Source organism: Ptychodera flava, chromosome 17 (genome assembly GCF_041260155.1).
Source record: "Ptychodera flava strain L36383 chromosome 17, AS_Pfla_20210202, whole genome shotgun sequence".
Taxonomy (NCBI): domain Eukaryota; kingdom Metazoa; phylum Hemichordata; class Enteropneusta; family Ptychoderidae; genus Ptychodera; species Ptychodera flava.
Window position 1 is genome coordinate 13,000,032 of NC_091944.1, and position 53,789 is coordinate 13,053,820.

The window sequence follows — 53,789 nt, forward strand, 5'->3', positions numbered from 1 at the left end:
CAATGATTCATAGCACAATTAAATATTTATCAAGTCAATATCTGTAGAACGTTTCACCAAATTTTAGTGCCGAAATTTCAGAGTTATATACCTAATTACAAAGTTTATTAAATATGCAAATGAACCCTTAATTAACTTTATACTACGAAATGCTTTACAACACAGTTAGATATCTGTCGTATCAGTATGTGCAGCAGTGTTCTCATGATGCAGTTATTTCGGAGTTATATGACTAATTATAAGACTTCATGGAATATGCAAATGAGCCAATTATTAACCTGACACTGCTCAATGCTTCTCAGTACAATTGGATATTTATCAGATCAACATCTGTAGCAAGTTTCATCAAATTTAATGCTTTAATTTTGGAGTGAAATCACTAATTACAAAGTTCATTAAATTTGCAAATGAACTCTTAATTAACTTCACACAACTAAATGCTCTACACCACAATTAGATATCTGTCGGATCAGTATCTGCAGCAGATTTCATCACATTTGGTGCAGTTATTTTGGAGTTATATCACTAATTACTAAACTTCATAAAATATGCAATGACCTATTTGTTAACTTGACACTGCCAAATGCTTCTCAGTACAATTAGATATTTATCAAAACAATATCTGTACCCAATTTCACTGACTTGGGTGCTGTAATTTCAGAGTTATATACCTAATTACAAAGTTCATTAAATATGCAAATGAACCCTTAATTAATTTCACACTACTAAATGCTTTACACTACAGTTAGATATCAGTCGGATCAGTATCTGCAGCAGATTTCATCACATTTGGTGAAGTTATATCGGAGTTATATGACTAATTACAAACCTTCATAAAATATGCAAATGAGCTATTTATTAACTTGACACTGCCTAATGCTTCTAACTGTAATTAGATATATATTAGATCAATATTTATTGCAAGTATCATCAAGTTTGGTGCAGGAATTTTAGAGTTATCTCACTAATAACAAAAGTTCATTAAATATGCAAATGAGAAGATAATTGACATGACACTTACAGTATCATCATAATGTTCTTAGATTGTCATCTGTGAAAAGTTTCATGAAATTTTGTGCAGTATTTCTTGATATATGTCTACACTGTCATTACCGTCTCCATAGGGAAACCATTGTATGGAAAAATACGATATTGCATAACTTCATTAATATGCAAGCCACACTAACCAAAATCTAATCAGTTCTTGCAAGTAGCATATGGTACCTCTGTACCAAATCTGACTTGAATCCGTTCAGGCGTTTTTGAGTTATCGTGTAAACAGACAGACAGACAGACACACACACACACTAACACACACACACACACACACGGACAGACAGACAGACATCGCTATGACAATAGCCCACGTGAGCTAAAAATGCAAGTTTACCGATTTGCAATGTCTGAAGAGGTTTTTGAAAGAATTTTCGAAATATGTTATCATGATCTTTATATCACAAAGGTACGAAGTGTTGAAATCGGTAGATTGCGTGAAATTTCACTACTTTCGCTTTCGTATGCAAATTAAGGCACGTTCACTCTCCAAACAAATATCGTGTGCGCAAGCAATGTGCAGATATCACGTCATGTGGGTCTACCAACCCTGTCTACCTGTGCAGCAAAATCATGGGGCATTATGGGTAGAGTCCTTGTATCAGGTTGATATTGGAAGCATAGACGAGGCGCAATCGCATTCTTGACTTTCACTTTGCAAATGAACATGGCTGTATGGATTGTTCTGATCTTGTTATTATCACCATACTTCGTTCTCATAACAAGAGGGCAAACGTTACAACCGAATGGTGACTGCAATGACCGAGGAACTATTTGTGAATACAAATGGAAAGTTGAACACCGATACACCATGGTAACGTACGATGAAAATACAGAATCTGGTTTGCCCATATTCCCATCTGGCAATTCATTTTACAAGCGAAGAAGGGATTTATGTAACTATGGAGACCTACTGTCGGATTTTGGTAAGCTGAAGTAGCAGTGTCTGTAGTTGTTGACGTACACACACATACACACACACACATACACACACACACACACACACACACAGATACCACGACTTATACACATACACACACACTTTGGGTGTGGCAGCAAATAAGTACACATAACCTGTGTTCAAGCGGTCGGTCTTTACTTTCGTTTTAATCAAGGTATTAGACTAACCGTTTCAAAAGTGATTTTAAAAGTGATCACATTATTTCCGTCAAAGTTTCAAGTTTGAAAAAGATCTCACAAATTTGGAACTTATGCCAGAGAGACTTTGAGACATTAGATCGGCCTCGGTTTAGTATTTCAATGAATCATTGAGATATATCGGACAATCTAATATACGATGTAGACTCCAATAGGGGAATAGAAAATTAAGGTATCGTAAAACCAGTTTTGAACCTGTTCGTTTTCAAGATCAACTTACCTTTATAACACTTTCCTGAATTCTGTGATGTTTCAGATTAAATATATTCTGACTAGATTTTCAAGGAATTCCTGGTATTTCCTTTTAACATTCACGCGTATTATTCGTTCGAAATGGGAAGTCAGGTGTTATAACTTTCCGGAAGATGCAGTTCCATGAACTGGATCAGGACAACATGGAAGTTCGTCTAAAAGATCGTTTACAGAGATATGAAAGAAATTTCGACTCAGAAGTTCGATATAAGAAGTTAGTGACAAGCAGGTTGGGAAGAGCGTTTGAACATAATCAAAGGTGGCGATTTTACTACTTTCACTTGATCATGCAAATTAGGGTGCATGACCTATTCCGTAAGGTATTGAGCCATACATAGTATGGGTCAACCCAACCCTGTCAAAGAGAATATACACGCTTGTATATACGCAGATATCGATACACCGTTTAGTTCTAAGCTACGGTAAATCGCATGAAATAAGTTAAATATTTAACGGCGGATATTCTTCTTAAATGATTTTTCTGCGTTGTGGGGTATTTTTATTGTAGGCATGCAGAAGGTAGGCGTAACATAAAATTCCTAACTCCGAACAACTCAATCCGGCACATTGACAAAAAAGTAACGAAACTACAGATGTCAAGCAACGCGAACGTCTAGTTAAAGTACATTGGAAATTTATATAAGCATTACCAACAGCTGTTTAAATATGATTCTAAGACGACTCGATTGTCAACAACTTACTAAAATTTGTGAGCGTTGAATAGGTAGACTAAGAGAACAAAATAATATTAACTGCAGTCTTTAGCATTATAGGATGAAACTCTTTAACAGTTTACTGTAATTTTACGGGTTTTCGGGACACTAAACTCGCTATTAACCCAGCTAGGTCTCTCATAATGTTGAAACTTTAATAGGTAATTACTAAAGCACTTGTGGAATTCAACTCAAATGTGATACTTGATCTGGCTGCAGGAGCACTCCATGGGATATACAATTTGGGGTAAGCCTAATTCAAGTGCCACGGGCCGCGAGCCACGTGCCACGTTCCAAATTTAACAATTCACAATCTGCAGTATAAGATGGAAATAGATGCATTTCCACTCTAATTCACTTTATCGATTCATCTATACCGTTACATCACCATATGCATAAACTGTTTGCCTGCGATATGTGTGAACATGTGCTGGCCATTAGGGGACTGGACTAAACTTATAATGAAGGAGGGCGGGTGTTTTGCAAAATGATGCTGCGCGTAAAAAGCGACCCTTTAAAAATGTTTGCAAGGCAAAAGTGACCGTCCCCAATTGTTATGCCCAACGTATATTGACGTCCCTGCACGTGAGGTTCATAATGTGATACCTAATCCCACCAAATATGAAGGCTGTAGCACTTGTAGGTACTAAGGGACCGTTCAGTTTTTATGGACAAAGTTGTGAAATTGAGATCAAGGGACATCCTGGTCACCTGATATTTATGCAGCAAACTTTCCTTCCATCATGACCGTCCAGCAAAACTCAGACCTCTAACCCTATTTGCTAGCCAAGAATTAGAGATTTGCAAAATTAATGCGGTACAGGATGTGGCGCCATTGGTTGCCTCATTTCCATACATATCAATGGTGTAAAACTTGTAGTTACTGATTAACAGGAATTATATTCATTACATCGAGGTCAAAGGTAATCCTGGTCACTTGACATTCTAACAGAAAACTTACTAATAGCTAACAGATCATCCCCGTCCATCAAATTTCCGACCTCTACCTCTGGTCAAATTGGATAGCTAGTCTCTATTATAGATGTGCCTAATTAATGAGGTACAGGATGATTTAGGGGTCAATAGTCAGTGGCATATACCGGCCACAGTTCAAGTAACACCGGCCATCTTTGACTCGTAGGATAAAATATAGCCACAGCGCTTAGAAGGCACCATTGAAGCTCAAATTTTGATTTTTCCGTGAAAATGAACCGATAAATTAAATTGGTGTGAAAATGCATCTAGCTTAACCCGAATATCATGAACCGTGAAATTTGGCCGGCAGCGTAACTTGAAGCATGTGGCAACAGTCCCGTGGAGCTTGAATTAGGCTTTCCCCACAGTTATTATATAAAGTCACTTATAAGTATCACACTCTCTAGTTGAATAAAGTAATTTGTGACAAGGGTTTTACCATTCGACGGCACTCCTCAGAGAACCACCAGAAGTGCATGTACGTTGTTAAAACTCCTATCCTAAATGAACGTCTCAAATATGGAAAGGTTAGGAGAGTATATAATGAGAAAATATTAAAAGATGTTTAAAATATACCTGGAAGCAGCGATGCCGAGGCAAAAGCAGTCTAATTGTGTGAAAGAAGCCAAACATCGTCAGAGAGGTCAAAGGTCTTCTTGGTCACTTGTTGTTTTGCAAAAATACTTGTTCAAATTGTTACCGCTGTAAACCAAAATCCGACCACTAACTTTATTGGCCAGCTTTAAATTAGACATGTGCAATTTAATGAGGGATTGCTGTGACATTGTAAGGCCACCAAATGTGAAAGTTACTGATTTAGGGACCTTTCGTGAAATCGAGGTCAAAAGGTCATCCTGTTAACGTGGCATTTTGGCAAAATGATTTGCTTTCAAACATATCCCTGTGTATCTTTAGCTCTATTTCGAAGCGCAGAATAAGTTGTGTGCATAATCAAGGAGCTACATTATCTGGCATTATAAGGTAGCCATTATAGGTGTAGCACTTGTAGTTATTCCGTACCTTTCCTTATGTACTAAAAATCAGACCTCTAGCTCTATTTGCTAGCCAGGATTAGTGTAGGATCTAAACCCTACGAAGCATGGGCCCCTGGTCACAACACTCCGGACACTCGTGTGCAGTTCAAAATGGCCTTTAATGTAACTCTCTACCAATGGAGTCTACACAGTATGAGCACTTGTTACATGTGTTAGATGGTACACACGGTATGAACGGTACACAGTACAAAGCACACGGTTCTAAGAAAAAGAACGAAAATACAAATATGACAAATTCAATTCAAACAAATGAATGCAAAATACATAACAAATATCACTATCATTTCGATCGTTTACAATAAGTCATTCAATCCTTGCAAGTCTGAAAGTAGACACAAACGTGACTTTGAAACTGAGAGTTTACTGCCACGTAGACTGTGTAAATATTCTGTCTTCTCGTTGAACTTGACGGGACACGACGAAGAATTCACTGCTACAGTCTCGTAGATGAGCGAAATGCTAAATATTAAAGTAAAAGGTCTTACCTCAGATGGTGACGCTTTCAGGGGCACTTGTGCATGAGAATGAACGGAAAGAGAGCAAGCAAAAGTCGCTCTTGCTCTTCTACAATATTTGACAGCAACTATCATGAACGGGTACAACGAAACAAAAAAGAAAAAATTTGCCAACGTGCAGCGCATTTAAATAGTCGCCCACTAGCTGTGTACATGTGCACCTGTACACAGGTGTGCAGCTAATATGTAAATGCGGACCTTGCACTTACAATTAGATATGCACATAATTAATGAGGCACATATTTTGAAACCATAATGCAGCAGTTTATGTCAACCCCTACTCCCCACCTCAGGGCATAATGAGGGGGGTTGGGAATTAGTCTCATGAAATTTGTCAAACGCCCCACCCCTCGGGTAAGACAATATGGAATATCCCAAACTAAAATACGTAAATCTCCTAAATTTTCCCACCCCGAAGGGCGGGACATTCCTAAATTCATGGCCTGTCCGTGAAAGTGACCAGGGGTCATTCACTCAGGCAGAGTTTCATGGCAAAAACGGGCTAATCGCCCACATTTTTCGCATATCATTCGAGGTGGCGTCCTTCAGGGATTACATTGACTGCTGCATAAGGTCTGCAATCGTACTAAATATGATTGTCGCCATAATGCAACAGTTAATGTCAACCCCCCTTGTGGTTTTATGAGCACGTGAAAAGGCAGCGCACAACGATTTATGTGCCTATATGGCATCATGATATTATGGTCCTATATGGTGCCCTTGTTGAGACCGAATTACAGGCATTTTAGTATATTTGAGATCAAAGGTCATTGGGGTCACGTGACATTTTGTCAAAAAAAAAATGCTCACATAGTTATCCCTGTATACCAAAAGTCAGACTTGTAGCTCTATTGGGTAGCCAAAAATTAGATATGTGCATGAATTAATCAGTTAAAGTACGTACTAGTCAAGTGACATTTAGGCAAAAATCTTTACTCTGATACTTGTCCATGTGTACTAAAATCAGTCCTCTGGCTCTATTTGGAGCCCGTAGTTAGATATGTGCATAATAAATGAGGCGCAGAACGATGTCAGGGGCGTCCTCGAAATGTTGGTGTGCAATTGGCCCCTTACATGTCATTGTTTAATAGACACTAACCCTCTCGGACTAATTAGGCTAAAATAAAGTACTACCATAGCTTAGCTGCAGAGGTATAGAGCAGGTCAAACTGTGAAATTTGTCATATGGCAACCTGGCAATATATTAGACAAAGCTTCTGCACAGAATTTCGATTTATCGATTTCTATGGAAATTTTATCAATTTCAATTTTTAAATCCAAAATGGCTGACAGATCATGTGACCCACAGTTATGATCATGCCATCAAAAAGTTACTCGTGATAAATTTTACATATGTGCCAAATTGAAAGCCATTTGGTGCAACTATATTCCAATTGTTGCTGGAAAACGTACGGTATGTCTAAGGTCATTCAGGGTCAACCAATACTTGGGGGAAAGTTTTGGTTCGCCTCTTACCAATATCAAACAGGAAAGAAACCTCTAGCCCCTATAGTGGCTGAGATATATTGATTTGCAATAGTTAATGAGGTATGCAAAAATATCAATTTATCACTTAAAAATCTTCTTCTCAAAAGTTACAGGGTCAAATACCTTGAAATTTGGTATGTGGCATCTAGGTAGTATGGGCTAAATGTTTTTTGGCAGATTTTTTGATTAGTCAAGTTTATGTAAATAAGTGGAATATAAAATTTCAATGCAAGATGGCGGCCAGGTCACATGGCTAATCAAAATATTAAGGGTCAGGAGCACCACTATTCAGTATGCTTAATAAGCCCTGCAAGTTTGGAGGCTGCGTACAACTTCAACTTTCTCTTCTTCCTTAAATTCTTTGCTAAGCTAGATCTCCAAAACCGTTGTGCGCATCCTTTCGACGTGCTCATAACACCAAGGAGAAATGGCACAAAACATACTCTACAAGAAAATAAATAGCTAGACATACTCTTCACTTAGAAGACAAGTGCAGAAAGTTTAAAAACAGCCGAGAAAATCTTGCGCCAAAAGTTGCTGTGTCGAAGTATATCAAAGGATAAAGCTGCTTTGATCAGATGATTTTCGACCCGCTTTCCATCAAACGAACGTAAAGATTAGAAGGGGCCATCTGTTGTGTACGTTCAAATGTCATGATGCAATGACTGACAAAGGCTTGAGAAATACTCAGTCGGTATCTAATACCCAACAACTTTTAAAAAAAGCCTTATTGTATGAAACTCTGTCATCATTGATACATTTCTCAGAGTAAGTACTCCAAAGATGGGAACAATACAGAGTAGAACAATGTGCCTTAAAAAGGCGTATTTTAACTGAACAAGAACATTTATAGAAAGTTCGAATCAAAAGAGTTTGCACTTGCATAGAAACTTCTCATTTGTCACTTAAAGCCCCAATGCTGGCAACTTTCGATGGTTTTTTCATTATTTTTATTTTATAAATCAATTGCAACTTCTTATTCTACTCCCCAAAGAATGTTGAAACACCTACTATTTAGCTTGTCAACTTAGCGTCTATATGTGTAAAATGCATGGTTATTGTTTACATTTGAATTCTAGTCCGGACCAGAAGTCCCATTGACCCCACTGCTTTTGCAACAGCTAAATTACTGACACGTAACAATATCGTCTGCCTTGACAATCATGTCGTTGTTCATATCAACTCTTGGGGTACCATTCGTAACATGGGATCCACAGCGATTGGCAGTAATAGATGACTCTCAAAATGGTCACGCTACATTTTAGCGATAGTTTTGTGGCCATAAAATCCACCAACAGGTGTAGACAAAGGATCAGATTTCTTATTAGTATTTTCTCCTCTCCAAAACTGCTTCGTATTTCCATTTGAAATGTGATCAGCAAGGACATCAGCCTGCGTTTGCTCATCATTCCTTTGACAAAGCTTCAAAAAGTACTTAAATTTAGAACATGATTTTTCATAAGATCAAAAAGTGACCCTTGACGAGGGCTACCATTTTCTCACCATAGAATAAAAGCATCTCGAGCGAGAAAATGACGTTCTTTTACACATAATTCCAACCAGGAACGGACTTAGGGAATTACGCTTCATAGATGGAGAAATGTTTTGTGAAACTGCAAACTTTAATGCATTTAAAATGTCATTGTACAATTCATCAATACTGTTCAAGTGTGAAGGAATTCTACAGGAAGGATCACCACAAGCAAAGCTCTTGCATCAATACTGATGCCACTTAAAGTATGCTCGGTACAACTATGATAATTACATACAGTGGCGTCATCTAAAAATGACCAATCAATTTTATCACACATGGGGTTAGTTTTCAAAAACTTGTATTTTTGAAGGTTCTCAAGATTGCAAACTACAGTTAGAGGGAAGTGATCAGACCCAATGTAATCATAAAAAATATGTACACCCTTACTACATCTTTGCTTAGTGGATGTGGAAACTTTGTGATCAAGCATGACATGGAATGAAGAGCTTCAGTGTAGTATGTGAAGTTCTGAGGATTTTCTGTACCAAAAAACTAACATCAGAGCACACATAATTATTTTCCTTTCATGAAAAAAGTTTTAATCTTTATTGATATCGGCGTTAAAGACTCAAATTACCATAACGCTATTGGTTATTGCATCATTGATGCAAGCACGAATTTTCTGTAAACAAGAGATAACCTCATGATAATTGTCGTTATTTTGAATAGGCATATAGACCATGATCAAGGTGAGAACACCGCTCGAATTTCAATTTCAAGACCAGTTAAGGGGTTGTCATTATAATGCTTAACGTTGACAGAGCCAATGGACTTTCTCGATAGAACAGTGACACTGCCAAAGGGCGATCATGTCGAATGCCGCTCTCATCATCCATGGATGTTTGTCCAACCACATAATAATCTTCATTATATGTGATATAGCTTTGTCAATACCAGTGAATTTTGTGACGTCATATCCATACATTATTACTGATAATGTATTCCATTATTCAGCATTGCGGTCCCACACGGCCACAGCGAGCAAGTTTTTCTTTTGAAAACGAAAAAAGGACTGCGCATTTCAAAGGAGGGAAAGTATCGGATAAACCATGTAATACACAAAACTATAAATCTTGATAATGGTGCACAATATTGATAATAATGTCTTATTGTACGATTTATCACATTTTTTGAGTCCTCACGCATGCACTTGTCGTCTGTCTGGCTGGCGCTCAGCATATGCAGTCCCCGTCCGATACGCTGGTTGTACTACTACGTTTGTTTACAACATGGTTCGCTTCGTTGCCGTATAGGTGAAACAGATCTCAGTACGTTTGCAAACTCCTAGACGATACTGGGTTTGACACATGGCATATTATGTATGTCAGTGTACATGTAAACTATGCAAGCGTGAAAGGCTACTCGAACCAGCCGTAAACGGGCCAACAACGGCAGCTTGCTGTCATCAACCTTGACCGGAAGTGTCTACGGAAATTACTGCGGAGCCATTCAAAGTCTCTACTACCAACAATCATGACGACCGTGGACTCTCCGTTGATCTAACATCTCGGCCACCTAATTCTGATGCACTGACTGTAATCGGAGACATTTTCATTCATCGTTTTTTTCTCCTTGTCTGTGGTTTTACCTTGCCTTGTTCTCGATATCGCGACGGTACGGAAACCCTACAGTATGTTTGTCAACTGTACCTTTCAAGCACCCGTTTACGTCAAGTTTTCTCGTTCGCCTAAATAAGATAACTCTTCTCAAGAAGTCATCGAAAATTAAATTTACAGACACCATTATTATTGAAATATAAACATTAGAATAACAATGTTGAACTCTGTTGATATCGTTTGCAATGAATGCTGTACTACTAGCGACATAATAATGATCGTATTGATCAGCTGATACCATGGCATGCAGCTCGCTGATCATGCTGATGTCGATGCATGAATATTCCGTTTTCTTCATCTCTGGCATTTCACCGTGTCGGCTTTTTGAATGGCATGATATTTAAAGGTGATGTTTCAAGTTTTATATAGACGGTAGGGATGCAGTTCCTTTTCATTTCCTTCGAAAATATATCGTTTTTCAATTCAAAATTGAACCATGAAAGTGTTGGTCATTTTTTGTGCTGAACGTGCGTGTTCAGTGCAGTGCAGTGTGGAGTGCATGTGATGTGTGCAGAGTCAGGACGCTCACTGGCTTCAAACTCAGTTTAAATTTCCTTTTTTATTCGTTTTCTACAACTACAAATTCACTGGCATTGCCAAAACTATAAAATAATAGCAATAATGCACACCCTCCCGGCCCATAATGGACTCAAGCAAACTTTGCACTCCATAATGTACTCGGCTTCGCCTCGTATATTATGTCGTGCAAAGTTTGCTTTCGTCCATTATGGGCCTGGAGGGGTGCATCATTTCTTCAATAATATGTGATAACAAACTACGTTCAGATTTAGACAACCAATGTTCTTGCAGAAAGCAAATGTCACAGTTTTCACAAATATCCCTTACAGATTCAAAAGAGGATTTAATTCCTCGACAGTTGTATGAAACGATGTTTAAAATCATGAGCTTTGTTGTGTATTCCTGGCATGATGTAATTTTCTATGTGAATACCAGACGGCCACACATTAAGATTTAGGATGCCTTTGCTATTATCAGATTTTGTAAGTAATTTGAATGAAGAGTAAGTGTCATATTTAGTTTGTAAAGGTACAGATTTTATGTACCTTTACCGATGTTATGAAGATGGGGTGTTATTTCATCCGCTGTAATCTGGGGTGACAGGCGACTAACAAACAACTCAACATGGGGAGCAGTGTTCTCTGCTTTCAGTGTGCAGGTTTGCGTGTTACTTTTAGTGATAAATGTTTTTGATCCCCTGTTTGAGCTTCTTGCCGAACAATGACAATGGTTGACTGAAGTGTAATCATGACTACTTGAAGTTGATGGAAGACGATTTGGTACATCAAAAGTTACACCTTGGCTGATGCTGATTACTTGACTGTCTCCATTTACGTCAACTTCTTTGGTTGGATGTTGGGATCACGGTGACGTATCACTTGTACAAGCACTATGTCGCGTTTCTGTTCAAGGTTGCGTAACAACTCTGGCTCTCTATGCGGTTCAGACTGTACCACCTGTTTCAGTAATAACTCTTTCATGGAACTCGACACTCAAAGATAAAAGTTCAGCCTTGAGTCTAGTTTAACGATCATCAAGGTACTATTCCCCTTCAAGTGAGAACTTTCACGTTGTAGAACTCGAATTTGCTTTATTGATAGTTATACAGTCACCTGTGATCTAAATATGTCCATACATGGTCAAAGGGGCGTTCCTTGGTATTCAAAATGCCTATATGAGGGCGCTGTTTTTAAAAAGCGGCCACCCGCTTAAAATCTGTGATTGGTCAAATTTTCTCTTTCCATGGTAACTGTGGCAAAATTGGAACAGGTGACAGTATACCTTTAGTACCGATACATTAATATGGGATACATCGATAGGTGAGAGTCATGAGAGATCTGAAGAGACAAAGCAAGGCACATCACATTCCGTCACATTCGTGAAATAAAGCTGGCATATCCTTGACATTATTACTTCGCTTGTTTTGGCCTTGACGACGAATAAAACGACTTATGTCAAAGCCGTATGGGTACCATTTTAAAAGTGGTATAGCCACAAACTGTGGACGTCAAATTACCGTACGCAATACACATGCCATAATTGCAAGGCGTCTATGTTTTGTGTACGGCAATTTGACGTCATCAGTTTGTGGCTATACCACTTGTAAAATGCTGCCATTGCTTGAATCGAATAGCAAGCTCTATAGCCTGTTCAACATCCTTATTCAACACAAAGTTTGACAATCATATCAGAGGGCAAGACATCAATCTACTTCCCTACAAAGCATAACAGCTCGTTTAGAATGATGGCTTTACCTGGTTGGCTTTGAGACGCCTCAAATTTTTCACTCTTGGACGTAGCACCTTGTTTTCGTCTTCTGTCAGCAGCAATGTTTTGAAAACGTTTTCCTTCTCAGCCAGGGCACAGGTTGAGGTAACCATGGCATACTGACACCTTCTCAAGGGTTCCGCGTCTAACGCAGCGTATAATGGCAATGGCGTTGGCTTTTGTTTACACATCGACAATGTATCACGTCGGACGAGAGCCCGGTCATTCAACAGGAAAAGGTTCCAGGAAACTCAAGCCTACGAGCACAAATAGCCTGTACGGAGACAAAATTCAAAATTACGTCCAGCTGACGTGGAAAATCTACGAATTGTGGACGACAGAATTACATGGCGTCAAAATGACATAGCTAACGTATAACAAATAGAGCTATTGGTCCGATTTTGGGAGACAGGGACAAGTATTACTGTAATTTTTTTGACAAATGTCACGTGACTAGCACATACTTTAACTCATTAATTATGCACATATCTAATTTTGGGCTAGCCAATAGAGATGAAGGTCTGATTTTTGGTATACAGAGATAACTATGAGAGCAAATTTTTTTGACAAAATGTTACGTGACCTTAATGACCTTTGACCTCAAATATACTTAATATATGCCTGTAATTCGATAACCACAAGGGCTGTAGCCTTCGTATTTGGTATGATGGTAGACCTTATGGTCATTTATTATGTGCATATCGAATTCTAGGCTAGCAAACAGAGCTAAAGGTCTGATTTTCGGTACACAAGGATAACCATGTGACCAAAGTTCTTTTGAAAAAATATCACGTGATCTAAATGACCTTTGACCTTAATTATACTTATGTGTCTAAAAAGTCGTAACATGAGGAGCTACACCCTTTATATTTGGTAGGATGGTGGACCTTATGTTGCCACATCCTGTCCCCTTTGAATTATGTGTATATGTATTTCTCGGCTAGCAAAAAAGAGCTAAAAGTCTGATTTTTTATACATTGAGATAGGCATGGAAGGAAAAAATTTTGATAAAATGTCACCCCTCAAGGATGACCTTTGACCTCGATTTTGCAAATCTGCCTATTTATCAGTAAGCAGAAGTGCTTCATCCTTCATAGTTTGTAGGATGGGAAAATCATGACCCCACACTATATACTTCATTAATTATGCACATTTCTAATTCTGAGCTATCCAATAGAGCTTGAGGTCTGATTTTTGCATAAACGGCATTTACCCAAAATGACCCCTGACCACTCTGACCATGTTTGAATTCTTGCACACTTAGATTGCCGATATGACATTTTACGGGACAGAAGTGAGAATACAGACAACACACAGAACAAATATCACTCTGACTGAGATTCAGAGACGATGTCTTTTGAATTTTATCGGAAAATCAGTTTTGTGTGTTTGTCATGCCTTCAACCACTTTTATCAAAACACAAATTATCTTAGCATCTTTGAAAGAAGGTCGACTTGGTGGATTCGAAATCATTTATAGCACTCCCCTATACATATCGTAGCCGTGATGTAAACAATGTGTGAAATACGTTAATATGATGGGTTTTACTGGATTTGTTATTTTTTGTATTAAAAGGAGGCAATTTTGATCGGCACGAGCACTGTTACACTAATCTTAGAACAGTTATAATGATTACTATTATTAATAAATGCGTTGAACATCCACTTTTTAAAAGGCCAAATAATCTGCTAACTCCATGCAGACATAACTATGGAATTTTCGTATATAACAAATGCATTTACTTTAACAGGCATTTATCTCTTTAACATCCCAGTGTCCACATGGAAAGTAATCTCCATTTAAGTTGATACACAAACTGACACTCAAAAACAAATGTTTGCAGAAGGGCTCCGTATGGGGTAGAAGGTTATCACGTCATGGACTACATAATATGCCAGGATTGTATTTTTAAATAATTCTTGCAGAAAAGGATAAAGTGATCATGGCTGATGGAACTTACAGATCAGCTATTGTTATCAACGGTCAGCTACCTGGTCCGCCCATCATTGTCAATAACGGTACACAGGTATGTCAAGTTAATTTTTTTTAGTTTTTTTTGTCCATCGAGGGCGCACTATCCGCGGTGTGCTCAAAAACTTATGAAAATACATCAATTGTTTACACAACGATGGGCGAGTGCATAACACCCGCCTCAGCGAATTTATACTTGACGGCCCTCAACTACCATTTATGCATTATGGGAAATAATACTGCATTATCCATCTAAAGCATACGTCCGCCTTGTTTTGCATTTATCTTGCTGTATTGTTCAAAATCGCGTGAATAAATCCGTCAATCATAAAAATTTAAAGTGCCGTTACTGTTTTTATGGTTTGTGAACAATGTGATAACTAGTTTATCTTGCTGTATTTTTCAAAATCGCGTAAATAAATCCGTCAATCATAACAATTTAAGGTGCCGTTACTGTTTTTATGGTTTGTGAACAATGTGATAACTAATTTGTGTGACCGAAATCATTCTTCTTCATTTCCCGACAATCAATATTACAGTATTTAAGACATTTTAAGTTGATAATTTTAGCAAATAATTTTAAATGTCGCTCCATTACAGGCTCATGAGCTGCAACTTTTGACATTATTTTTATGAATTTTTATTTAGATTAAAATTAGTTTATAGAAATGGTCTTACTCAGAGATGTTTACCATAGAAATAACGGAGACTCCCTGACCATTAACGTTTATTTATGAGCAAGGGCGAGAAGAAAACCAAATATTAACGGGCTAGGCTTGGTGAGCCCGTGAATTTTGGCTTTCCTCTCGCCCGCGCCCCTAGATAAACGTTTATGGTCAGCGGGGAGTCTGTAATTTCCTTTATATTAACAACGAACCTCCCAAAACCGTAAAAAATTACGAATTTTCCCGTGTGAACGACAACGGGCCCCAAGAACTTGTCAGTGAGTAGCGCGCGTGCTGCAAATATTTCACAAATCCGGAGATTTTTTTGAAAAAAGTGTCTAAACTTGGCCCACAAATGATCCATTTTATTTTGTGATTGATTATGATCTTTGTACAAATCAAAATTTCGTTTTACCGGGAAAGATGTTTACGATATTATTCATATTCACGGTCATGTAAACAAACCATTACTGTGTATTTGTGGGCAGTCACGTGGTTCAGCTCGACCAATTAAAAAGCGATAGACAGGGTATGGTCAAGTATAATTATGGACTAAGTGGGACTCACATAACACTTCTTTTAGTGTTTCATTTCTGCCCTATTCGATCGACTGAATGCCACAATAGAAACCACATGTAATAGTCTTATTTATTATTATACATCTACCATCAAGAACAATAGAATTTTGCATGCGCTAAAAAAAGCCGTACGGAACGCCCGTTCCGTAACATTTGCCATTTCCAGTCTGAATCTGCGCGTTCACTGGCGAACGGTTTCTAGGGGCCCATTGGACGAGTGCCAAAATACCTCTTGCGCTCTATTCGTGTGGTGCACCACATGGTGTGAAGCTATCCAGAAACGCCAAGTTCGCATTCAAACACATGCGCTATGGGCCTAAATCGGAAGAAAAATTGTGACATTACACGAAAACTGTCAATATTCGGAGGATGTGATGACCCAGTCTCGAATGTATAATAATAAGGTTATCACGAAAATAACGGATGCACTAAGAGATTTGCGCTGCGCATTGCCCGGCGCCAATACGCTGCGCTAACGTCCTCGTGCATGTAATCTTCAGAATGGCCAAGTTGAAAGGCATACACCCATACATACAGTAACGAGAGCTAACACGGGGATGACTAAGCACTGACTGTCCGATTTATTCACTTTCTCTTTTAAATACACAAAATACAGATGCAGGTGCAAAATACACATGTGCAGTGCCATTACAAGATGCAACAAATTAACATATGCATAGAATGTACAGGTCACTACAGTGCATCCTTTGTCGTGTTTTCCTAATAACTAAGGTGTAAATATAAATAACAAACAAGACATCAAAATATTAAGTAATACTAATTGCACTGTCAGCTATAAGTCAAAAGGTAATGTAATTCGTTTTCCAAGGTTGTTGTGCACGTGACCAATGATCTTATGATGGAAGGCATCACAATTCACTGGCATGGAATGGTACAACGCAATACACCTTGGATGGATGGAGTAGCTGGTGTGTCACATTGCCCTATAAACCCTGGAGAAACATTTACGTACAGGTAACATTCGCTTTTCTTCAAAGTTCGTGTTTCATCACTTTTGAGTGGTTTGATGGAGTACTTATCTCAGTTTTACGAAATTGTACATGTATCTATCTATCTATCTATCTATCTATCTATCTATCTATCTAACAATTTATAAAGCGCCAAATATCCAAAGGTAAATACCAATGCTCAGTGGCGCTAAGAGTTCATAAAAAGGCTCTCTGAAACATGTAACTTTTTAAGCGTCTTTTGAAAATGTTAATGTTAGCGGAGGTTTTAATGTCAATGGGTAGAGAATTCCAAAGAACTGGAGCTGCTGAAGAAAAGGAGCGGCGACCATAAGAAGTCATCTTCCATCTAGGTGTGCGCAGAAGAAATTGATCAGATGAACGGAGAATGCGTGATGAAGAATGAGGCGTGATTAAATACCTAATGTATAGTGGGGAGAGTCCATTTAGGGCTTTATAGGTTAGGAGCAAAAGCTTGAAGACAATGCGATAGGATACCGGAAGCCACAGTTTTTCCGCACGGCGTCTATTTTTCTTGGCAATAGCGATTTCCAGTGTATACCAATTACAGTCTGGTCTAACATGTACTTGACTTAAAGCCCAATAGCTGCTAATTTTATGCATTATTTTCATTTCAAACCAGAGTTGGTTCGTTTAAATGTACTTGCTGAAGGACGTGTATTGAAGTATCACTGCTCGCTGATTTGGACCATGCCTACACGTTTTAACAGGTTTAATAATAAATGGGTGCCGCACCCATAAAATGGCGCCCCCACGGGAAAATACAAAAAACAGTATTTTCCTGCACATATACATCGTGATCATAACAGAAACAAGTATGATGCCATTTACTTGAATGCATCACACGGTGGCTAACATTTTGTTGTTGTAATCTTTATTTTCTCTGTCATATGACAAGTTTTTGAAAATGGCGGGAAATCTAAAATGACGTTAAAACCTTTGAATTTACATGCCACTCACGACACTCATGGCAGCGTTATACACTTTTCAGTCTCTAATGGGTCTTATTCAAAGAAACCTCTTGGAAAACTAAGGATATTTTGAGATCGGTTTATTAAACATTTGCAGCTATTGGGGCTTTAAAGAAAGAGTAAGTCCCGCCATATTTTGAGGCTTTTTTCGTTATAAGGCCTATACTCTAGTTCTGGTTGTCAATGAAATAGGTATTAATAAAACAAACATTTACACACAAACTGAAGCTTATTTGAGCGGTTTTCAGACGGTTGTATTGTGTTATTTTGACAAAAACACGGGAAAAGTTGCACGTTCTGACTTCAATCATGGCGACATTTTCCGGACATTGCCGAGCTCGCCCGTTTTGGGTAGTCTGTTTCCCTGACCCATTTTCCCCGTTAGAGGGCGTGGGGAAATAGGGTCAGGTACCGGGTAACCATCTTGAACATAATTTTGTTCAAGATGGCGGAGGTTAGTCACCTGACAGAACATGCAACAACAAATATGGCTGCTACCATGAAAACGCCGGTCAAAATTCGACTGGATCAGAATTATGTTCGAACACCGGTATCTGAACCAAAAGCATTGGCACACGAGAGGGAAACATAAACTGAAAGGATTAATCCAAAAGTACAGGGAAATAGAGCTGATTGAAGTCTGGCTGTGATATCGCAGCAGTACTTGTGGCGTGTATCGAACGCGCTTGGATCATTGAGGTCATCGCCGACTGTGGCGTGACCCCAATGACCCGAGCACGTTCGATACACGCCACAAGTACTGCTGCGATATCACAGCTAATTGAAAGCAAACTTTGTTGGAACTGTGAACGACGATTGATTTCGATGGATCGAATGGTGTCCGAATTCGTGAAAAATGCCAGGCATGTCGACGTTCTAAAAGTATCAAGAGGTGTGCTAAATCACAGTGGCTAAATCATGGAGGTAAAAGTCTTTCTTTCTACCTTCACGGCTTTGTAGTACAAACAAGAAGTTGGTGTCAAGTGATCCTGAAAGTGCGAAACCCAAGAAACATGAGAAAAAGTTACAAGTGTTACTTTCATCCAATCACAGCTTGTTTTATTTTAACCCAATAGCGTCCATATTTACATTTACCGGTACCTGACCCTATATTTCCCCATGCCCTCTACCATGGCGACTTAGTGCATCGACTATGGTGATAGTGATAGTTTCATGACTGAAAGCAGTGCAACTGAGAATGTCATCGTCACAGAGGATATGACAAAGCTGTTCAGAATTTACAAGCCTGCAGATTTTAACAGGCGGGACCTTAACCTAAACGAGAACAAGAAAGGAACTCTTGTTGACCGTCTATGACGAGCCCATCACATGTACAGTCCAACACACTACTGTCACTAGTGCACCGTACACACAACCGCAAGCTACCAAAATATGAAAATGAACGATGTCTGGAGTTTTATTTTATTTTATTTTATTTAACTTTATTTACTGTCGATAACATGTTCGGCCAATAAGGCCGATCTTCCACAAGGTCGACATTAAAAAATTTACAGAATGACAGAGGAAAAAAAATAAAAATACTAAAACAAGCAACAACAAACCAGTAAAAAATCAGGTCAAGAAAAAATAACAGCAATTAGGACAATAAGACAACTAACACTACAACATAAGGCAAGAACATATCACACCCGATCCATGAGAAATTTATACAATTGCAACTTGAAAGATCTCAGATTTGGGCTGTTTTTCAAAGATGAGGGGAGTTCATTCCAAAGGACAGCACCAGAATATGAAAGGCTTTTTCTCATTATTTCCGTTCTAATTTTTGGCAAGTACAAATTGTTTGTTGAAGTTGAGCGCAGAGACCTGGATGAATGAACGTTAGCAGGCTGGAAAAGATTACTCAAATAATTTGGACAAGCCATTGACAATTTGGAACATCTGGACCCCTTTTGATAAATCAAGCGACTACCAAGTGGAAGTAGGCCCAAAGTTTTAAACAATGGACCAGTTGGTTGATCCCATTTAGCCCCACAAACTAAACGAATAGCCTGTTTTTGCAACTGAAAAAGTTTGTTACAGTAGGATTGATCACAATTTCCCCAAACAACCGAACAGTAGTCGAAGGTTGATTCAATATAACATGTATAGAACAATCTCCGTGCCCGTAAGGGCAAGAGATGTCGTATTCGTCGTAACAAAGCCAATTGACTAGATAGTTTACCACGCAAGGAATTCACATGAGCGCTCCATGAAAGATTGCAATTCAGAATTACTCCTAGGAGTTTTTCGTCGCTAACATTTGACAATGGATCATTATTTAAAGATAAATCCAGGTATGATTTAGGTAAGCGTGATTGTTTCTGATGAGAAGTAATCAACGTAGTTTTTGTTTTTGCTGAGTTAACTAGCATCCTGTTTGAATTACACCAAGATGACAAATGAGCAAGGTCGGCTGTTAAAGCAGACTCAAGCTCGATGATTGTTTCCCTTGACGTGTGCAAGGTCGAGTCATCTGCATACATGTCATATTGTTCTGCAAATATAACGGCAAGTCATTAACAAAGATAAGAAAGAACAAGGGCCCTAATATGGAACCCTGTGGTACCCCACATAGAACAGACTGGGAACTGCTGGTCGTTCCACGGACATTTACGGTTGCCATCCCACCTCATTATATTATTACTTCTCAACATAAATTGCCTCGTTCAAAATCTGTATACAAAAATTTGAATTACACCATGACGTTTGTAGATAAATGTAGTAGAGATCAAGTTGAAAATTGTCCACCGTTTAACACACATCTTTCCGATCCACAGCTGGAAGTGGAACCGGCTGAGGGTCATGTTAGCATAAAAACCAAAGTAGTATTCTCGCCGCAAAATCTTCAGTTTGGCGTTATAAAACCTCACATGAAGTTTGGCACTTTTAAAGACATGTGACCGTGAAGACATGTCTAGCCAAATTCTCGGGAAGAAATAAATTAAAATTGACACAGTGTAAACATCGGGCACATTGGCACCCGAGGCCTGGCGGCTCAGCTGGCCATTTCTATGACGTAGTGATGATCACCTACGCTTCCGCAGGTTTTTTTCTTGATTAAGTGTCAGCACAGTGGTCATTGTTTCATGACTGCGAAATTCACAAAGAAGCTAAAATATTTTAGGGGAGACTTAGTCGAGCAGAAGGGAACAGATGACGACAACGCGACTGCTTCGTCAACAGTATGAAACTTCTTTGCTACACGTTGTGTCACTGTTACTGGCAGCGCCGTGCTGTATACACAACCTATCGTTCAGTCTCGCAAAGAGTCAGTCAATCACTACGTAAACTTTTTAGGAATAAGTTACATATCTCCCAACGTTACTAATTATAGAGTCACACATACAGGATGTAGTACTTGTATTTTTTATTTACAATCACTTTCGTAAAGCAGCTGAATCGGCGTTCAGTCCTGGTGGATGTCATCACGGCCAAATTCTCTGGGCCCCGCATCCCCTTGGCATGTTTTTGGCAACCTGTCGCAGTCTTGCTGCTGTTCTCGGCCTTGTCCATAGTTGATGATGAACGCTTTCTGGTGACAATGTTCCACAGGCGCTCCTTAGCTGGGTAGTCTGCTAAGTAGATCGATTTTCGGATCGATCTATTGATCCCGTAGTCGATATACCCGCCACTGCAACCTAAATACTCACAAGGTGTGCAACACAATCACTCAAAAAACACGCGATCCGGGTTTTCAACTGGCCGTGCGCTCACACAAAACATTCAGAACTACACTCCCATATACCTAGTTGGATCACAAATTTAACCATCTCCTCGAAAATCACGCCGATGAACGTGTTACTCGCATCATCTTGAAGAAATCGGCCGTGTTTTGAGACCAAGCGCAGTGAAATGCGGCCTGCAGAACGATTCTACCATATGATGTAATATATTCCACTACTGATTGGCTAATTAACTGCCAAAACAAAGATAATGGCAAGACGTCACTGGTGTAGTATAGTTGAACCAATCAGCAGTGGAAAAAATGACGTCATATGGTAGAATCGTTCTGCAGGCCGCATTTCACCGCGCTTGGTCTCAAAACACGGCCGATTTCTTCAAGATGACGCGAGTAACACATTCATCGGCGTGACTTTTGAGGAGATGGGTAAATATGTGATGCAACTAGGTACTGCGCAGTTCACCGAAGTGTTCAATGCGTGAAAAGATAAGCATCCCCGTCAGCGCGTCTGACTGCAACTTTTATGAGCTGTCAGGCAACTTGTCACATGAAAAGTTTAACGCGCCAAACTCAAAACATTGTGGCGCGAAACCAAAAACATCCACTCGCCAAAACAATTTTTTAAAACCACGCCTCCAAATGTATCATCTTTTTCCGAGAAATGTGGTCTTTGTTGTACTCAAGACTGGCCATCAAATGCAAAGTTACTGCAGGAGATCTCATATACCGCTGTATTTCAACTGCTCTTTCGCTACGCAAAGCGTGACTATATCTGGGGCTGAGATCTTGGGTCAATTTTATACCAGCCTCATCAAAGAACTGGATTTTGTGCGGGTCTTGTTCGTGCAGAAAGTTCACGAATTCATTGCAGTAGGCAATATTCGCATCAGTGAATTTCTCATAAGCAACTGGCGTCAATTTTTGAACGTCCAGGGCCCACCCGATAGAGGTGTTCTCACAGCTCGTCCAATCGTACTGATGGAGATATCACCATACTCCGCTATCTTTTCTTGAATAGCCCTGTGCGTCATAGATGGCCGAGAGCGTTTTAATGTTTCAACCAGTTCAATGTCACCATCTTTAAGCTTTGGGTACGATCTCCTGTTTCCCTTTATTGGTTTACATGATACAAAGCGGCGCCATAATTTTCGTACACCTTGAATTGATCACTAAAACAATTCTTTTCAGCGATCTCGCGAAATGGAGAAAAGTTACCAGTAACTGGATCTCCAAGCAGCAGTATTTCCTGTACAATACAGTTCTACAATCTCGGGAGGTCTTTTTCCCCCTTTTCAATCTCCATCCAGTTAAACTTACAAAATTATATTCTGCCATGTCGCTAAATATGCCGGTCTGCTGACGTGAACGTGGCCGTCGAAGCTGTTTGTAAGCCTTGAAAGCGTGCAACAGAATATTATCATGGTGGGCGTGTCTTTGACTTTGCGATTTGGCGAGTGAATGTTTTGGTTTCGCGCCACAATGTTTTGGGTTTGGCGCGTTAAACTTTTCATGTGACAAGTTGCCTGACAGCTCATAAAAAGTTGCAGTCAGACGCGCTGACGGGGATGCTTATCTTTTCACGCATTGAACACTTCGGTGAACTGCGCAGTATATGAGAGTGTATTTCTGAATGTTTTGTGCGAGCGCACATATGACAAATTGGGTTGTGTGTTTTTTGAGTGATTGTGTTGCACACCGTGTGAGTATTTAGGTTACAGTGGCGGGCATATCGACTACGGGATCAATAGATCGATCCGAAAATCGATCTACTTAGCAGACTACCCACTGTTTGTACTGGTACGACATTGCGATCACATAATCGATGTAGTAGCTCCAGGAATTAAATTCTATCTTACCGTACATCTGGCTTCCGAACCATGTATTCGACGCGAAGTCACAAGGCCAACGCACAGCATGCGAGGCACTCGAAAATGTGCACCGCAGAAAACGCTTGTCTGAATGCCTGTTTCCGACCCTTCCTTGTAATTTTGGCAAATACGGCATCCTAAAATGCATGTTAAACTGGCAATGGCTGCGATTACTTCAGCCACCAAAAGGGTAACTTCTCACCATGTTGAAGCCACAGCGGTAAGCATTCACTATGTCCGTGAGTGAACACGCTCACTCGTACGTTCATTTAGTTACGTCATTTCCGGTGGCAATGACCGCGAATGCCGAAACGACCCGAAAGGCAGCCAACTTCAAAATCGCACAACATATTGCATTATTATAATATTTAACCGCGTTGTTTCCTTGGGATGATGCATTTATTTGATAAAGTAGGGATGGCAAAATCATATAGCATAGCTCATTTTAAGCAAAATTAACTTTGAATTTATGCAGGACATAGACTTTAAGATAACAATATATGTGCATGTTTATATAAGCTTACGACTCTTCCGATAGTAAAATATCTGTATGCTTCTTGTATGTGACTTTTCTTCTAGATTTCTGGCTACCCCTCCCGGAACGCATTGGTACCACTCCCATCTTGGAACACAGAGAACGGATGGATTGTATGGAGCATTGATTGTGTTACCGCCTGAAGAGACTGTAAAGGTGAAGTATAGTTATAAGTAAGGTGTCAGTTGAAAGCTTGTAGTTAACAAAAAGCAGCCCAAGTTGGAGAGCGTAGACGTGAAGTATAATTACAGTAGAAGTAAGATGTCAGCGGGAAGCTGGTAGGAAGTTAACTTTTGTTCTGAAATAGGTCCATCTGCAATGAAGGTATATAACTGAACCTCTGCATAAAAAGATGATGATGATGATGATGATGATGATAATGATGATGGTGGTGACGATGTTGATTATGATGATGATGACGACGATGATGGGGATAATGATGATGAGCAAGATAATGGTTGCCCATTTTTATCTTGACAGGTTAAGGTTAGGGAGACAACGGATATAGACCATGATGACGAATTTATAATGATTCTCCATGATTGGATGAGAGACACCTCTCTAGATATAAACAATCGTATATTGTGGGAAATGCAAAGGTAGATATACCCTACGCAACCACAGGCGATATGTTCTATAGCCCTATGCTTTTGTGAGACCAATAAAAACAGAAGACAATTCAAACGTCAGACACTTTATAATGTGATTCACAGCACGCAAACATTGCCGAAAATGTAAAAAATTAACTCATACATATTCAAAATTTCAACTCCCCTGGTCTTATTGTTTATATTTTTCCTGTCACTCCCTGTCTATATGTCTGTCTATCTGGCTGGCTGACTGGCTTGCGCAAAGAGAAAGAGAAACGCGCACAGAGAAACAAATATAAATTTTTGCCATCGTTTCAATTTGAACATGTTTCATTTTAATGCAGATTTTATCATGGGTACGGTTCGACGCCTTGTTTTAATCAAACAAAGCAGTCTGATGGAACTGAAATTGGAGTTACCCCTTTTAGGTCCGGATTAATAAATGGCAAAGGTAATGTTGAAATAATGTTGTGTAAAAACTCGGTCAACATCATTTTGGTTTGTTATGAAAACGGATTCTCTTTTATCTCTTGGGTGTAATATCTCTAATAATAATTTTGCTTGTTGTGATAACAGTGATCATTGAGATTGATAAATGTGAACAATAACTTCATTTTGATCTGACAAAACATAATTATATTGCATAGGGGATTCATATTCTTTCAAAACCACTGCATAGCCATTCGACTTTCAAGCTGCTACTAGGTACAAATCGAAACTGGAACTCTTGGACGTGGCGAGAATTTTTAAGTTGTGCTAAAACATTTCACTTTGGTTATTGGAATGTCAATAATTTGATTTTGCGTTGTTGATGCTTTCCAACTTAGGTTTATTTTATCCATATGAGAGAAGTCGAAAACGAGACGTTATTGATAATAATCTGATACCCATGGCAAAATTTACAGTCAAACGACCATTATCATATCGTTTCCGTGTCATCAATGCTGCTATGATCTACGCCTTTAGAGTGTCTATCGACAAACACAAACTTCATTTGATCGCTGTTGATGGTAATAGGGTCCGCACGGTTATTGCTGATGAGGTCATCATAAACTCCGGTGAAAGATTTGATTTCTACATCGAGACCAATGAACTTGCCGACAACTTCTGGATTCGTGCAACAACCCTTGAAACAACTGACATCAAAGGTGTAAGTACATGACTTTTTCAATTCTTTTTCTATAATGTGTTTTTAGTTGCCTTCCCAATACGTGCTAAAACACAATTTATGAACCCGACATTTACAACGCAATGACAATATTAAAACATAACACACATATAGGCTGTGTTGACAAATCGATCACTAGGCATTTGAGCAAGCTGAATTCATACAAAACTTTACATTTTATGGACACACCAAACATAATAGGGGTGCCTAGTCAGTTACTGCTAATGTATGTTTAAGAGAATATACAGATCAACACGGTTTACTATTCTATTCTGGCCTACAACGTTCTTATAATTTTAAGAACTTTAACATTTACTCAGAGTGGTTTTCAGAGAAGTCACGGAGGGCAACGTTTTTGTAGACTTAAAAACTACATCATAGGGTTTTACTAATATTAAATAGGGCTCAGCCCTTGGGGTTAAGATTGGCAATGTTATTTGTATTTATTCATGATACGTTTATATGACTACTATGCCCACTTTTCCTCTGATGAAAACAGTTCACGTACGTACACGACGTCAAACCCTGCAGCAGTGCACGTATAGATTTTCTGTAATGTTTAAAAATGTTGGACAAAAATTGGCAATTTTTACCATAATAACAGCCTATTGCGTTAAACAAGGGACGTATTACGCAATCAATATCATTGCAATATTAACCGCACTGCCGACCTAGCACTTGCAAACTGAAAACGCGTTACTTACAAAAACTGGCAATTTGTGTATCTGATTATTGACACAGAGGCGCTTTTCTAAAATTCCATCCCTGCAGTCTTTGCGCATGCCTCCATTCATATGCACGACAGTTTTCTCTCTTTTTCTATTTCTTATGCGTGATATAAACGATATCTTGTATCAGCGACAAGGTGGATAATAACACTTACTAGCTAATAAAAGAGATATATTTTATAAATGGCATGTTATGAAATAATAATTTGCACGTTTCGTACTTGTTTATTTTCGAGTACTCTAAAAATCATGGCGGCGCCCATGAAAATAGGGTACACTTCCGGTTACTTGCATTGTATATTATGAATCTGCGCATGCGTAGTCATTAAGCCTCCGGCGCGACTATTACGATTACACTTACATTTCAGGTCATAGGTGTGTCCCTAAAAAGGTTTATTTTGCCGGACAGACATGGTAACTACAAGAGAAGAAAGATATAGAAAGTTGTAGCCGTCAACTGAAACCAAACTAGACAAAGGCAATTTGTAATTATTTGTGGAACTGAACTGAGTATGGAGTTTAGAATACTACGAATGACCTCGGGGACATCTCTGCATTGAATTGTTATACTACAACTTTTGAGGACGATTTTAAAGGTTTTCACAAAATTAAATCTCACAAAGTTTGACGAAAAGTATAAAGCCGTATTATGTCGTTTATGCCTAAAACCTCCCAAGTTTCCTATAACTACTTAAATAGCTCTAGTTCTAGCAAAGATTCAGTCTAAGTACACCGCATTCGTTAACATAGGAAGTTTTGTTCTTTGCAATTATTTAGAATATTGTATATCCAGGACATGTAGAAGCCATCTTACACTATGAAGCAGCTCCTCGGAACAGCTGGCCGACGACCACGCCAACTCCATGTACACGAGCAAGTCATTGTGTTGCTGTGAATTGCCCCTTCAGGTAAGGAATCAGTTTTGTGAACCCTACATTTACAGTATTTCATTTTACGCATCTCATAAAAATTACCTAGGTATATTTCCGTTCCACGGGACAGTGTTTTTTACTGACGGCATCCTAAATTCCCTCTTTAGCAAACATAACTGCAGTAAAGTAAAGGTGAACTAAATTTGCTCCTTTATTACAGAGGAATGATGCGATTTTGACAGTTGCCGCGACATTTACCAAGAGAAAAATCATTGCATTTTCAGGCTTGTAAAAGCTCCAAAAAAAATCTGATACTCATATATCGAACCGTATCGTTGAAGAATATTCACGTATCTACAGACTCTTGTGCGTTTTGCGCGTGTGAAAAAAGAACGAACTTAGTTCAGAAATTGCAATGCACTAATTCTATCTTTAAACTAACATATGAACATATGCACATTTCTCTTCATTGTCATTGCAACTAGTTTGTCAGCCATGTCGTATCACAGTGCAAAACAAATTAATTTACACCATGGCACTGTTTATTAATTTTCTACAATACCAGAAGACGGCCAAATTTGCGTAATTGACCACACGGAAAAAAACAAATTGTCGTCCGTATGTGCGTAATTGAACTTTGCCGAATGCCATCCTCGATTTTTTAACTTCGGTCACATCTGAGGAACTGGAATGAAAAAAAACATGACAAAATGGTTAGCTGAAGACCGTATTGCATCTACCCCAAGAGATGTGGAAGGCATTAATGTGAGGGCAGAATTATTGGACACAGACAACGGCCAAGCTGAATCCAACACGTCCTTTAATTTCCGACTCAATAAGTGATAGTTAAGCACAAGCTACAATGTTTGTGAAGACATAACAATAAAACCAAAAAAGCCTGAAGGACACTCATCTGCATGACTCTCACATCATTATCGAGCATGATATAAAGTCAAACACTAACTCTATATAGCAGCAAGTGTTTCATAGAGAAAATTAACAATACAGGTCAAACATCCGATAGGATGCACTACTCTGACAAGCAATGAATTTTGTGTTCGCAGTAGCTAGTCAACGTACATGACACAGCATACTAGTACCTCTATACGCATACAAACAAATGTCATCACTGCAAACTACTTTAAAATTGAAAAACTACATTCCACTGTCACTCACCCTGACTGTGACAGATAAGGCTTCGAGTAGCAGCAACTCTACTGCTAACCGACTGTATGTCTAACCTACATCGAACAGTAAACACAGTGTAAGAGCCTAACATGGAAGGTGCACTGCAAACTACTTGCATATGAAACTTCAATATTCCATCAAAACCTGAGATAAACATCTAGCAATAGACATCAAATCAGGTCCAATAATCATTATCATTCAAGGTAACTATGAAATTTACCAGGTTCAGGGAATATATCGAAAGTGACAAAGGCAATGGGGTCATCTTAAGCCACGAAATAGTGGTGGTACCAGGTGTCCGGAATGGGTAAGCGTACCCTGCCAGCTAGCTGCACCGTCAAGATTGACCCAAAGCGACAAATCCATTGTTATTTGGTGAATTCACCAAATTACTTTTGTGAGTCAAAATTTGGTATGCTGTCACTCATCAGAAACAGACAGGTCATATTTTGATACAACATCTCCGTATCTACCGTAGAACTTCTTAAATGATTTCACTAATCTACTTTCTGAGAATCCTTGCCTCACTAACTTTTCAGCTAATAGGCTTTGTAAGTTTTTTAAACTAAACAGAGTCTCTTAAATTAATGAATGTGACAGCTGACTCTTTATACTCTCTTAATGTCAAACTTTATATGAGTTGCAAAGCAGACGATGTGTGTATGAACTATGAGAGTCCATCGGTCAAACTATATCAGCACAAACAGGTGTAAATATCTCATAAACCTCTGAGGAATAAACTCAAAATTGCAATACGTTAAAATTTGACATCTTACCAAAGAAATCTTCACATCGATTAAACTCCGATGATGTCTGACCGTAGAGGATGGCTCACATTTAAAGTTTGCACGATACCCAGCCCCGGCCCAAAAGAAAAAAAAACATAACGTCAATGACACTTGGCTCATGTTTGTTTCGATGTAGCAGGCCAGAGTGAGTATACTTAACTAAGTTTACCCCTGGGAACATGCATACAACGTTTCAAAGCAATCGGACTAGTAATTTCAGAGAAAATGATTATTTTACCAAAAATGGGAAGAATTGCCCAAAATAGAAATAGAAAGTTTTCACCACAACTTGAACAAATATGACAGCACCAGATACTAGGATCATGCATACCAAGTCTCAAAATAATGGCACGACCAATTTCTGAGAAGAAGGGTATTTCACCAAAAACTGGAAAAATCGCCTCAAAATACAACCACACAAATTTCATCACAATTTCATCAAATCTAACTAAAGTTACCGTAAAGAACCTGCATACCAAGTTTCAACCAAATCTAGCCTGTGGGTACAAAGTTTTAGCAATTTGCTAGATTTCCCTTTTTTACCGCATTTGAATATTTTTGGCACTGACATGTTCATTTGAACAAATTCACATCTCTGGGTGTTCCTGTGGACCAGATACTTAGAGATGGTAGGTCCTGTGGTTTTTGGAGTTTCTCACTTGACGGACATACATTCGCACATACTAACATGCATACATACGTACAGACATACAGACGCCTCCAGCCTACCATATAGTTCTCTTTGATATATAAATATACAAAATATGAGCTAAAAAGTAAAGAAAAGATGACCGTAAGTCACATAGCAAATACACTACGTGTGTGCCCAATTTGTACAAGTCACATTAAAATACTATATAATGTAAGCAATCGGTGTCTTTTCATTAAAGGATCTCCGACATTATTTGTATCTTTTGACCTTATATTGTTGCAAACGAGCAGTTGATAATGTTGTTCGACTTACTGAAAGGTGTCTAAAAAACGGTCGACCATAGACAACTTCCATCCCGTTTGCGTACACTGTATAGAAAAACCTTGGGTCAGGGGTTAATGGTGGGCTACTTTTAACCTCAGAGTTGGCAAGGTGACCTAGTACCTGCGATCAGACCACACTGCTAACTGCTATCTGGGCCGCTGTAAGCAACCGCTTGTAAAAAAAATAAACCACGCGAAGTGAAAGTCGAAAGCGCAGTATTGCAGTTTCGGGATTCCCTATGCTGTTTGCTCAGTTACATTTTGACGGTCAGTTTTTCATGGAGATCTTGACGGCCAATCCTGCTCTTAGATACACTATTCTTTGCTGCTAGAGAGCACATATTATAATGGGCATTTCAAATGCCTACAAGCTGCAAGAAGTCGACGACAAGGCCTATAGTGGCGGATTTTTTTCGTCCCGTTTGTTCCTCCATATGCATATGTAGACTTGCCCAAAGCCTGTGGGCATAGAAATGTGAAAACAGAGTAAAATGAAGGGATAAACTTCAGTAGACAGTCATGTTATTGTCGAGGTGATCGCGAAATTGAAGCAATGTACTTTGACGACTGACACGTACATCATGTCACCGTCTGCGTGGCAGGGCTGTGCAAAATCGCTGGCAGCACCTCGGTTGCGGCGTGCAGTTTCTCCACCAAAAACAACCCATTTTTAATCCCAAGCTTGCATTGAGTTTCGTTTTTGAGCACACCCACCTCGGCTGGGTACACGATTAGCCCTGCGTACAGGTCTGTGTGTTCCCGGCGTTATACGGCGTGGAGGCCGTATAACGCCGGGAACACACAGACCTGTACACACGGCTTAGATACACGATGTGCTCAGCTGCGCTTCAATTCTTACGCAAAGCCCACTTTTGGGAGTGGGTCGGAGACACAGAGGCCGTAAGCGACGTATAGGGTCTCGGCAACTGTCATTGCGATGTACTCACTGTCGGTTCGAAATGCGATTCAACTGATGCAAATAATTACACAATGCTCAGAGAATAACAACATTCAAACAGATCTTGTGTGTCGAGAGGTGACTCCACTCTCGAGCAGTACATCAATGACAGCACTCGCCTGGCGCGGTGTCACGATGTCACCGATGCTACACCGTGCACTGTTCAGTCCGAGTGCGATGTTTCCAAGTTCAACAAGTGATCATGTCATGTTTGTAAAACGAACCAACGTAATGGCAAGAAAATGCCCTAAAAATCTTGAAAGTTGACGAAGATTTGCCAACAGAAAATGCATTACTCTGTACCTGTTTCACTATAACCACAGCAATCTGACATCGTTTTAGTTTTACCATTGACCCAATTGCGTCTATGGTTTTATTTGTTTCACAGTCCTTGTCATCGATACTAAAATCAAACTTACAAGCAAATGCCCAGCTTAGTTTCACTATTTGACAGTAGATTGTGAGACGTGCATTTGTTTATGCGCGTGTGCTTCTCGATATCCATTGTGCTGAAGTTGGTGTGTAGGTCACAGGCCGTTCATGTTCCAGCTGTACTTTGATGGTTGACGTATGCGTAGTAATATTGGTGATGTGCTTGGGTTCAATAATGGCGGTTGGTTCAAATCGCGCGGACGCCCTTACCAACATTGAACCTTGCCGTAAACAGCAAGAAGGTGGTTTTACATATCCTTGAAGCCGTCCATAGTCACAATTTAGGTCTCCTATTGATTTGACCAGGGATTTCAGTCATCGAAAAAAATGAAAAAAAGTCAAAAGATACAAATAATGTCCCTTTAAATGATCTCCAAAATAACGCATTCACAGTTGATTATTATCGTGATGAAATTCAGCATAGAATTTTTAATGACCACGCCGGACTTGAACTTCAAAAATTAAAACAAACTTTATGCTATTCCATACAGTATGGAAGCAGTTAATTGCAAGGCAATAGAAACACATTTACAAGAAAACATTATGCAATGAAAATGAAGAATAGAACCACCATTTTCTCTGCAATTGATACAAGTTAGATACAATTGTCCTTATGAGTACGAAATTGCTCTGGAATAAAGGACAAGTTAAAGAGACATCATTGAAAATGAACTAAAATATTACCAATGTTGAATGATAATTAGGAACTATGTGTACATTTACTTCTTTCTGATATGCACTGTAGCCATTCTGCACCTTTACCGAGAAACATCTCCAAATACAGAAAAAGACAGACACGCAAGAGTGCGACATTCTTCTTCATGTGCACAACGGAACAAGGGTTAATAATTAACCTAAGGATATGAAAAAATTGAGCACATAGCTAATAATGTTAAAGAAAAAGAAAACATCCGACAAGTTCTAGTAAAATAATATACATTCATGGACATCATTAATCATTATGACACACAAGGGGATATTCTGCGACAAGAAACTTATCGTTACACATTAAGGACCTTGCTTAAGAAACAGTTATACTACATGTATACCGTTTACTAATATAGAACTGGCTTGAAATCTTTGGGATTTGTTTGAAGATGATATTATAATCCTGTACATAACATAAAGTGATTAAATTGGCATTGCAAGGATCGAAATTACTATCACAGGAAAACGCCGGACACAATCCCAGTTGTTTTACATCTATCGACGGTAATACACTCAATGTTTAATGTTTAGCTTTTGTAAACGAGGAAAATTCCGCCAATGATGTGTAGGCCACCCAGAGTCATGTTATCATAGAGAGCTGCACAGAATTCAATTGTCATCGTTGGCATGGCACATCTGAGTTGACTCTGTCCCTTTATGTATTGCAGCCTCTTTCCTCCACTTGATTTGTACTTGTTTAATCTTTCCCAGGTACTTTCCACCGAACAAATATATAGACTGTATACCAATCGCAAATCTTCAAGCAGCAGCTAGTCAACCCCCGCCTCCAGCGATCCCGAACGTCGACGACAGTAATGCCGAAGAAATCTTCATTAACTTTCACTTTGCGGGGACCATTTCCAGACGGTCTTCTGTCAACGGCAGACGTTTCATCCCACCATCAACGCCACCCATGGTGCGCGCTGTAATCACATTTCTTTGTTTCTATTTCTGATTCGACGATGTACTGCGATAATTTTTGTTTTCGTCGAATCGCCTCGCCAAGCACTTAGTCTAGTCGGAAGGTAGGGTTCCCATGCACTCCATGGATGTATTTTTTAACCTACATTTTTGTAATCCTTAGGGTCTATAGTTAATGAATTTTGATGTTCCCAAAATCAAATATTGTCCCCCTGGGTTCATTTGGCGCCATCTTGGCCACCATCTTGGCCGCCATCTTGGATTTCAACAATGAGGTAGGGGTCACATATTTACTGCTCGACGGAAACAGAAACAATAAAATACTACAAACGTTATATTTTTAAAAGGCCCTATTTATGGCCTTTTCATTGATATATAACTAAATGGGGATAAATTAATGTTCGAACGTCGATTAGACTTTATATCGGCCATTGACCGTAAATCGTAAAATTTGCTAAATTCAAACGCAATAATTAAGTTCCCGTTCCTCCAAATAATTTTTCATAAGGTATTTATATAATTTTTGGAAGAACTTACTGCAATAAACAGGAAAAAGCAAATTAAAAGTATGTGTCTTGAGATTTAGTGGGTGCATGAGCTTGTTTTCCTAATACGTGGTATGCCACATATCCGTGTGTAATATAAGGGGTAGGGGTAATGTTTCCCTTCCTGTTTCGAATCATGAATAATGAAACCATAAAAATGTAAATTTTTTGAAAGTGCTTAATCAGGCCTTTCTTTATGGGGAACAGTAGCATATTTCAAAGTTACAAAGCTTAAATCTTTCAGTTTGTGTCGATTTTAAGTGATTTTTTAAAAACAAAATTATACTATATGGGGCAGGGGTAATGTTTCCCTTTCTGCCTCGAACCATGAATTATGAAACCATACAAATGTTATACTGATTGAAAGCTCTGGAAAGGGCCTTTGTAAACATGTAGTTTTATGGGAGAAAGTTTTATATTTTAATGCTACAAAGCTTAACCTTTCAGTTTGTGTCAATTTTAAGTGATTTTTAAACAATATGCACAAACAATTTAGTCCATTAGCCAGGTATATAAATCATCCCGTCTAAGGCATTTTACTCACTATGATTTCTGTTAGCTAGTATTCTCAGCTGTCATAATCTACTTATTTGCCATTTAACTGATGCTGGGTAAGAGTGTAACGACTTGTTTTGTAGGGGGCTTTCACGCCCTCACTAGTAAAAGAGGAATGGGTGAGGGGTAACATATTTACCACTAGTCGGGAAGAAAAACAACAAAGTACCATGAACAATATTTTTAGAAAGCCCAGATAATGCCCTTACCATTGGTATATAACTTAATGGGGATAAATCAATATTCAAACATCGATTAGATTTTATATCGGCCATAAATGTAAATTGTAAAATTTGCTTATTTGAAACCCAACAATTAAATAATTAAGTTCCTGTTCCTCCAAACAATTTTTACAAGGTATTTATACATTATTTTAAAGAACTTAATGCAATAAATAAGAAAAAAACATTAAAAGTGTGTATCTTAAGATTTATGGGGTGCGTCGATTGTTTTCCTAATATGTGGTGTGCCGTATACCCCTCTATAATATACATTTAAGGGATAGGGGTATGGGTCATGTTTCCTCTCCTACCAAACGCAGCGATAAATGGTCATGACCATTAATTCTTTCTCACGATGGTTTCATGTAAGGTGTTTAAAACCGGGGTCGAATATATGCATGGTCACCCATTCGTTCAGTTTGAACATGTCAAACAATATAAGTAGCTAGTATCTCATATCAAACCGCAACTTTGTCCCTTTAAGTTCCTGTTCCTCCAAACAATTTTACAAGGTCTTTATATATTGTTTTAAAGAACTTAATGCAATAGGAAGAAAAAAACAATGTTTAAAGTGTATATCTTGGGATTTAGAAGCTGCATGAGCATGTTTTCTTAATATGTAGTATGTCACATACCTCTCTGTAATAGACTTATGGTTTGCCTTGCGTTGAGGAAGAAAATGCTAACTGGAGATAACCGTAGCTTCTAGGTAATTTTTGTGTCTTGTGCTTCCTGTGTTGTTTGTTGAGTCCGTGTGGACTTATGTTTGAATTTATTTTTCTGAGTTTTTTCGTCGTATTATGTATCGGAGTCTCATTCTCAGTATGAATTTATTTGTGTCTTGTAGGAGATTGATTCTGTTTGGACCTTTTGGTGTTGGAATTATTTTCAAGCCTTTGCAAAGAGCGTTCATTTCTATAATTGTTTGATTTGTGTGAAGAAAGATTCTAGTAAATCCATGTTTTTTGTTGGTCACTGTGTTTCGTTTATGTTTGATATGTTGTAATATTGTGTTTGAGATCTTTTGTTTATCATTTTGTGCAGTTATTTTTGCTTTTTTAGTTTTATTACGCCTTCTGTTTCTGAGTTTTTAACACAATTTTGTGTGTGGTCATGTTTTGCCATTTTGTTACGGTAGTGCTATTTAAGGGAAGTGCAGTGGCCTTTGAAAGGCCCTTTGATTTTGGTTTTGTACCGTAGTATAAGGGAAAACCCGACCTATGGTCGTTGCTGTGAATGTTTGTGTTTTGGGTTGCCTATTGGAAGAATCGTCTTTGCAGTCGTCCATCCTGCGTTCTGTGTAGTAAGTGTCTTCGATCTCTCTCTTAATTTTTGTAATGTACAACTGTCTTGTGTCCCGGTGCTTTATTGGGTGTAGAGGTAAATAGTTAGAGATCAGGGTGAAAAATTGATTGCCATGGTGTCTTTCCAGGTGTTGCCACTTTTGAAGGAATTCAACACTCAGTATTTTGGCCTGGTAAGTATGCCTTTAAGGTGTACCTGTAGGCTACGTTGTATTGAATAGGGGCCACTTGGGTTTCAACACATTCGATACTCTTTGCTGTCATGGAGGTACCATATCTCGCTTATACCCCGTTGTATGAGTAACTGGGATCTGAAATGGGAAAGGCTCAATTAATGTCCATCTTTGCTAATATTAATTTTCGTTTGGCTTACAGATGACCACCTCTACTTGTTTCAGTGAAAATTTGACTTTCAATTGGACAAAACATTTAGTATGACTTTCTCCAATGTGTTATTTATGAAAAACCTGAAAATTGCAAACATGTTGTTCTCAAATATCTCAAATGTTAGATCGTAAAAGGTAGACTCCGCGTAGCCTCCCTTTAGAAGGGCGTGAAGCTGTGGCGGCGTTCGTTGTGTCAGTGGACACCAAACAGGCAGTACGCGGGCACACGCTCCAAAAGATGCCACTTATTAGTTTTTTCCGGCCGCAAAAAACGCACACAGACTGCCAAGCGGTCAGCACGAAGCTTCTGCCGATCGAAATCTGTGGTTATATTCAAATTCTAACGCAACTGAAAGACAATTGTTTAGAAAAAATCGAGTGGGGTGGGGAATCAATGACCGTTTGCGTTTTGAACCGACCGTCAATCAAACGCTTGTGTAAACTCTGTTTGCAGGATTAGCAAAAGGTGACAAAAGGTTGAGATCATTTGTGTAATTAATGTTATAGAAATCAAACATCGTACTGGCCAGGTATTTGACTGGGAGGAGAACTCCACTAATGCGAAAAACTGGGATTAAAAATTGCGGCTTTAGGTGGGAATTTATTGGAGTAGATTACAGTAATCGAAGAAAATAGTTAACACTATAGAAAGACTTATCTCGGACTGCGGGGACCTAACTATGGAAAAACAGCAGAGAATACGTGCCCAATGAATAAACTGTTCATGTATAGTACAGGCAGTACTGTACAACATGGAATGTACAACATACAAATAAAAGAAATGGCAAATTTTCTCAACTTTATATAGCGTTTGTATTCCACCATTACTGTCGGGATTAGGATTTTCTCAATCTATAAATGAGCTATTTCTTGATTACACCTTGATTCAGCATAACTGATTTTGCATTCGCGTCGTGACCAGCCACGTCCAGTCCCTGGGATCGCGCAAAATACCTTTAACGAAGCTTTTGAACGCTTTTTGTGAATTGTGTAAGAATGCCCTCTGTGTGGAGTATAATGTGTAAAGCCGTTTTGTCTAGCTCGCTTGGCTCTGATGATTATGTTGACTTCTTTTTTTCCCAGCTGCTGGTGGCTGATCTATCTCGAAAGTTAGATCAATAAGGTCTCTCTGATTCGGTCATTCTGGTGGAATGGTGTCTTCAAAAATGGACCCTAAAACGTCCGTTTTTAGGGTCTATGCTTCAAAGAAGTCATGGTCTAACATTGGTGAAATGTCATCTATGATGAGAAACTAATGATAGATTCACTTCTAAAGTTTTTTAAACATTGAGGTGTCAATGGGAATATAAGCCTTTTAGTCATTTTCTTAGGTTTGTCTCGCCTCCTTATTGCCTGGTGTATGGAGTGTTTGTTCGCCTTCTGTTTACTATTTAGTTGCTTAATTTGAATGTGTTCTGTGACATTTAGCTTTTCGGGTTTTAGTTCCAGAATTATTTTGCTATTGAATTTTAGTACACAGTCGAAAATGTAATCCTCATTGGGAGTTATAGTGTTCTGCGTTGTAAAATAATTTCGACAAATTGGTTATGATCTCTTGTTTTCTGGTAAGGAGTGTGACACAAGTGATACCGATCCATCTATCTTAGTATGGAGAAGCTATATTGTGGATTAATGGTGATTGGTTTTGAGCGATAAAAGATTCTCTCGTGTTGCCATGTGGAATTAAAAACAATACTAATAATAGTGAGCTCTGATTCGCCCGGACGGTCACGTGACTGTACATATATTTATGATATACTGTACAGTTGGCCACTCCTATCTCCATAGGTGGTTTCTTTCACACTGTTTTCATTTTCATCACAAGTTTAAATATACTGACATAATATTATATATTATTGCCTGAATACATGCCTTTTGTAGGTGACAGCAGGTGACAATTTGCCCGACGCCAAGAGGGCAGACTGTCTCCTGCTGCGAAGGCACATAAACCCACGTATTCAGGCAATAATATTTTTATTACATACCTCTTCACATTTAATGCTATATGGCATTTAGTTACATGCCGGGCATTTTCAAAAAAATTTTGCCACAATTGACCAGCATCAAACAGATTTTAACGAAAGTCAAAATAGCAGTGCGCACATTGATATTTTACATCTAGTGTTATGTGTCTACTTTGACGTCGAAAACGTCGAAGGGCTTCACTGGACCAGGTTACCATGGAAACCAGTCAATACATCATTCACCGGCCCACTAACCTCCCGGATGTTCCTATACATATCAATGCACTGATTTGCACTCACATCGAGGTATGTCATAAAGCAAGGTTATGTATACCACTTAGTTTTGACCATTTCACTCCTTATACACAAGCGTTGAGCTCGTGCGTATATGTTGTTTACCGATTAAAACCGATTGGTATCACTTTCATCGCGGGAGGGCGCATTCTGCGCCAACGGCCAGACTGCGGGAGGCGCGTAAACGCGCCAAGAACGTATGCGTTTATATGCGTTCGATATACGTTGGCTTTATCTGATCTACATCATGTTTGTTGACTATTTCCTCAAGCCTAGCTAAGCGTACGAGGTAGAGGTCAAACCTAAATGAGCATGCGCGCAAAATTTGTAAACAAATGCCGCCATACTCGCTCATTTTTCCGCCGTAATTTGTAAGGATCATGTGATCAGTTGTTGTTTTTCTGTTAGGAGATATTTAAAAATGGCGACGCGGGCACAGTTTAACACCGACTAAGCCCTTTAGCATGTTTTTCTAGACAGTGATCAGTCCGGGTTATGTCCATATAGAGGATAGTAGGGAAGAGCCAATGGCGTACCGTATTTGTAATGAAATTAAGGCAAGAACCAATCACGTACTGTATATGTAACAAGGGTCAAAGGTTACGTAGGTTCACTTTGTGCCAGATCGCGATATGACCTGACAGATCCACTGATCCAGTGAGACTGTTGGCTACCCGGAAGTATCTTAGCTCTAGTCGATTGGCGACGTTCTACCGTGTTAAAAATTGTAAGATTTCTTCAGGAATAGTTTTCTGAGTTTCTTTACCCTTGACCATATTCGACAAAGAGTTATTGGACGTTTTTCGTTCTCTTTTCCAGCTTTTGGTTTACTTCTCGGCGATTGATCCAGCGCGCGTTTTTCTGAGCGAAGGGTCAATCGTACCGGGCAATGCATGGTGATCGAAAAAATCGTGCTCCATCGTGCTCCGATGGCCGACTAAAACAGTTGACCCATCTTTGCAAAGCTTGAAACCTTCTCCATACTGCAGATGGCGAGGTTAAATTGAAATTTGACCAAAAATAGGCGATGTTTGGCGACAAATAACTTACTGTAGATTTACAAGGGTCAAATGCTGATTTCTAGGAGCCGTACCCGGCCCGGAAATCCATCCAAATAAGTAATTTTCAATGTAGTAAGCACTTGTGTCGGTCACCATCTCGACCGTACTGAATATTGTGCGTAACGTCTACATCTAAAAACTACCGAGTGCTGAAAATAAAAGGCGAAATCAAGCCGAAAAGTTCCAAACTCGTTGCAATGTACAAGCCAAGGTTTGCATGGTTAATTATTCATGACGTTGCGGCGGCAGATTCACTGATTGGTCAATCGTAATATCCTCTCTATGGACATAACCCGGACTGGTTACAGTGGAATTGTCAGTGATCGTGAAACTGAACTCGACGGAGATAGCGGAAGTCAAATTTCAAATTACAACTTTAATACCGAACTTGAATATGTTCGCAAACCAGTTGAGCAAAGACAGACATTGCAAGCAAGACAGGAAGGTAGGCCAGCTGAGCATGCTGAGAGAAAAGTGGGACAAAAGGTCTGTGAACGACATCACAAACGTTGATGGTGTATCCTGTGGATGTTGTACGATATCAATTCATCAATGACAACTACACATTGGACTATCTACCAGTTTATAAGCTTATATATAATAAAGCTCTCGTTTGAATGTAAGAGGATACATGGTGTTTGAAAATGAACTTGCAATAAATATGCGTATTAACCTCATTTACGTGGATTATCTTTAGAGTATGTGTTCCTTCTACTGAATTTGATTTAATTAGTAAGTTAGTAATTTTAAATTGTTGCACTGAAAAAAATACATTTATATATTGAAATAACAAAAAATGCAACATTTTTTGAATTTTTTGTGTAAAATCCAATATGGCCGCCGTGATCACGTGACCTTCTAGGTGTGTCACATGACCTTTTGTTCATTTTTATGATGCTCTGTCATATTGCAATACTCACTGAAAAAATTGTCCCGAATACTCTTATAATTACAAAGATACAGCTTATGCATGTAAATCAATATTTATAAGGCCGTATTTCCATAGAAAACTACGCACAGGAATGCACGTATAAAAATTAATTACGCAGTGAAAGTGTTTAAAACCGATTGGTATCCCTTTCAAATGGTGCTTTATTGCTTACATATCATTTGCGATACAATTAAAGAAAAGAGATTAATTATTGCTGCTATCATATCAACTTAGCATGAAGACTATGAAATCTAATTTAGGGTTAGTTGGTGTGAAATATATAATTTTTGACATATGTTTTTAAAATTATGCATTTTCAACTTGTTTACATCTTTAAAAAGTACTTTCATGTTGATGCCGTATGCCAAAATTTCCCGAAAACATACGCATACTGTGATGCCTCATCCAAAAGTTATATCAATTTAAGCGATTTTGATGAAATCCAAGCTGTTATATAGCTGTTAACTTTCTTTCCCTTGTTTGAGTTATTGAAATGAGTAAAACCTCTTTTATTTACCATCATTTTAACTTTTTTAGTGGTATTTAATGCCTTGAAGATTTTTTTCATGTTCATAACAACAAGTAGATATCAATAAAGTAACACAAACTTTGAGTTAAGGCACTGTCACTGAATAAGTCTTTTTCATTCCACTCCGTGTTTCTACCATGCCTTTCCCTTCTCTCCCGATGGTGGCGCTCTCTTCAAAAGTACTTATTTGCATGCCTGTGAGCATGCGCAGTGTTCATCTATCCAGTCCTCCGCCATATTGCCCCTAATTCTACTTTTCCGAGCCGTATCTGCTACACGTACGCTACTGTATTGGTGGTCACCAAGATGTCGGAGAAATGAGACAAGCGGAGCAAGAGAAGTAGTCGTCCCTCTGTAAGTGCCAGCATTGGCATGGAGGGTTCGACTGGGGTGTCGGCAGGACATGAAGCCAAGAAGCATAGTGACGCTAGTCCCGCATTGGATATCATTGATACTCCAGGGGCGAGCACATGTCCAAGTAATATGCGTGACGGAATTGACGAGAGTCACTTTGAACCGTCGCAGGTCACACCATCGCAGCAAGAGCAACAGGGTCCATCGATACAAGACGATACTGCTTCTTTAGCTTCGCTACTTACCCAGCTAGTTCAGCAGAACCAACTTATGCTGCAAAGAAGTTCGCAACACCCGGAAGAGAGGAGTGGGTCGCCTCTGTAACGTAAGCGACGCTCCGAGGATGACGGGCAAGACTACGCAGCATACAAAATGAGAAGAGTTACGTACAGCGAAAGTGAGTCAGATTCAGCCAGTTCGTTTTCGGACTTTCCAGAGTCAGTCCAAGAACAGGCTAGCTCAAGTCAACGTGATTCAGCTATGTTAGACGTCGATTTTGATGATGTTCCTGACCTTGTCAAGGGTTCGGTCACATGGCCGGTAGCTGACAAATCAGTTGTATGGCTTGCACGGCGTATTGACAAAAGTATGTCGGCCGGGCAGCTGAAGGCATTACTACAGAATTATCTGGTACCTGAAGAAAGTCAGAAGCCATTTCAAGTTCAGAAAGTACCCTCCTCACTCAGGGCATACCTGAACTCATCTGCACCAAATCTGAGAACATATGACAAAGAGTTGTACAAGACTCATACCACTTTGCACTCAGCACTGCTGCCCATTGTCAAGGCTTTGGAGTTGGTATGTAACAAAGATAACTCTGCAGATAAGTTTACCAAAGTGAAAACTGAATTAAAGGCAGCACTGTCAGATGCCTGTCACTTGATAGTTACTGGCAGTAATATGATGGCTGAAGTAGACAGGCAAGACTTAAGCAATTCTTCAAACCAGAAATCAGAGGGGTCTTGAATGACCGAAAGCCTACCAATGAGGGCTTCTTTGGTGGAGATTTTATCAAAGCCATTACAGATTCTAAGAAGTCCGTCAATGCTATGAAGTCTGTCTCTCAGTCCTACAAGTCTAGGTCAGCCTACAATAAGCAAGATCGCTTTAACCAGTCCTTTCGTGACAAGCGAAGAAATGAGCAACAGGCTAGTTATACCTACAAAGACATTCAGTACTCCCAGAGAAATGATCAACAACAGTATCAGGCTGGTAAGAGGAAATATAAATCCAGACCTAATACTAAATAGAAGTCTCAGCAACCAGATAGATATACCACATGCAGGAAGACTACGATATTTTGTCGAAGAATGGAAGAAAATCACTTCCAATAATTTCATTTTGAAAGTTATTATTGGTTATAAACTTCAGTTGACCAGCACACCTATACAAAACGTTCAACCAGTTACAGCAACTAAATCATCAGAAGAACAGACAGTTATTCAACAAGAAATAGACACCTTACTGAGCAAGAAAGCCATAGAAGCGGTGCCACCAGCTGATAACCAGTTCATATCTAGGATATTCACTATCCCTAAAAAGATTGGTGGCTGGAGGGTCATCATTGATTTACGAGAACTCAATAAATTCATCAAGAAAACTCATTTCCGTATGGAAGGACACTCTGACATTCAACAGTTGTTGTCTCCAGGAGATTACATGACCTCGATTGAACTCACTGATGCTTATCTAATGATTCCTATTTGTCCTGATCACCGCCATTTACTGTGCTTCATTTGGCAGGGACAGGTCTACCAGTATACATGTCTACCTTTCGGACTGACATCCTCACCAAGAGTATTTACCAAGCTCTTAAGAGTGATTCTTTCACATGTAAGAAAGATTGGAATAACTTGCAGCAGTTACCTAGACGATCTTATCAACATTGGACACAGCATAGCATCAACTCAGACCAATCACAACCTGGTATGGGATGTTTTATGCAGGTTGGGCTTCATACCAAATGTAAGCAAGTCTTGCATAGTGCCAACCAGACAACTTACACATCTAGGCAAAGTGTACAACACAGTGAAAATGGAAGTCTCTCAACCACAAAGCAAAGTAATGAAAATCCAGACAACTGCAAGCAAACTACATGCAAGAGAAACTGTAACACTACGAGAAGTAGCACACTTTCTGGGACTAGTAGAGGATGCAAGAGGGGCAATGATTTGCAGCTGCCACCCATTACAGCAATTCAGAGACCTGATTACCCAACCACAATGGCAGACCTATCCATCAACCAGTACCAACTGTTACAATACAGACAGATGCCTCACTTCAGGGCTGGGGAGCACTATGCGACAACAAAACAGTGCTAGGCCACTGGTCAGCAGAGGAAAGGACACGCCACATCAACTAACTGGAGTTGTTGATAGTAATATTTGCTGTTCAGTCCTTTCTGCAAGACAAGACCAATATACATGTGGTAGTACAGATAGACAATACAACAGCAGTGGCGTATATCAACCCAAGGGGGAACCCATTCAAAGAAACTATGTACAACAGCACTACAAATTTGGGAATGGTGTCTCCAATGCAGCATAACTCTGCAGGCAGAACACATTCCAGGACTTCAGAACCGGATGGCAGATGCACTATCAAGACAGCCAGAAAACCCACACGACTATATGCTGAATCCAGTAGTATTCAGACAGTTGTGTCAAGTGACTTTCACACCGACAATAGACCTGTTCGCCAGCCGTGTCACCAGACAACTTCTCAAATATGTTGCATGGAAGCCCGATCCACAAGCAGTGGGCCAGGATGCTTTCACAATCCATTGGGCTACAGAGAGACCATACCTATTTCCACCACTTCCACTGATAGGACGATGTTTACACAAGATAACACAAGACAGAGCAGTAGTACTGTTCATAGCACCAGTGTGGGCAAATCGACCATGGTACACCAGACTATTACAAATGTCGGTTCAGCAAGCATTCTTACTGCCACATCAGGAACAACTAGTCACCAATCCTCACACCAACAGACCAGTTCATTTCAACATTCATCCGTTAGCTGCCTGGATACTCTCCAGCGACACTATAGAGGCAAGGGCTTTTCAGAGAAAGTTACCAAGATACTTCTCAGAGCCACAAGACAGCAGACATCAGTTCAGTATGACAGAAAATGGAAGACCTATTGTAGCTGGTGTCTACGAAGGAAAATTAATCCACTTTCAGCACCTGTAACAGAGGTCACAGAATTTCTCTCAGAGCTTTCAACCCTACACAACCTAGCTTATAGTACAGTGAATGGATACAGGTCTGCAATTTCATCAGCACATTTGCCAAATTGATGGTCAGCCTATAGGAGCTCATCCCAAGATCAAGCTTTTCTTTCGAGGCATTTTCCATATGTTACAACTTGGGAGGTATCAAAGGCTATAAGATTTCTGGAAACACTTCATCCGGCAAGAACTTTGAACATGAAGATGCTTACTTTCAAGACTGTCATGCTTATAGCACTGACCTCTTCAGATAGAGGGCAAGCCATCAAAGAACTCAACATTGAGTATTGCCATATCTCTATGAATTCTATATACTTTGTTATACCAGAATTGACGAAGACTTCATCGCCAAACAAGCCCAACAGAACCATTAAATGTCCAAGTTTTCCAAGCAATAGGAAAGTGGATGTCCGTAATTATGTCAGACACTATATTTGAACGCACCATGCCACTTAGAGACAGGGCAGTTGCCAGGGGACTCAAGAGACCAGCTCAGCTGTTACTGTCATACAGACCACCTCATCACCCGGTGTCATCACAGACAATCGCAAGGTGGGTGAAGACAGTACTAACCATGGCAGGAATAGACACCAGAGTATTTAAAGCTCACAGTGTTCGTGGTGCAGCAACATCAGCAGCTTTGTTCCAGGGAGCCACACTTCAACAAGTACTCCAGTTAGGAGACTGGGCAAATGACTCTACTTTCTGCAAATTTTACCAAAGACATGTTGACTCATCTGAAGTTGGCAAATTGGTATTGCAGGCTTCCCAAGGAACGAGAAACTGACTGGGTGAGTGGACAACATTATACTGGCTATAGTCCATTGTTTTTTAGGTGGTGCCTTTGTGCTTTACCACTGCGTCCAGCTTGGCAATTGGCATGGTAGAAACACGGAGTGGAATGAAAAAGACTTCCAATTTGCCTAGGGTCTTACCTGAAGTGCAAATTTACAGTCTTTGAATGAAACGTAGTGTTTCTACCTTATTCCCACCCACTCAGCCCAACTCAGTGGTCAAAAGCTACCATGTCACAGCACTGCTTACAGTGGTTTCTTTACTGGCTCGTCCAAGTAGAATGAGGGGCAATATGGCGGAGGACTGGATAGATGAACACTGCGCATGCTCACAGGCATGCAAATAAGTACTTTTGAAGAGAGCGCCACCATCGGGAGAGAAGGGAAAGGCATGGTAGAAACACTACGTTTCATTCAAAGACTGTAAATTTGCACTTCAGGTAAGACCCTAGGCAAATTGGAATTTTTAGTTTACCACATCAAGCCATATCTTGTTAGAATAACAACTGCCTTAATGTGTCAGAGATATGATATTTATGTGGCTTCCTTATTTGCTGCGTTTGGTAGGAGAGGAAACATGACCCATACCCCTATCCCTTAAATGTATATTATAGAGGGGTATACGGCATACCACATATTAGGAAAACAATCGACGCACCCATAAATCTTAAGATACACACTTTTAATGTTTTTTCTTATTTATTGCATTAAGTTCTTTAAAATAATGTATAAATACCTTGTAAAAATTGTTTGGAGGAACAGGAACTTAATTATTGGGTTTGAAATTAAGCAAATTTTACAATTTACATTTTATGGCCGATATAAAATCTAATCGATGTTTGAATATTGATTTATCCCCATTAAGTTATATACCAATGGTAAGGGCATTATCTGGGCTTTCTAAAAATGTATTGTTTATGGTACTTTGTTGTTTTTCTTTCCGACTAGCGGTAAATATGTTACCCCTAACCCATTCCTATTTTACTAGTGAGGGCGTGAAAGCCCCCTACAAAACAAGTCGTTACACTCTTACCCAGCATCAGTTAAATGGCAAATAAGCAGATTATGACAGCTGAGAATACTAGCTAACAGAAAATCATAGTGGGTAAAATGCCTTAGACGGGATAATTTCGATACCTGGCCTACGGACTAAATTTTTTGTGCATTTGTTTAAAAATCACTTAAAATTGACACAAACTGAAAGGTTTAAGCTTTGTAACTTTCAAATAGGCAATTTTCCCGATAAAGCTATACATGCTTAGAAAGGCTCTCTTCCGATCTTTCAACCAAAATAACATTTGTATGGTTTCATGAGTCATGAATCGAGGCAGAGAGGGAAACATTACCCCTACCCCTAATGTTATAATTTTGTTTAAAAAACTCACTTAAAATTGACACTAACTGAAAGGTTTAAGCTTGGTAACATTGAAATATAAGACTTTCTACCATAAAAACTATACATGTTTAGAAAGGCCCTTTTCAGAGCTTTCAATCAGTATAACATTTATATGGTTTCATAATTCATGGTTCCCATATAGTATAATTTTGTTTTAAAAATTCACTTAAAATCGACACAAACTGAAAGGTTTAAGCTTTGTAACTTTGAAATATGCTACTGTTCCCCATAAAACTATATATGTTTAGAAAGGCCTGATTAAGCACTTTCAAAAAATTTACATTTTTATGGTTTCATTATTCATGATTCGAAACAGAAAGGGAAACATTACCCCTACCCCTTATATTACACACGGATATGTGGCATACCACGTATTAGGAAAACAAGCTCATGCACCCACTAAATCTCAAGACACATACTTTTAATTTGTTTTTTCTTGTTTATTGCAGTAAGTTCTTCCAAAAATTATATAAATACCTTATGAAAAATTGTTTGGAGGAACGGGAACTTAATTATTGGGTTTGAAATTTAGCAAATTTTACGATTTACGGTCAATGGCCGATATAAAGTCTAATCGACGTTCGAACATTACTTTATCCCCATTTAGTTATATATCAATGAAAAGGCCATAAATAGGGCCTTTTTGAAAATATAACGTTTGTAGTATTTTATTGTTTCTGTTTCCGTCGAGCGGTAAATATGTGACCCCTACCCAATTGTTGAAATCCAAGATGGCGGCCAAGATGGTGGCCAAGATGGCGCCAAATGAACCCAGGGGGACAATATTTGATTTTGGGAACATCAAAATTCATTAACTATAGACCCTAAGGATTACAAAAATGTAGGTTAAAAATACATCCATGGAGTGCATGGGAACCCTGCCTTCCGACCCGACTTACTTGTCAAGAGGCTTTTTAACCAACATATCACGATGTCTCGCTACCTTTGGTCCTGACTGGCTTTATACAAAAACTCGTTTCATGGAAAGTTTATTAGCATGTCATTATGCAGACTTATACCACCTTGATAAAGAGCACAAAAATACCTTGCAATGTGATGTTAATATTTCTACTTCAAACACAGATTGCTTGGTATGTACCGACAGTAAAAAACTATAACTAACGTCGTGCAATTCTATCGAGTATTTGCAATTGCGTTTTATTTGTAAGACGTTATATCAATGAAAGGCAATCTCTTCGTTGTACAAATCATGTTAACGGTAATTTTATTTCCATTCTTTCGAAAGACACTTCCTGGTGGAAAATATGAGGACTACATGACGATGTGTAACGAGACTGAGTGTGCAAAACGACACTGTAGTTGTTCTCATTTTATTGAAATCAAGACTGGCAAAGTGGTTCAGATCGTTCTCTACAACATGGTACAATACCCAGGTATGTAAACCTGCAGGAGAATGTCACCATTAGTCCTACGGTGGGTTCTCTTTTTTTGTCACTGTCCTTTTTATCGATAATGCAAATTGATAGCAACGTCATAATGGATAATTACCATAAAAACAGGGATCAAATTCTGCAGAATACGAGACTCATTTCTTCTGAAGAAGTCCATGAAGATACAACTGTCACGAAGAGTTGTTATCTTTTATCTGTTACTTTTCATGACAAATCCGTGTACATTTGTGTCTTTCTCAGGCGAAGGAATAAGAGGCACGCCACACCCTGTACATCTCCATGGCCATCACTTTTACGTCTTAAAGACCGGTTACGCCCAATATTATGCTAACGGGTTGTACGCTGGCGACAACCAAGATATCGACTGTGGAGAGGATGAACGTTGTAACTCTGGTAAATGGCGTGATACCAGCTGGGGAGGAGACAATATCCCTGGTTTGAATCTTGTAAACCCTCCAATGAAAGATACAGTCATAGTACCCGTTGGTGGATATGTTGTCATCAGATATGTAGCAGATAATCCGGGTATGTTCATGTAAATTCAACAGCTTAGAACAGGCAATCATAAGTCACATAGTATTTTTTAAAGAATTCAACATTTATTCTTGTTTTATACAACAGTTACCATTTTCAACTGTAAACAAAGATTGTTCACTGAAATTATGCAAGGCCGTTTGATGGCAGATGAGACTTTCCCTACGCTACAATTTGTAATTTCTGTTCGGAACGCGTTCTGATTTAAGTTCGCTTGTACGATACCCAACTGTTACAAAGTTCGGTCATCACAATGGGACACAATGCTTTGTAAACTTTACATTTTCCACCTTTGAAGGGGACAGTAACTGTAACCTTTGATGATTGTTTCACTGAATGCAAACAGCAGTTTCTTGTTTTTCTGCATAGACCATGTTTACATACACAACGTCTAACTTGATGATTCGACCTTTGTAGACTGCATATCTTCTTCTTGTTGACAAGTTAATTCTGGTGCTGAATAGAATACAAATGTAGACAATATAGTGTATTTTACACGAATAATTATGTATTGATAAGCTTAAAGTAGGCGTTTCGATGTGCTTTTGGGAGTAGCACAAAAATTTGATCAGAAATACAGCTACTGGTCCTCTAAATATATTTGCTGTGAAGAAAGTCATATTACCATATGCTTCCACTGACAAATTCGCTGAAGCCGAACATTGCAATAGTGACTTTATAAGAGCAGGTAAAAAATTCCTTGTCCTCGTATACGACAGCATGTGTTTTTATGTTGAGTGGCGATCAGCATCGAATTCTGGCTTTGGAAAGTTTCAGTTTGCGCAATCAAACACAACCTTGCATGATGTTCTAATCCTCGCCATTACATGTTTGTTTATTAGGCTGGTGGTTCGTACACTGTCACATCGAAATACACCAAGTTGAAGGAATGGCCCTGATGATCAAAGAAGGTGACGAGAGCGAGATGAAGAAGCCGCCGAAGAATTTCAGAACATGTGGTCACTTCACCTGGTCAGCGGAAGAGTTCTACAAGAGTATGTCTGGATATTATTTGCGTCTTTTATTAGATATCATAGTGTTTAAAATTTCGGGGAGGGATAATTTCTTGAAAACATGATGTAATGTCAGGCGAATTGTAGCCCCGCAAATCACAAATTTTCCATTTTTGAAAAAGGACAAATTATCATTGCAGACTATATACTAAGCCGTTAAGATACCGATAAATGTAATCCCATACCAATGCTCTTGTCTGCGGTTAGGTCATTCCAGGGACATCGATATTTGACTCGGCTGATAAAATCTTAAAAATAGGAGAATAAATAATAGGAGACCAGGGACATCGATATTTGACTCGGCTGATAAAATCTTAAAAATAGGAGAATAAATACTGACCAGAAACTAGCGTATCAAAAGACCTTTGCTCCATTTTGGTAATTCATCTTATCTTTCTTTATTGTTGCTCTAATGGTAAACAGCATGGATGCATTTTATAAATACTCAATATAAATTGTCAACAATCTGCGGAAATATTCTGCAATAGTGCCTTAAAAACCTTTTTGAAATGTCGGAAAATACACGAAATTAAAAAAAGTGTTTTCTCTGGCCATTTGTAATATTCTGCATTTGCTTGAAAACTAAATTTCATTAAGATCAGTAATACTGGTACACTGTAAATTGGGATGTAAGCCCATTAATGAAAACATATTAAACATTGGAAAGATATTATAAAAATGTGACATCTCGTTTGTTCTACCAACAGTTCATTCGAAACTTTAACATTTGAAAATATCACTAATCTACTTTCATGTTATTTATATTTCAGTTTCTGAAAGCGTGAAGACTCAAGCCGGATTGGCAATCTTAATTGTCATGCTTTCCGTCTCTTTTGGAATCATAACCAACATTTAGAATTTCGTGTATAATTGTTAATATCGACAGGGAGACTTAACAACCAATCGCTTCTTTACTCGTCGTCGACCTAATAACGTTTTATTAACTTTGCACATTCTACTCAAGGTGTGAATCATAGCGAATTCAACAATTTTTAGTTTATGGCTGAGTTTTTTATTCGGAATTCACGATGAAAAATATCGAAATCCTATCATTGTCGAATATTAGTTGGTTTTCATCTGTGTATAGGATCGATGGCTACTCGTCCAGTAAAAGCAAGAAGTCGTGATTGTTCTACGTAAAACCAAAACTAAGCTCTCTTCGTCTGTCAAAAGTGTTCCCGAAGTCGTGTCTTCACGCAGGAAGCCGTCAAGACCTATGATACTTCTAAAAAGGCAATTTACATTATCTATCTATAAGCTTACAGAAGCTTTGGTTAATGCTTGTAGTCGCTGAACTTTACAATTTCAATGGCACAAATTTGACATAATAACAAGGAAATGCCATGAACTGAAACTGCATTGATGTCACTTTGATATTAATTCATCTCAAGTGACAATATTTCGCACTTAAACAGGAACTTCCGCTATAAAAGCCGGTTATCGTATATCTATGCAAATGTACAAAAGCCACGCTTTTGATCGGTGGTGCCATGCTTGATCCCAGAATCCCAGAATTGTGTCATGTTTCACGCTTTCACTGTCATTGAATCTTGCATATGATGTCTGTGAATATAGAGACACCAAACTTGAGTCAAAAGTTAACTGAAAAAACGTTCCGTTTCTTTTCGCTGGAGAACGCATATGTTTCAAAATGTGTTTCCTGTACGACAATTTGACCCCTACTTGCATATGTCACGAAAGTGCCCATCACGATTATTCAAGTTTATCATACGGTCAATGATGTTTACCCAAGCTGGTCGCGGCAAACATAGCGGACAGAGGTATCAGCCAGAAAAGGTCCAACCAAGTCATTCTTCTTTGCGTAGGCACAGGATTTTATAGTCGTAACAAATTATGAAAATTACGCACGCTATGTCAGCGGAAGCACGCGTAAGCTTTACCCCGGCCCTGTCGACTTCGACGGATCAAAGGAAGTCAGGCAGTGATCGTATCATCGATTGAGTATCCGGTACTGCCCGAGAAAATCCTATTGGAATATGTCTATTTCAGAGCCGTGCTGCATTTCGTTTTACCAAAAGTTCGCGTATAGTTCAGAACATTAGCTAGCAATCAGTACATCTTGACATTCCTCGCAACATAATAGCCATTTTGATTGTTTGTTTGCGTCGATCATGTTCACAGCCAGTCGATTCGTGACAAATATTTAACCTGAAGCGATTGCCGATAAATGGAGTGCAATACGCATCTGATTTTTTTCCGTTTTCACACTGTTGAAAGGCCATGGAGTAGCTCTGAATTTTTGTCAAGGAGCATTAATTACAGGAGGTGGGCTAGGGAAAATGGGGGAGGGTCACTTGAAATGCACAGAAATTGTTAGATATATATTTGGAAAAATGTTGTTCATAGTTCTCTCATAGACTACCATACACAGTGAATCAACATTTCGGTGAAATTCCAAAATCTAATTTCTTGATCACATATAGACTTGTAACCACCCTAGTCTAATCAAGTACATTAATATCAATAATCAAGCTTACATAAATACACAGATTTACCGAGTTTTGTACTTAAAAAAAATAACTCATACTTTCCTCGTAGTATACCTAGTGTAGTGAATCAACATTTCGGTGAAATTCCAAATCAAATTTCTTGCACACAAACGGACTTTTAACAACCCTAGACTAATCAAGTGCATTAATATCAATAATCAAGCATACATAAATACACAGATTTACCGAGTTTTGTATTTGAAAAAAATATTCATAGTTTCCTCGTAGCCTACCATGTATAGTGAATCAATATTTCGGTGAAATTCCAAAATAAAATTTCTTGCACACATAAAACTTGTAACCACCTTAGTCTATAACTGTCATCATCCTGTACTATTATAAAAAGCTATATTTCCACTCGGTGTTTTCACTGAGACTCGATGATGGAGGGAATTGATTGTTCTCGCAGCCACGGAATGTGATCGTGTTCAGCGAAAACCGCGATTTTGATATTCAGACCGGTGATAATTGAATGGTACAAATCTCCCTAGGATGTAACAGATAGTGTTTACCCCTTGATAACCCATCATTTACATGAGAATTAAAAACTCCTGCCCAGAGGATGCAAATGGCTCAGTCATCAATAATCACCTTACTAGGACAGATTTCGCCAAACGTTCCATTGTATTACAAATTACAATATTTATCAGCAAGTATTACCACTATAAAAGGTTCTATGAAACTATAATGAGTGTTATGATATGACATCGTTGAATATGTGCTTAAATGAGCTAGTTTACATGACCAGACAAATATTGTTAAAAGATCCTTCTGTTGTTTCATGTGAAATGATTTCAATGAGCTACATGATGCATCCTTTGAAGCAAGAATGTTGTAGTCCTGTACAAATAGACGATATACTTAAGATAAAATTTTTGGTCAAAGTATTTGCTCGTTAATGTGAAATAAATACCTTGTACTCTCGAAAAAAACCCACAGTTTCCCTGTCCTACTGTTGCACTTTTATTCTACCAATGCTAGCGTGTTTGATGATGCGATGTGTAACTCGTGTACAAACATGACCTGATCTGGTGTTTATTGCTAACGACGTAATCGTTGGCTATTGAATTTTTGGTCCGGACCAGAATTGTCAGCCATCATAATTGTACATCGTTTACAGTGTGAGCGCGGTGCTGGCATGGTTATTGATAATTTGGCGCAAATTAGTGAAGTATGAGGACATTACTGTCGATCCTGGTGTCGGTCGGTAAGTGACCATAAGCCAAACAACAAAGCTGTTACATGCTTACATGCTTGATCATCCCTGTGTAAAGAAATTTAATTTACTTAATTATATATATTTTATGGTAATTACAAACACAGGTAGACTAGGAATGAACAATGAAAGATATATTATATTGTATCATAAATTATTCTACCAATGGGATACACTGTAGACTACTATGTCAATTATAGTTCATATATGTTTAGTGATTTATCAAGTATCGCTTAGCAGAAAGAAAGCTCAACCCTGATGCAATATCAAACGGATTACTATTTCATTATTGATATTAATTA

At 38.9% G+C, this 53,789-nt stretch overlaps 1 protein-coding gene across 1 annotated transcript; it reads left to right on the top strand.

Annotated features, from left to right (window-relative positions):
• The first annotated feature begins 1,588 nt into the window (after positions 1-1,588).
• LOC139115489 (uncharacterized) lies at positions 1,589-53,199 on the top strand. Its single transcript, XM_070677626.1, has 13 exons — positions 1,589-1,979; positions 14,572-14,672; positions 16,690-16,835; positions 23,953-24,064; positions 24,389-24,507; positions 24,843-24,949; positions 25,326-25,648; positions 27,172-27,302; positions 33,027-33,231; positions 48,049-48,196; positions 48,455-48,739; positions 49,591-49,743; positions 50,532-53,199. The coding sequence occupies exons 1-13, from the start codon at positions 1,715-1,717 to the stop codon at positions 50,615-50,617; spliced, it is 2,181 nt and encodes a 726-aa protein (XP_070533727.1). The 5' UTR covers positions 1,589-1,714; the 3' UTR covers positions 50,618-53,199.
• Positions 53,200-53,789: the final 590 nt, after the last annotated feature.

Excerpts from the sequence above, each read along its gene's own strand:
- LOC139115489 (XM_070677626.1), top strand. The coding sequence starts at position 1,715 with ATGAACATGGCTGTATGGATTGTTCTGATCTTGTTATTATCACCATAC. Across the intron at positions 25,649-27,171 it reads AAACAACTGACATCAAAGGT|AATATTGTATATCCAGGACA; the intron begins GTAAGTACATGA and ends GCAATTATTTAG. Across the intron at positions 27,303-33,026 it reads GCTGTGAATTGCCCCTTCAG|GTACTTTCCACCGAACAAAT; the intron begins GTAAGGAATCAG and ends AATCTTTCCCAG.